Below are 60,474 nucleotides of genomic sequence, written 5' to 3'. Positions count from 1 at the left end.
AAAACACATATTCATTTACACTGTTGGCTAGACATAATTTGTTCTCCACTTATCACCATTACTTTAGTAAATTAGTTGATACTGTGGTTCTTCATGCTCATCTAAAATGTCCAGATATTTTTAGTTGAACATATTCAACAGGGAGATACAGTACATACAACAATAACATATTATATTCTGTTTGTTTCTCTATGATGATTTCAACACACAAAAATCTATTCTGTTTAGTCAGACTGATCCTTTGCTGTCTGTGACAGTAGCTTATGCTTTTGTGTAACATTTATCATTTGCATTTTAATTTTTACTTTGCCCCTGCATGAGGCAAAGTGAGGCATACAGGAGTTATTCCAGTTTATGTGATTTTATCCTGATAAAGGACAGCAAACACAAGGAATGCTAATGCAGGACTTGGCAGAGGTTTGCACCATTAGTAGGCTACTTATGGGGGAAAAAATGATGCACATCTGAATCGTCTTAAAGAGGCCATGAGCTTTGCTACTACAGAGGACCCAAGAGGGTAGGGTGAAGAGGTGATGAACATTCACAAACTCAGCCCCTCTCCTAAGTCTGTCTCTGCACTGCTTGATCTTGTTAATTTAGGATAACTTGTGTGACACTGGTTACCTTGATTAACCATACTAGCTCCTTATTCAGCCTTGGAAACTGTCAAAACACCGACCCCAGTACACACTGGTGTTTCCTCCTGATGCCTCACCTGCAGGTGGAATAATAAATCATTAAACTCTAAGTTGTCTTGAGAACAGTCATAACACAAAAGGTGTGTGAACCTGTTAAATACGGGGGGTATTATTAAGATTACACAGGCGACATGTAAAGTGTGGTAATATTCTTAGACAGTGAGAACATGAAGCCATTAAACACTTAACTAGGCAATGATTCTGTCACCACCAAAACACGAGGCGTTATTTCCTGCTGTAAAATAAAGCAGTGAAAATAAATATCTAAATACAAATGCAGCAGTTTTCCTTGCCAGGGGTCTCTATTGTGCCACCACCTCTGCACACAAATTAGATTCAATTGTCAAATATCTTTTGTTTGCGCTTTTATTTATGTCAAAGGGCGAGTAGCCTATACATACCCAACTTTTACCCTGTGTGATATTATAAAAACTTAATGAAGCAAAAAATATACCCACTCTGCAATAAACTATAGATGCAAGCATGTTTTAGCAGTGAGTCATAAAGAATTTATATTTCTCTGAATGTATAAATATATGTATATTTTTGTGCATTTTTTAAAAAAATGGATGATTTCCTCTTCTGTTTTGAAATAGTTATGTTATGCTGCCAAACGCAGCCCTGCAGCCACTGGTCAATAATGACAGAATCATACAATGGAAAAATTGCTTGGAGATGATTGGGAGAACATGAGAAGCCTGTGCAATGTACAGCATGGCCCTTTATTACTGGGAGGGCTGTGATTAGCCACCTTCTACATTCCTCCACTGATTGACTCGGGTGCAGCCTAATGAGCTGCAGTGTCTGTCCTCAGTGGAGGCACCCCCACATTGTCTGCGGTTTCAAGTGTGAGTCTCAGATGGGGACGGAGCTTAAGAGAGGACACAAATAGACAGACGCCGCTGTCTTTGCCAGGTTTCCAAGCATAGTCTTGGTTCTGAGATGAAGAAAGAAAAAAAAAGATGGTTCATTTCAAGTGTCTATAATGGTGCTCGTTCAGGCTAAGATCAGACTGATTGGACAGACTGAAGAAATATTTCATATATTTTTCTCAGGCAATGCCGAGTTCAAGGGCTTTACATAAGACATAAGCAGACTTGACATACAGTGCAGATACAGAGCAAGATATGAGAGAATCAACCATTTAAAAAAAAAAAAAAGGATTGATGAAAAGAAATGTTTTAAGCCTTGATTTAAAATAACTTAGAGTTGGGGGAGACCTTGTGTTTTTGGTGAGAAAAAAAATAAGAAGAAGCATCCATGCTTAGTTTTGTGTCTGGAGGGGTGATGATCTGTGAGGCCTTGAACAGCTCTTAACATAGCGGCAAGAAACGATCCATACTTCACATAAACCAACAACATAAGTTTAAAATCATTTTTTTGACAAACCAGAGGCCAAACCAGAGTGGTATGCTACACATTTATACTTGTTGGAACTTATTTCATTCTGTAATAAGTAACACATTTTAATACATCTACTAACTAATATTTAGTAGTGCTATAGTTGCATCGAAATAGCTTCATGGATCAGGGGTGTGTCCAGTTCTAAATAATGTATAACCTAATAACTCATATGTTCATTACTGTTATACCATTCAATCACCCTGTGTGTACAATTCATATCTGTCACTACAATTATCACAAATTGCTTGATGCAAGCCTCCATAACTGTAATGGTACTGTATTAACGTGTACTGACATCATCATCTTTAGAACTGTGCTCCCATCCCGGTTCAGTGTTTGAGTAGCCTATGTCCTGTCTTAGAAGACGACCCTCGCACAGCGTCACCATGCTTGTTTTGGGTGATGACAGTAAGATTGTCTTAACTGCGAAAGCAACTTCGGCTTCCACTGAGTTAAAGGAGGATCAAGTCATCAGCTGGAGAAAAGAAGGAAGAGACTGTCCCTTTTGGACCCTATCGGATTCCCTTCCTCTGCAGTGATGTAGTGTCCCCAGTAAAAAGGGCAGCGAGTCGCTTTGTTTAGCCTGCCCCCATCTAATCCCTGTGTGGCCAGTGAAGGGCTTTTGAGAGAGCGAGGGAGGGTAAGAGAGCATGCGGGCCACAGAGGCTGTATCAGCCCCCTTAAGGAGCCATGGCCCCCGCTCTTAGAAATCCCAAGAAACTTCACACCTCTCTGTAGGGACTATAAATAGGCTCCATCTGTCCCCGCAGGCTCAGTTACAGCCTCATTCCTTTTGGCATGGTTGGAGGGCAGGGAAGGAAGCACTCGCGGTTTGAAAAAAAGATGGGGGGGGGGGGGCGGGGGGTTGCACAGAACCAGAGTCCAAAACCTACTCTCTAGTCATCACAGATGGCTGACTGGTTGACCTCTGCTGCATGTTTGGTGGAGGAGGAAGTTCATCTATGCTCTCTGTCATTTCCTTCATCAACAGCAATACCCCCCCTCCAACTCTCCACAGGGGAAAAATGCCATTAGGCGAGGAGCCTCCGCCATCTTTGGAATCACACACCCCATCGCATGGCACTCATCGTGTGATTTTTTTTTTTCTTCCCAGGTTCTTCACGTTTCATTAATCACTCAGGCGCTACGTCTTTAAGTCAGTGTCTACGCCTCCTTCACCACACGTCTTCTGTTCAGTAAGAGTTCACATCAGGATCCATGTTGTAAATGAAGGTGGGAGGTAAATTTGAGAGATGCAAAGCAACACGCAGACATCAGTGCTTCAGGTCACACTGTCATTCCTGAGAGGAGACACTTATACCACCTGTCCTGTCCTGGAGCAAACCTGGGGGTGATATTATGAAATATGCTGCCCCCACCACCACCACCACCCCACCCCCCAAGGACACAGCAAGAGTGGGGAGGCAACACAGAAAGGATAGATCCCAGCTTTCAAACGACTATCCCCCCAAAACCCTTCCTTTCATGTCCCTTTGTTCCTCCGTCTGAATGACATAATCCAAAAAAAGCTTCTTTGTCTCAGGCGATGAAAGTCAGCTGAGTTTACTAAGGTCTCTGCTTTATTCCATTAACATATTTTTCATGCCTGTGTGTAAGATCTCATAGCCTGCAGCTCCCCTCTCTTGGCTGCAATATCACTGCACAATGCTCGAGCAGATTAAATGAAATCATTTAAATAGAATGAAGCAGTTGACTTTGTAATAGTGTTCTGTTTAAACGCACCTCATTTATTGTTTTCCATTTTGTGCTCCATTTTGGTCAGTGTATCCCATTACTGCTTTCTGATGCTTAAACATCCCAATAGTCCCTGATGATTATATCTGATCTTATTCTCATCAGGCTTAATCTAATATTCATGATAGAGTCTGAAACAGAGCTGCGTGGGGAGATGGAAGCCATCTCAAAAGCTTTTTCTAGGAATGTGGGTGTCATTACGACACCCACATTTTGTTGACAAATTGCCCGCAGTTTCTAGCATATTCTTTTCTAGCATATTCTTTTAATAGACAGTGTGGATTTTTTTTCTGCACATTTTTGTATCTGCCATGATTACATTTATGAATAGCTATACGATGTGTTTTAAGACCACACTTTTAGAGCACATGTTAACTTGCCAACTGGCTGACCAGACTGCCAAAGAAGGAACACAGGTCAAGTAAAAAAATGTCAGTAACTCTGACACCTGTCATTCAGAGTCTAACTAGGATATTTAAGGATCAGTATTGTTTGAGCTTACAAGAACAGCCTGTACCCACTTTGCATAAGTTATGCAAAATGCCTCAAGCCTATCTACACAGAATGGCACAGTTGATCTGTCAGCTAGTCGGTCCATTACTTTGGTTTAGACTGAAAAAACACTGTAGCATTGATGTGACATTTGGTAAAGAATGTCCTGGTATGAACTGCATCCCCAGATCAACTTGTGATTATCCACTGAGCTCTCTCTCTCTCTCTCAATTCTAATTTGTCACATAGTTCATTATTAAATCCCTTCAAAACAAATTTCCAATAATGTTCCCATCAGCCACAGGCGTAGTCTACTTTGAGTTGAGTGCTATAACTACTGAATGTTAGCAGGCTAACACGCTCAGTGGTGGAGTGGAGGTGCAAAAAAGAAAAAAAGGTGTTTGCACTCTTACTCACAGAAGAAACTCTCTTTCCAGGTGTGTAGGCCAACAAACATTTAAGACAACAGGAAAAAGCTCGCACACTGGTCAAAAAATGAGAATGTCCACTAAAGAACATTATTCTTGCTGAACATCAACATGTCCACTGCAACACTGTAAACGTGTTAGCTTCCTAATGTTAGCATTCAGCTAAAACACTGCTGAATACAACCTCACAGAGGCATTAGCATGGCTGTGGACTATGAGTCTTGTTCACTGTTTTCCTTTCTCGTACCTGATGTGCATTAATGTAATTGTGTTACTGTTAATCCATAGCCTATATAACTGAACAAACAGTGGGTGGAGTTAAATCTCGAAACAATAATGCTGTATGCCTCTGCACCTGAGCTCTGACGGCCTGTAAAGTAGGATAAATGTAGCAACAATACATCATAAATACATCTTGTCAAGTAGGAGAAGCTAGAAATGCAGGATTTTGTACAAAAACACCAGATGAATAAAATTATGTGTTTATACTGTATGTCAAAAATAATGGACACAAAGCAAGAGCTTCCTCTTTTCACCATAACATCGCTGCCTCCTCGAAATGTCCCATTTTGTATTTTTAGCCTGACTAAAAATACATCTGCTTGTTAAAAGCAAGGAATAGCAATGGGTGTCTCTAAATCAGTGGTTCTCAGAGTGGGGTCTGGGGATCCTTAGAGGCCCTTGATGGTGTTCCTGTCAAATAGCCTACAGTATGGTATATACATTTGCTCCCTCTCTCCTCTGCCAGCAGACCCATGGTGGTCAGCAGTGGTCACCAAGAAAGGATTGGCTGTTGAAACTGATCTTCAGATGGAGGCTGTCACTGCTGTGCCCCCCCACCCCCAACTCCCATTTTAGAGAATCTGACCTTACTTCCCCAGTATGGCTTTTTTCCCAAAGGAGCTGGACCCTGATGATGAATAAGTAAAGGGTTACAGGTTTAGTCAGAGGAAGGAGGTCGTTAATCTCTATTAATGTGATACTTGGAATGACTCGCTGACTAAAGTGTATTTAGAAACCTGTTTGTTCAGACTCACCGGGGCCACAATTAACCATAGGCTACAACACAAATTTTTCTATTTCAATAGAGTTTTTTGTTATGTGACATTGAAACTTGGAAATGTTACTGGAATTACTTTAGCAGAAGTTAATGAGTTGGACAACAAAACAAATAATAGAAATAATCTAACTTGAATCCCTAAATATTGGCAGTGGGTGACTTGAGATCATGTGAAACTCAGTACTGTATATGATTCACATACCAAACCTTGGTTATCTTAACCTGCCTAACTAAACCTGATATCTCTTTTTTTCCCTCGCTCAAGCAGGACCTGCCATCACATCTTAATAAAGCCCAGTTCTTCCATGCTGCTGAATCCATTAAGATTCTATAGTGGAGCTCAGATTGGACTTCAGCACAGGTGCAGGGACTGAGGCAGAGTTTATATCGGGGGAGGGAGTGAGGGGAAGTCAGACTTCGAGAAGGTGCAGTGGGGTGCCGTGGGTGAGCCCAGATGACAGCTGAGGGACTAAGGCTTTCTCTGGCTTGCCCTCGTGGAGATGGGGTCAGTGAAAGCAAGTGGGTGGGGGAAGGGTAGGGCCTGCAGAGTGAAGGAATTCATGCAGCTCCGTCATCACCAGGCCCTGTCGTGGTGGTGGGAGCGGGGCTGCACCGCTGGCACCGGGAGACAGATATAGACAAGAATTAAGAAGACAGAATTTGCACTCTTAGCCTTGTCTGGGTTACTGACATCAGCAGCTGAGAGCTCCACTAGATCTCCAGCACTCTGCGCTTTTACGTCACATCCTCCCCCCGCTGGGGTGGAGGTGACCGCTCACCACCACAGAGCCCTGCACTGAACACAGGTGCTGCTCTACCCGACATACTTTGTCAGTGTCTGCAAATGAACAATGGTTTGGTATTAGACCTGGAAGACACCACATCCATCATCTGTCCACATTTTCCCTGGTCCTCTAACAGTTTCTCAAATATTAATTTCAATTGGTTTCATGCGTTGTTTCTTCATTTTTTTTTCTTTTTCTTTTTACATTTCTTCTATTTTCAGTTAACTACACAGTGTTTGACACTAACTCATATATATTCTAAGCCTGAAGCCTTGATGATGCTCATAAGGGACAAAATATTCAACTAAATATACCATGTTTTTATGGCAGCACCATTACATCAAATGTAGACAACCTAGATGTATTGTACATCATTTCTCCACATTTCTATGATGATGATGATGATGATGATGTTGATGAATATGATAATGATGATGATGTAGGCTGATTGTGTTTCTGGAAACTCTATGATCTGTGCTGGTATCTAAAATAAAGTGTGGTGTGATGCTTGAGTACACAGCTCCGATGAGCCCAGCAGAACTGCAGCAAGACATGAGTTACAGTAATACTCAACAATAACTGATGTGAGCATAAAAAACTAGCAATGATAATCATATGTTGATGTCCTGTCATAACCTTCTTCCATAAACACTGTCACTGTGGGACTTAACTCCTGAATATCTGGCTTAAAGGATAAGGCACATAAGGTCATCAAAGCAAAATGTGAGAGTGTGGAGAGTTGAGAGCGAGCCACCATCAAACACATCCCTGATCTACAGCGCTCAGGGCATATGATACTTTTTCTTTTCTGGGAAACCATCCTCTCCTTATTTACAGTGTCTTATTTCTGACCGTTCACTGAAACATTATTTTCTACTTGACTCAAGCTTATGTTTACCACAGTGAGAAAGAAATGACGCAACTCCATATTGGATGAGCTCCTCATTTTACAGTTAAAAGCTCACTGTCCTGTCAATGACCCGTTCGGTCTTTAATTATCATATTATTTGTTCCTAAGATTTTACACAAACAGTAAAAACAGTCTAAAGGTTTCTTGTCCTTTTTTTTTTAACGTCTTCAAATGTTACAGCCGTTAATCATCCTCAAATAGACGGGGATGCGTCCTGGTAGTGCGTAATGGTGCGCAGAGCTGCGCAATAGTGGAACTGTTCACTTGTGATGTGAAGAGGAAATCGCAAGGCCCCAGAGTTATGTAACCTTTCACACCGTTTCCAGTGTTTTCGTTTTTGATTATCGATATAAGGCATAAATAAACACTTTCTGGCCCGCAGCCCTATACTCCATGTTTAGAGAGGACACCCCCTCCCGCCTCCGACACACACAGTCAAGACACATACACACACACACACACACACACACACCCCTCCCATCAGCTATCCAATCCTTACCCGGGGACAGCGTTGACGGGGGTCAAGAGGAAAATAGCCTCATATATATACGCCCAAACGGTGATTTCTTGCTTCGAGTCCCCTCCACTCTGTGCTACACTCCTTGTGTTGTCACCCGAACCGGGAATTGTCTGTGCATCAGGAACACAGTAACTTTTACTACCTGCTGAAATGGCACCCAAGAAGGACGCTAAGGCTCCCGCCAAGAAGGCCGAGCCCGCACCAGCACCTGCACCTGCACCCGAGCCCGCCCCCGTTCCCGCAGCTCCCGCCGCCGTCGATCTGTCCGCAGTCAAGGTACAATGAGAGTGAGAGAGCATGATCTGGCCTTGGAAGCAAGGGATGGAGATAGGATGAATGGCTGCTCAGAAGGAGCTGAGATTTGACTTGTTGCATGGTAGAACTAGACCTACACTGCAGTTGTTAGAAAGAAAAGAGGTTGTTTAGGCAAAGTAATGCTTTTATCTTATTTCAAACATTTGGGAGGAGAGAGAGGAGCAGGGGACTGATGTTACTTATCTGATTATAGGAGTCAAGTTATGGAATAGAACAAGGATCCAAGCATCCTATCCTATAAAAGAGACAATGATGGGAAATAAAGAGGTCAAAATGTCCTTTTATTATGGGCCTTTTTCCTTCACTGGACATCAATCTTTACATTTATTGGACACATTACTACAAATATCTGTGAGTGGATACACAGTTAATAGTGAGACAGTCAGAGCAGCTACAGGCTCCAAGGACCACAGTCAGAGAACGACTAGAACCATGGATAGCTCACCAAGGTTCAGACCACGCCCCCCACCCCTCTGGATTGGACTAAAAGAGAGGTGACTGATGGGTAATTGCAATGCAGGGTGACACCAAATGTGGACATGTTAATGTAGCTAAAGATGGACCTCCTCAGATCAGATGCCACCATGTGAAGCTAATTTTGGCAAAGAGACAAATTTAATCCTAGTTTAGACCTGATTGATTAGACTAGATTAAATGGAATGTGCACAATCACTGTGACTTTGTTGCATTTGTTTTATACTAAACATGGCTGCCTTGTGTTTGTTTGCTTGTAGATCGAGTTCAGCCCAGACCAGGTTGAAGGTAAGTCATTCTCATTTTACCTTTGAAATCATATGACATTCATCAGCTCATCTTCCTCTTGAGGATGTCTCAGCCCACAGTCCTGGAAAATAAGAAAAGGCATCTTATAATAAATCAGCATGAGAGAAACTAAGAAGGTTCAAAGTAGTTTGATAGTAAAGCTGTGAAGAAAATTGTGTGGCCTTCTCATAAAGATTGATAATGCAAACCTGCAACATACTTGGTGCGGGGTTTTAAAAGGCTCATGACAGATGGTCACCCCTGTCATTTGTGTTTTGACATTCCTCGAGAATATCAGATGGCTTGTGAAATGTGATAATGGATGTGTGAAGCTAGGAACCCATTCAAACATCCACACACACCACAAACAAGTAAACGTTTGAGATTATAGTGAAAAAAGAATATGGTGATATTTCTAACAAATACATACAAACATATTTCTTGACTGTTATGCATAGCTGATATTAATATAAACAGAAAATCAGGTTATTTGGTCATGCAACATTTCGCAAGTGGATCTGAATATGTGCAGACTTTCTTTCAAAACAAGCAGCAGCTGATTGTGCCTGATTGTCACTTTAAACCAGAGCAGCTGAAACAAACATAGTAGATTAGCTTGTTTCATCTAAAAACATAGAGGAGAAGGATCAGTGAGGATATTAAAATCACTGATGACTGGTGGGCAGAGCATCACAAATCAGTTTCACCAACCCCTATTACCAACTGCTCTTATTAAGACTGTTTGTTGGCACTTTACTGGTAACATTAAACTCTCTTTCGCTAGATCAGTGCTAAAGCATTATGCCAAGAACAGCTTAAAATAATTATAATGATATTAAGAAGGAGCTCATTTATTGTTTCATAGAGGGATAGACTAGAAGGAAAATGAAATGATAAGAGTTTGATATCGAGAAACACCTGTGTGCTATTGGCCCTTTGGAACTAGACGCCACCGGAGCAGAGCTGTTGTCTGGACGCCTACGTGTTACGCTGCAGTCAGCATTCCCTTCTTTTCCTCGGCTCAGCCACAGAAGGCCTTGCCTTTAAAAGGAGGGGGCTCATATTCTCAGCTATGTTTATCAATTCCAAGGTGGTCTTTTAAAAGAGCCCGCAACCCTGCTGAGAGAGACAGGGAGAGAGGGGGGAGAGAGAGGGAGAGGGAGAAGGAGATGGCTGAGATAGAAATAGTATGAAGGTTGATGGAGCTTGGCAGGAGTCAGTCTGTCCAGCCTGTGACACCACAACATATAGAAAGGTTTCGGACAAGACTACCTCGTCAGTTTGTAGAGCAGCTTCCTCCACCTGCTGGAAGAAATACCAAAGACACAGTTATTATGCAAACAGCTGACTGCAAATGTGGAAAAACAAACATTTTACGCATCCTAGAGAAAATGCACAGGCGTCTCGTATAAATCAAAACTGTTTGGTTTATTAGTTTGAATCAAATTGCATCTGGAAAATGCGGCCATTGTCTGCTTAGACCATTTTTAACATGAGGTTTCATCTACTGACTCCCACAGATTATTTCAATGAACCTTGACATTTAAAATCACATTAATATTATGTGACTCTACATGAATGTAAAATACATGGATATCCATAAGATATAAAACATACAAACACACATGCAAATAAAGCTAATGCTAAGTTCTTTCAATTAAAGGGATAGTTCAACATTTTGGCAAATTGGCCCATTGCCATAATCCCTATAGCAGAAGGTTCAAAACTGCTGATGCGCGTTCCCGTTGGTGACAGTTTTTTGGCAAGTGGTCTCTGCATTTGCCTCTAAAACAACTCTGTCTCGTAACGTTCCGTTATTATCTCATAGCGTGGTGAATGTGCAGGTCACAACTTGTCCACAAGAGCGTTTTGGAGTTGTTGGATTGTGTATCTGATGAGTTTGATGAGGGAAACCAAGAAATCCCATTAGCCTCCGTAGCGTAGCTCTGAGCAGCTCGCGGCCCTGCTCCGCCTTTCTAAAAATAACTTGCACCGACAATTAAAGGTAACAAACCACTACTAAAACTATAGGGATTATGGCAATGGGCCAATTTGTCAAAATGTTGAACTATCCCTTTAAAGTGAAACTTCTAGACTCACATTTGGTCAAAATGAATTTTGGTGCAGTACCTTAGTTACAAAAATGAAATAAAATGTATTCTAAAAACACAAATATAATTTTAATTCCAGGAAAAAAAAAAAAAAAAACTTTACTCTGAATGAGTATGTTTTAAGTAGGCCTACCAGTGTGCAATAAGTATGACTTTCCATAGGAATCACCACAATAAATAACATACAAAATCCCACAAGGAATATAATACAAATACACTGTGGAAGGTAAAGTGTTCACAAGGTGACGTTCTGTCAATGTGAACTCACGGTTGAGCACCTCTGACACACACAAACACAAATCACCTGATAGAAGTGACAAGAACAATCGAGTGATGACACTCTGTCTTCCTCCTGATCCACAGACTACAAGGAGGCCTTCGGTCTGTTCGACAGGGTGGGTGACAGCAAGGTGGCTTACAACCAGATCGCTGACATCATGCGCGCTCTGGGACAGAACCCCACCAACAAGGATGTGGCCAAGCTGCTGGGATCCCCCTCTGCTGAGGGTAAGAGAACTCTTCTATATATGTAATTTGATTAGTTCAGAGTTTGTGTGGTGGTGTGCTTGTGCTAAAGCTTTTGGGTGTTAAAGACAATTCAATAGATTTAAATTTGATGAACTGATACTGAGTAATTCCATAAAGTGCAAATATTTATTTTATTTTCTAATGTACTTGCACTGAAATGCTACAGCAAACTGGATTTGAACCTACACTACTACATTTAGTCGTAGTCTTTACATAATAGGATTATTTTTGGTGATATTTTGATTGAAATCCCCATGATCTGCAGTGTACTTTAAAACACTGTTATACTGTAGCTATTTTACATATAACTGATTTGTCAGAAATGTTATGCTTAGTAGTACATACATAGAGTGTGTAGTAACTAGTGATGTATGGCCCTGTCATTTATCACTGATGTTCATGGTGTAGTCACTGTTTTTTGGTACAGTACATAAAATGCCCCTCTTGTACATTTTGATGAAATATATGGAGGAAGAATTAATCAGTAGTTGCTTTTTATGGCTGAAATCTGACATGTTTAGTCAGATCACCTGAAAAAATATCATTGAAAGAACACAGAAAACAAAAATATGTCTGAAATGAGCCCAAATCTCCACCATCTTTAGGCTCGATACAGAGTGAAAATCCAGTATGTACTGACAGCTAGTGGTTGAAATTGTCACTGCTGTGTAGCGCTACACTGTGCTCTGTGTAATGTGAAACATCTCAGCTGGATGTTGTTGGATGTGCAAAATGTCTCACTTGTCCACTTCCTACTGAGACAGTTAATGTGGTCAGACATGCAGCAGATTTGAAATTGGTAGCCTGTAGAGGTTATTCAACATTTAGTCTGGGTTTGATCTTTATACTGTATGTTTTGTTAGGTTCCTTCATTTGTTTGATAAAAATGATTAAAAAGCTGGGCGGTGCGTGGCGCAGTGGGTAGAGGCTACAGTCCTCACCGCAGGTGGCCCCGGTTCGAATCCCGCGTCGGGCAGCCCTTTCCTGCATGTCATTCCCCCTCTCTCTGCCTCCCCGTTTCCTGTCTATCTCTACTGGGTACTATCAAATAAAGGCAAAAAGCCAAAAAAGATACTTAAGAAAAAGAAAAAAAAAAGATTAAAAAGCTGTTGTGATCAGACATAAATCTCTGGCACCATGACCATTATCGCTGACGACAGAGCCATTGCTGCACATTACATAATTGTCAAATATAAGATCAGAATAGATCATACAGTATAAGTAAAGCAAAAAGTAAATAAAACATGCACTGGTCCAAATATGTGTATGATAGTATAACCTGTAGTGTAGAGGCGAAAATGTACTGGTGAGATGCACTGATGAGGATTTTGTCCATGTGCTGCCTATTGACTCTGACCTGACCGACTTATTTACCTCTGGATGCAACTAACCGTTCTGTTTCCCTCCATGCAGACATGGCCGCCAAGAGAGTAGAGTTCGAGGGCTTCCTGCCCATGCTCCAGACCATCATCAACAGCCCAAACAAGGCAGGATTCGAGGACTACGTTGAGGGTCTGCGCGTCTTCGACAAGGAGGGCAACGGCACAGTGATGGGTGCTGAGCTGCGTATTGTCCTGTCAACACTGGGTGAGTCAGGCTTCGTGCTTGGTGTGTGTGTGTGTGTGTATCACTGTGTGTCATTAATACTGGTTGTCCTCTGCCTCCCCCTACAGGAGAGAAGATGACTGAGGCTGAGATTGATGCTCTTATGACAGGACAGGAGGATGAGAATGGCGGTATCAACTACGAGGGTAAGTTACAATATTATGATGAAAAAGATATTTTTAATTTGTGTATATTAGTGTTTTTATATCATTTTAAAGGGGCACTGCAACCATTGTATACTTGAAACCATTTATTAGGAGAGTACACCTCAGCCTGTGAAAGCAGTTTGATTATGTCATCAGAAGAAAATGTGCTATCCAGCTGCATTATGGGAAATGTAGGATTGAGCATTATTGTAGCTTGGTTCATAATAGGGTCTAAAAGTGGGGATATTTATAATCATGCTACGCAGAGAGTGAAGTGTCTTTACTGTGTGTTAACTTTCCACAGTTTTGCTAAGGAAGTGAATACACACTATTATGTTTTATAATGCATGAACTGAGGCAAAGATATTCTATTGTGTTGAAGTCCATATCTCAGATGTTTCATGTTGCTTATATCTCTACATTTGAACTTTCATGTTGAACAAATATTGTCTCTTATTTCATTGTGATTTATTTTTCCACTCCGCACTCACTCATTTCCTCTGTTCTGTCCTCTGTCCTCTGTGTGTGCTGCCCTGGTCTTCACCCACAGCCTTTGTCAAGCACATCATGTCTGTGTAAGGACCCTGCCACTGCGGTGGTGACCATCGTATAAGTGCAGACCCCATGGTGTCACGACATCCACTCACTGTTTCCTGAGGAAGCAGGGGGAACAAAGGACTATGAGATGTCATTTCCTGAAACCTTCCTTTGTTTTATTCTAAACCTTTTTTTTGTCCAACTGGTGCTTTTTTCTCTCCTCCTCCTCCTGCTGTTCAGGAAGCCATCCTGGTTTCCCCACGAGATATTTCTTTCCTCATCTTCACCCTAGTCCCTCCAGTCTCATTAGGTTTTTTTTCTCATCGTCACTGGTGTTCACAGTGGAACAGTGATGGAGGGGAGGGTGGGATAATCATGATCCCCTCCTCTTGTCACTTTACTGTCTGGCTGGCTCTCTATCTGCCAGTGAAGTGACTGGTTTGGCCCAGGACTGGCCATCAAAACGAATCCACATCCTCACCCAACCCATCCCTAAGTCTTAACTTATTGTATCCTCTGCAATTTCACAATAAAATTTTCACAAACTCCCATTTTATTCCCGAATCGCTGACTCTGTTTATTCGATGCAACTCATTTGCATGATTGCATGTTAAAGGCAAAGCTTGACATTTTGAAAAATAAGCTCATTTGTTGTCGAGTTAATGAGACTGATACGACTCTGTCTAAATTAAATATGAAGCTACAGCTGGCAGCCAATTAGCTTGACATGCAACTCGTCATTAGTACGCTTGGTTTTTGTATGGGTGAAATCACATGGTGGTTGGAGGTGACTTTTGTAACCTCCAGGGCAAATGTTTCCACTTTTTGTGCATTCGCTAAATTCTCTCTAAAATGAAAAGATTGTTAAATTCCTGTTGTAACTATATGTCTCATCTAAAAAAAAAAGACAAGTGCTCCAGCATCAGTTTTTGTCCCTTTTATTGTCATTAATTATTGTAATTGGTGTCATATCAACAAGAGAAAAACTGCGTACATCTACTTGACCTTTTAAATACATTTACAGTTGCTGTAGGGTGGAGGCGGGGAGGGGAGGGGGGCACACAGAGATGGGGGATGCAGAAAAAACACAGAAGCAAACAAACAGTCGCAGGTGAGGGCAGTAATTAGGCAGGAGGCAAGATATACCACACATGGTGTCTGAAAAAGAAACTAGATCGACCAAACACTGTCCTAACAGATCTAACAGGAGTTGACCGAGTCCCCTCGGTCGTTTTATTTTTCTTCATCAAGTGTCTTTTTAATGGATTTTTCTCAAAAAAAAAAAGAAAAAAGATTTTTTTTTATCTTTTCTCACTTTCTTCTCCCACATATTGCAACATAACATCCAGATACGGTAGCATCCATGGCAAAACAACGTGGGCTCTGCACCAAACACACACACACACATACAGACATTTCAAAGTAGCTGCTCCTCTGCTAAATCTCAGATTGCCAAACTGTAGCATGTCCTCTTGCGGCGCAGACGGCAGACAGTCCCGACGAGCGCAACACCCGTCTGTTAGCAGAGAAACCTCTGTACTGTTCAATCATGTAAGCTGAAAAGACAATATACTTTTAGCTGTTTGCTTTTCGGATGGACGTTTGTGGAACGAACTCCAGTGTTTAATATTGTTCTGAAGTATAAACAGGCTTCTATATTGAACTACTGAGCAGGTACAAGTGTGTGATGCCCGTCAACAGGACTAAGATGCATTCCTTAGCAACACCAAATCAGCTGTCTGACACTGTCACCAAGCATTACACTGTAAACAACTAATAACTACAAAACATGAACTTGTTTATAATCTTTATCCAATAATTGAGGAAATAACTTACTAAAATCCTTTTTTTAAATTACAAAATAGCCTCTTTTTATATTTGAATCAATACATGCTCGTCATAACATAGACCTAGTTCTTGCAATAATGCAATTTTACAGGTATATTTTATAGCCATATTGTCACTTCCTGTTAAAATGTTTTGAGGACATTTAGATGGCAAAGAACTTGTATTTTTATACATGTTTCTATATATATTTGTTAAAGATATCATATTATATATTTGATGACAAGAATGACTTGCGTTAAGGATGCTTGGTTTGTTAGGTGGGTTGGCGTCCATGCACATTTACTGAGCAAGAACAACACGTGCTGCATGGTGTGCTGGTCACATTACTTCTTATTTTATGTAGAAAAAGGCGATAGCTGCTTCAAAACACTGATCCAGGGCCAGTCAAGCCAATACCTGGTCCTTACAGACTTAACCTTATCTATGACCAGTGCTCGGACTGAACTATTCTATGCAACATAATTGAAAGAGAAGAGGCCAAGAAAATGAATCACATATTCGGGTTCAAAATAAAAAGGACCAAAGTACCGTAGCTCCTAATGTGAGTCCCTACTTAGAGTGGAGAGATGGATCTTGAAGTGGAGATGTTCAGAGGCTCTGGTTGAGCTGTAGTTGGCCTCAGGGTGGCAGGAGTGGGCAGAAAAGTTTGAGGGAATCAGGCTGAGGACGTCTGTGGTGCAGAGCATGAACCTATAAATCCAGTGTTCACAAACCCTGCTTGGCCAGAGCCGCAGTGACATCCTCAGCCAGGGTGGCTAACTGCGGCGACTCCAGCATGTTCAGGCTGCCGGAGGATGAGAGGTGGCTGTCTCGGTGGCGTTGAGGAGACACCGAGCCGGAGAGGCCTGGCGACTGGACGACGATATCGGCTCCCTGGTCCGCGCGGGCCTTGGCTTGGTCGCGAAACATCAGCCTGTGGCTCTCAATCTATTGAGTGCAGGTGGTGTGACAGGAGAAGTATATGGGGAGGAAGTCAGACATCATTTTTATGTCGTGTCAAAAAAATATTTATGTTTCTTTGTGAGTCAACATGAGAACAACTGCAAAAAATTAACCACATTTACTTCTACATTATGTAATGATAGAAGTTTACACTATAAACCTACCACCTACCTTTCCCGATACCCTCAAAGGCAGATAAAGGAAAACAAGTTTTTGAAAGATTGGCCTATTGGAAACATTTAACACACATATATACATACACGTGTGTGTGTGTGTGTGTGTGTGTGTGTGTGTGTGTGTGTGTGTGTGTGTGTGTGTGTGTGTGTGTTGGTGGGTGGGGTTAAGGAAAGGTTTAAACTATTTGGATACTGTAGGGGTTAAGGGTACTGTAAGGTAAATGTAAACTATTGTGTTTTTTATCGAGTATCTGTAAGACATTTTTTTATTTACATATTTAACTTCCCTGGCTAAGACTCTGTCTGTGCCATTTAACTTTAGATGGACAGAAATATTCATGGATGATGGTGACCTCTCACTACATTAGGTAATAGGTAATTTGAAAAATAAGGACAACTAAAAAGTCTACACACTGTGACTTATAGAGAAAATATTATTTAGTAGGCTATACTGTACCTAATATTTACCTACAGGTATTCATAAAGCTATGTTGACTAGTAAGACAATCTCTCAAAAACTATGTTTTCCTTTAAATCATGGATTGAGGGCATGGAGCTGACACTTACCATTACGCGACCTCCACCAGGAATGGGGTGAGTATTATCCAGGGAACCCACCTTGGCTTGGGCCTTGTCTTTGAAGTCCAACTTCACACTTTCTATACGCACGTTACCGCCCCCTGGGAAGAAGCAGAGGAAGTGTAAACGCTATACAGGAAAATATTGATTTGGTTTTACAGCCTGTCAGCAACTGACTAAAGGTAATAGGACCAGTTTGTGTGACTGGACAGTTTTCTTGTTCACACCCTGGTTTCATGAAGAAAATAAATGTGCAACGTTGTGCTGAAAGATCCTGTGTTTCCAGTGAACCCACAATAAATGATTTAAAAAAAAAAGAAAAAAGACTGGGATACTGAGTGGCCAGCAGATGGTGCTGCAGGATCTGATGCAATGACCACAAAAAAAACAAGTGGGAGGGGAGAAGGCTTTTAGAACCTCACCGCAAAACAGTGCTCGAAACCTGCTTGAGATGCACATACTGTAGGCTTTCTAGCAATCACTATCTGAAATCTCTTCAGCACTGTAATAAAAACAGCCCTTCAGTGTGTCAACACAATGGGTTTATCTGAATAGAATGTACATATTTTATCAATAACCTGCAGTCGTCTGATCACGGAGACTTGGTTACATTTACAAAGGTTTTGGCAGATATGTAGCGAAGGTTCTTGTCACAACCTGAAGAATTTCAGTTGAGATGATCGAGGCTCCAAAAACTAAAGTTTTAACATTGACTTCCCAAAACCAATGCCATTAACCTGACTATGAACTGTATTTTCTCTTTTGGCTTACTCCTTCAGAGTACTACGAGCACTATGAGCCCACTTACTCTTTTGCACTTCAATGCACATCTCCATATTTATGGAGACTTGTTTTTATACTGTTTACTGTTCTACTGTATTTCTTATATATATATTGTTTTTATTTATTTTTTTACTGTACTACTGCCATGTGGAGCTGCTAAAACGTACAGTATTTTCACAGTAAATGTTGGTGACAATGTTGACAGTGACAATAAAGGATTCTAATTCTAATTCTAAGAAAGTCTTGGACACTTGGACAGTCCTTCCCTGCCTGATAAAGATCTAACTGAAGCAAGTCATTGTTAACACGCATGATTTTTTGTTCTTTCACAGTCAGTGATTTGAATGAAAAAATCAAAAAAACAAAACATATTCCAGGTTAGATCCAATCCTGTTGACAGCCTGAAACCACAACACCTCCCACATTCGGCCACCTGTGGACAGATCCATGGAGCTGTCAATCCAAATTCAGTTTATTGACACTTCCACCACTGTTATGGACTGGAGCTTCATTCGACTGGTGGTGTGCTCCTTCGGCAGTTAAATATAAACTGCAAATTACATTTATTAGTTACATTGGATCAAATTACACCTTAATTGTCAAGCCAATTTCATGCCTTGCCTTCACGCTCTGTGTCTGACATGTACCAGCGTTAGAGCGAGCACCTGTGGGAGTCCTTGGCCCCATTTATACTTGGTATTACTGTAAACTGCCATCTGTACCTGGTTATATTATCAGTTAATGACATCAGAATGGACATGAACATGCATTTACACCTGGTATGGATAGACTGCACTGCAATCAGATCTAAAAAAAAAAAGCAAGTGAATTTAATTTCAAATCTCTTTATAAGAGGGGAGAATAATCTGCTTTGCTGTGAACCTGACACCAGCAGGAGGAGGTGGGTTTGGGTGACCTGTCAACTCGCCATTTGTATCAAATCTGATACATGAAAATACATGAGTTTTTCAGACCTCTACATGATCCCCACTGTGATTTTTTTCCTGAAAAACCTAATGTATACAATCAGATACATGCAATGATCAAACAAACCACCAGGGTGCAGTTATTTATGCACCAGCAGGCCTTCACTTGGGACATTCAATATGGCTGCTGTCAGTCACTGACCCAAATGTGTTTTCTCATGGATATTATTGCCAATTTTGAAAAAGATAACGTAAGAAAAACGTAAAGATTTTTACTGAAACTTCAATAGGAATAGTTACTGCATTGATGCAAAGTAAAACTACTTAATATTTCATAACTTATTTTATAGTAGAACCGTGTTGAAAATGTGTGTATCAAATTATGTAAGGTAATTTTCTATGCAAATCTCCTATTCAAAAAAAATATATATATATATTTGAACATTTGTGTAAATTTTTTGACAGAAGGTCCAATAAAGGGTCCAATTTCAAAATGTTAGAATTTTCTGACAATTATTTCATGGTTCAGGCTTTACAGGGTTAAGACTGTGGTGCAGAATCACATTTACAGTAACTTGCACTGAGCTGGATTTTTTTTCTCAAACAGATATACTGAGATACAGATCACGTGTTAACGCTAGATGCAAACAGGGTCCTTGAGTAGGATGTCATGCTAGCATACGGATCTCAAGTGTGATCGGTTGCCAAGCTGTGAATTCCTACTCGTTGCAGGTCAGGTGCTTTAGGAGCTTCCCACACTACTCGCCTGCCTCTGGCTTCTGGCCTACTCTGCTTCTTGCCAAGGATTCACTGCTTCTTATAGAAAATAAATGGGAGCTACTGGTCTGTCCAAGCTGACTGCGTTATCTGCTTTTTCCAGCCCTTACACACTCTCACCCTCAGCGTTACCCCTCAATGCCCCCCCCCTGTGGGTTACCTGGCCGATGATGGATGTTGTCTAGAGAGCCACACTTGGAGGTCACATGGCTCAAGTCAATCTTCTTATTCTGTATCTGCACCTGAAAGAAGCAAAGGCAGGAATAGACGAGGTCAGAGCTCACAGTTCACGAACGAGGCAACGAGAGCTGATGACTTCTACGTCCCGTTTCTGAATTACAGAGGAGGACGCAGTGCATCTGATCAGATTAGACGTTGTTTCAAGAAAATGTTTGGGTATCAACTGGGAACAGAAGGCTGCAGTTTCTACATTCAGACAGTGATATCTAATTGCATGTAATTATTAGAAAACATGAGCAAGACAGTGCAAGAGCAGAATACCAGCAACTATTACATGACAGTCCTTGTGTTCTGCTGTGTGGAGAGCTGCTGGTGTCACGTGTTTAATCAACCCAACCAAGACTAAATACAAACTGTGTGTGTGTGTGTGTGCGTGTGTGCGTGTGCTGGAACTCTGTTTTGAGCTAAAAATGTTTTGGCACAGTCAGAAAACTCTACAAATACTCTATATCTTGCACCACGACAGTGACGATTCAGAGTGAGACAGTTAAAAAAAAAAAGAGAGAGAGAAAAAAAAAGAGTGAAGACTGCACAGTTGAAAGTGGCCACAGCACAGGCAGAGAGCAGATAGGGAAATGCAGTTATGTGACACACCCTGGGGATCTGAAGAGAAAACCACAGAGAGATATATAAGGAGTGAGCCGATGAGACAGCGAACAGAGCGGAGCTATTTGACACAGCACAATGAACAAGAAGAGATACACCACATCCTGAGATGAATCACTGGGTCACGCCTGTGGTCAGCAATCGCTTCGCCAAGTCACTGATTTAGTTGATAATGCCTTTTGTAACCAATGATTTGGTGTTCTTTATTTTCTCCTCTCTTAAATAGCCCGAGAGGACAAAAACACAGCGGGGGAAAGTGAGACGATGATGAGCCACGCAGATCATGAGCCACATGACGAAACCACAACACCGTGTGCACGGGGGGGGACAGTATATAATGCGGCTATGCAGCCTGTTCACCTGCCGGCCGTCTATTACACATGCAAAACACTAGCAGAGATGTACAGCGTGAGTTCACAGACAGAGATGAGATGTGGTTTGTGTCAGCGTGGGTGAACATCAGGCTGCAGCTTCACTCGTCTCTCCAGCAATTATATCTTTATGAAGTCTATATTTTTCCTCTTTCATTTTTTTTGCCTTTCTTTGATAGTATAGTTGAGAGAGAAGCACAACTTCGCTTTGAATATACACTTAAAAATTTGCACTTAGGTGAATATGAGAGCATGAGGTGAACAAATATAATGTCTCAGTGTAGGATATGTACAGTTTCATTTGGTAAAAATGTTAAGTAAAGGCCACTTCCTGTGAAATAACAATATCATCATGCAGACTCATATCAAGAGTCCTGTGCAAAGAGGTTTGGCATGTTAGATGTTTACAGCTTATCCATCACAAAACACCATCAGAGAGACGTTTGATTGGTCTCATTGTGCAGTACGAAAACAACCTCAAAAGACAATTATCTTCAGAGACAAGAATAATATGGAGCACAACAGATGGTCAGGGCCTCCACAGAGTTCTAATCTCAACATGATGGAGTCAGTCTGGGACAGCATGAAGCGGTAAAAGACACTGAGATGGCCTAAATTCACGGAGGACCTGTGGCAAGTTCTCCAAGAGGCTGGAAAGAACCTTCCTAAGGAGCTTGAAAAGATGTGCACTAGTGTAACTGGGAGAACTGAAGCTGTTTTATAGGCAAATATTGATTTGATTTGCCTTGTTCTGTTTTATTATTGTGTTATTTTCAAAAGTATCCTCATTTGAGTTTCAGGCACTAAAACCTATGCTCAGACCCAAATTATGAATTTTAACTGAGCCAGAATTCAGGGCCTTTGTCTGTCTTTTCCCCTCTATTGTCTGGATTCAAAATGTACTATGTCATTCTGTCTCCAGTTCAGTAAATTGATCACTCAACCACTCAGCCACCGACTCCGTGGCCTTGAGATCCCCTTGCTGCTTGCCCATTTCACCAGTGCCCTCAGCTCTCAGTCATGTGCTCGCTATAAAAAGCTGCAGGAGCTGCCATTCGTTCAGTTGTGATTTAAAGCAACAAATTGCCTCTGTGCCGTCGTCACTCTCTGCTGAGTGACATGAGATATTTATCTACCTGCTGAGGCTCTTGTATGTTTAGAATCTGAGGTGGGGATCTGATATGCTATTTGATTATAATACTATGCAATTATGATTTTTCCTAAACACATAGCAGGCTAGGGTGAGAGTAACAAAACAGCTCAGGTTAATTTCACACTTCTTTTTCGGGTAAGTAAGTTTAGTGATTGCAAATCAAAAATGAAAGTATCTTTGTTTATTTATTTGACTCGAGCCCATACAAACATGCTGTGCATACATTTCTGTATCTACAGCAAAACAATGCAGAATCACAATGATTTATATGGTTACCACAACAAATATGTCAGGGTAAAACTGAGAGCATACCAATATGGTTGAAAAAATAAATAAATAAATGTGATTTTGTTAAAACAATAAATTATTGTTTTTAATGTAATTATAATTACAATAATTAATAATTAATTACAATTAATTATAAATGTGCTGCCTCTGAAACACGGTCGATTCAAACAGAACGTTGCTAGCAGCTGCTATCTCCTCTAACCCTGGTTTGTCAGATACAAATAGATAGAGGTTTTGTGAGAACAGACTATTCTGAGGGAAATGGTAGAAGTCAAGTGAGAACTTTTAATTGTCTCATTACTATCAACAAGGTGACATAACCACGCTTTGATAATGTGCATCACATAAATGAGCACTGTACCTGCAGCCCTCAAACGGCTGCAATCGGAGTTAATCAGCTACAGTAAGAGGGAAGGGCTTAATGCAGCGAGCTACCTGCGGAGGATGAGACCTGCTGGCAAGAGTGTTGGTAGTAATAACTTGAGGACAATTGTTTTCAATTAAATTTTTGTTCAATTGTTTGCTTTTAGATTTATATGCATAAAAACGTTTAAAAAATAACGTGTCTTTGGATTTGTGGCTGTACATATAGTGTAGTAATAGCTTTACATGTAGCTGCAACCAGGGCCGTTGCTAGGAGTTCTGGGCCCCCTTAAAGAATACTAAAATGGGCCCCTACCCCCTAACTTTTCCATTTTTTTTTCTTAGACTACGTATGTATTATCATTTTTTATTCAGCCTACTTTGTTTTGATGCTAATGTGGCATTACTATGAGTATTAGTCAAGGTTTTATGCAGAATAAATCAGTCATACAAAGATGAGTCTACTGGGGTTTTTTGTGGGCCCCCACTGGGCTCTGGGCCCCTAGAATTATCATCACCTTTCTCCCCTATACAACGGCCCTGGCTGCAACAGTTCTGAATGTTGTTGTGCTGGAGGAGGAGACATTAAGCCCTGAGTATGAAAGTCCCTCGCAGGAAACAAACCACTCGTGAAGGATGTTGTGTTGATAAAGAGCCATCAGGTGAAGGGCACCCACACTACTGACTTAGTGAATGAGTGACTTAACAACACAGTGGAAGATTGTAACGTGAGGTGGAATGAGAGGAAAAGGCAACACGGGGAAAACACAAATAAACACTGACATGAACACAGAGACAATGGACTTGTGGCACAAGACTCACGTTTCCACCTCCTGCTGAGTAGCCCCGCCTGTCCAAGGACCCACACCTAGACTGAACATGGCTATAGTCCAGCTTAACACTGGGGATGAGAACCTGCAGGGGTGGAGGTCAGGAATGAGGTGGGAAAAGTCTTGGGCTTTCTGGCATGGCACTTCAGTTTAAACATCTCTTTAGACACTTTCTATTCTCCCGCTCAGGAAGTAGTCTGTAGTAGACATCAGAGTTTGTTTGGCTCCCATGAAGGCACTAACACCTGACACACGTTGTATCCCCTACATCATATACTGCAGTGGATACAATCACTCTGAGCTACAAGGCATGACACATTCATCTCACAGCATGAGCCTTAACGCTAGAGTATATGTGCTACATATGGTAACTCTTCGGTGGATCCTCTTTATTTCCTAGAAATCCGCATCACATCCCATTATATCCTAGATTCTTGCAGTCAAATTGAAGCCAAGGCTAGTTAGTGTGCTTTTCAGCCCCATGTGTAGGTAGTAAAAAACTTTGGTGCAGAGAAGCATGACATTTAAAAAAGGGTTAGCTGCAATCAATTTGTTATGTAATAAAACAAAGAGTCAAAACTTTTCTTTATGGTTTCACCTGTCCCTGTTCGGATTCAAAATACTGTACCAGAAAATGCAAATTAAAAGTATTTCAAACTTGAGACCATTAGGATGCGGGTATTATAAAAATGTATGACTGTGCAGGGATGGTGAACAGCTCTCTGTAGCTGCAAGGAGAGAAAGCAGGAGTGAGATGCAGACACAGCAGAGTTGGCACATAAACACGGACAGTTGATACATTTTTCCCAGTTGTACAGTAAAAGCGATGGGAGCTATTGGAGAGAGAAGAGAACATACATATCCAAAGCACTGGAGAGAGGAGAGAGGAGAGGAGAGGAAAGGAAAGGAGAGGAGATGAGAGGAGAGGAGAGGAGAGGAGAGGAGGTGTATGAGACTTGAATTGTTCTGTATTTTCTTCATCATAACTTAAAACCATGCTTTGTTAGACCCAGTAAATGGGGGTGGGGGGGTTGTTCAGCAGGCAAACAGCACAGACAGTAACTGGCAAACAGGACCTTGCTGGTCATAAACTGTGTTTGTGTCCAGTTCCCAATTAGCACCGTGTTTTCTGTCACTGCTTTCCTTTGGGTCTATAAAATATCTGATGTACATTTTCTTTCTGGTTTTAAGTAAAAGAATAAAGGCATGAAATTGAATGAATAAAAGGACATTAGCATAAAAATTCCCCCCAAAGCTAGTAGTGCATAGGTAATGAGAGGTAAAAACTGTGCTGAACCAGTCTTTCATTATTTTAATTAGCACTTATATCATATTACCTGTAACAAATTAAAGGAATTTAAAGTCTTTAGCCTCTATTTTGACTAAAAACCTGAACTGAAACACTCATCCTAACAGATGAGGAGAGGAGAGGAGGAATTAGGGAATAAGGAAGATAATGAAAATTTTTCTGTCTTTCATTAAAGCAGTACTAAAGAACTTTCAGTTTTGGTTGAGTTTGGCGGCGCCTGTGGACCAAAGCGGTAGTGTTTTGCCTGAAGGAAGACTCCATTTCCAATGAGCACTAGCGTGAAGCCCTGTAAATATCCTGCATTAAAATTAACAGAAGACATCAAAACTAAGTTTCTGTTTCCAGTGGATCAATTCAAAGTGAAAACACAAACATAATCCATTGCTAAAGTGCCGTTTTGCCTGTTCCCTCCTTGTTGTGACTCGCAAAAGTGAAAGTGAAAGTAAAGTGAGAGCTGGGTTCCTACCATGCTCCTCAAAGCTGCTTAGTGTCAGAGAAAGAGATACAGACCCCCTCAGACCACGACAGAGGTGTCATTCAACTTGTTGTAAGTCGATGTACCATCACAAAAGTTATGAAAATATTTTATGAAGGTTGAAAAGTTACTTAGTGCTGCTTTAATGTTCATCAACATCTGGATTTGAACATTGTATACAAAACAAACTAACATGACTGGGGGAATGGAAATCAGAGCCATGAACCAACACAATAAATTCAATGACAGACCTACTACTAGTCTCTGGGACAATTTACAACCACTGTGATATGACAATGTAAAATAACTACTGGACAAAGAAACCAGACCTAAGATGCACAGCGCTATGAACAGGACTGATGGGAAACTAACAGACTTTTCTGTGGGGAACATTTCCTTCTTACTTAGCCCCCTCTAATGGCAACTCAGTAGGATTTAGAATGTAATTCAAGTACACTTGAGCACAGCAGACGTTTGCCAACACATGGCTTAGGTCATCTGGCTCTCTAACCATGAAGCCTCCTCCTTGGTGCCAGGCAGTTAAGTTATTCTGGGGTTTATGGCACAGCTCACAGTGGTTCAAACCAGACAGACAGACCGACCAGTTGCATTGTTTTTTTTCTGATGGATTGTGGGTATGTGAGTAAGATATGTTTACATTTGTACAACCAAGCTTTAAAAGTGGTCCTTATTACCCAGAAACCAAAGGCAGCAAGGGAGGCAGTGAATCATAAATAAGTTCCATGCACAAGAATTAATACAAATGCAGGATTTAAAGGTAAATTACAAGTACTACGATACTAGACCACTAGCTATATATACAGCTTTGCACAGCACAAGAAGCAGCAGCTGCATATAACTTAACTGGACTTTAAGCTAATGTTAAACATGGCCATCACCCACCACCTCATTTGAGGAGGGTAAGGATGGCAGGGTACATACATCGTCTTCAGGAGGAGAATGCTTCAGATTATCCTCGGCACTGCATTTTGATATTACGTGCCCAAAGTCCACCTTCTTGTTTAAAATATGATTCTATGGAGAAATACACAGACAGCACGCAGCTCTTACACAGGGGAAGGGATTCAGTGCTTGTTGTAGGATAGACAAATCAGAAAGGAATACTTTCAAAAAATCTGTTCTATTTCTAACAACCTTCTCTGGATATTGACGTTTTCTTTTGAGGCTTTTTGTTACTGTGTTTACCTGTGGAGCTTCTACAAAATTCATTTTCTCACCCGGTATAATGGCTCATGGGCCACTGGAATAGACAGTCAATCAATTATACTTCCCATCAAGTTTGACTCCATAAACAGCCCGGAAACTTGGTGTATTTCAAAACTGTTGAAAACTACTTCTTGAAAACTATGGGTCATGGGCTGTGCAACTGGAATAAATACAGGCTTTGGGTGAAAGATACATTTCTAAGCGTACGTTACATATCTGTAATAATCAATATTTTTTTATAAATGTTACTATAATGAAGTAATATATTCTTGCCATCTTATGTCAAACCATTTATGTAGACATCGGCCTGTCTTAACTTATAGTTGAGTTATAGTTGAGAGACAGAACATCTCCTGTTCTGTAGCTTTGACTTAGTTCATGAAATATGTAAAACTCTGTGTAAATGAATGGGGTTGAAAAACTGTGTCGTAGATTTTTTTTATTTAATAAATCAAGAATAGTCCTTTAAATGTATCATTTTTTTCCTGATATTAATGTATCTAATTATTTCAGTGGTGCACGCTCATCCAGGCTCTAAAACACATGGTAACAGTGCTGATGTGTACCAGCAGGTCTTGGGTCCAGGTGACACTCTGTGCCCCAGACAGACACAGAGTGACGGAGATGAGGCGCAGCACTGACTTCCAGATCCACGAGGCCTTGTGTTTGGCCTCTGTTGACATACTTTGGTCCTTGTGCTTCTATAAGGACAATCAACGGACAGGTCAGTGTCTGGGTGAGGCTCACTACAGGAGCTGCTGGGTACAGGAAGGAACTACTTGGACCTGCTGGGGACTATCAAAGGTCAGGAGGGAGGTACAGTACTATCACTTGTGCTTTATATGGGACTAAAATATTGCACATCAAACGTGCAGGATTTTATCATCTGAACTGAAATCCAACTGAAAGACATGAGGGTGTTTTTCACACTGTGGAAATAGGAGCTCATTGTGTGACAATAGCTTTATGCTGCTGATGGACAATTCGGGATTATTTCAGTCACAAGCCACACAAGACAGACGAGTGGGTGGGATGAGGACCATGACTCAACCAGCTTCTTCATGTTCCCAATTTTGTAACTGCATGGGCTGCAACTCTTAGTCTTAAAATAACTATTGTATACCCAAAAGGAAAAGCATACTGAGGAATCAGAGACTGAATGTTGAAAATTGAATCAACATCACCCTACTCCAACTAGCAACAATGTAAAAAACTTGACTTAATGCTTTTATGAAAAAGGTAAAGAATGTTCTTTGGAGGGTGTTCACACTTGACTGCTGGTGATGTCTATTTTTAAAAATCTTGAATCATTTTTGTATTAATTAACCACATGACTCTCTCTTAGCCGAAACCGCATCACTGATAGCTCATAGTTAACTTTAAAGGGATACTTCACCCAAAATCGATAATTCACCAATTTTCTACTCTGTGTCATGCTAACGGACGGTTTGGAGAACTTTCGGAGTCATCAAAACGCTTTTGGAGTTCCAGGGGGGGGTCCGGCTGGCAACAAATTTTCATATAATGGCGGCGGATAGTGCTCACTTTTGAATCGTCCAAAAACACATACTATCAAACATCCAAATACCTCCATACTGCTTGTCCGTACTGACCCAAGTGTCCTGAAGCCCCAACATGAAAAAGTTGTTCGAAAAAAATAATTTGATCTCTGTTATTAGCCTTGTTGTAGTAGTAGCTCCCAGTGGCTCTATTGATGTTTGTGCGCATGCGCGAGATTTGTTACGAGATGTTCTTCCGTGTTTACATTCATGGTTTTGGTGAATTATCAATTTTAGGTGAAGTATCCCTTTAAGGTTACTAGTTATTACGTAGGAAATAATTCAATAATTCAATTAATGTGTGTATCTACTAAAGAGGGAACCCTTGGTCGTCTCAGATGTTCACAGGCAAACATACAGTAAGCAGAAACGACCTGATCATGGACCACAGCTACAAGACTTCAGGTCAAACATCTCCCCATGTTGCACTTCATGGGGAACACTGGATTACTTGGGCTGTCAAGTTTAACCCTCATAATGAGTCAAACTGCATAGGGTGACATTTTGCTGCAAGATCCTAAAAGAAACACACACACATACCCAAAGTAAAAGCTGGCAATAAAGATTTGTAAGATTAAAGAGGCAACTTGTCATCTGTCTTACACTCTGCGCAGCTCTCACCCATAAGAGATTTGCATGAAAAGCACAGCATTACCAGCTTTAGCATTGTCGCCGATTACAACCCAGCATGCATGCTAGCACACAGAAGCGCGCATGCACACATGCACAGAGACTCCACTCGGGCCGTTTCTCCTGCAGATGACAGGGAGGCATTTGGAACATGATCCCTCCCTATTTTGTGGCTGGCTGCACAGAGCAGTGCAGCGACCTGGCAAGTCATAAAGATGTCAGCCAAGTGCTTAGACTCCTAATCAGATCATCAGTGGAGGCTTGTAAGAGCTGATGGCTACAGACACATTGCTGTTTTCATTACTGTGCTTCCTGTTGCAGTGCTGACTTTGTGTTTCAGAACAAGATATTTGTCAAACTGTAAGATACACGCTCCCAAAACACGCTGCTAATGCAAATTTTGTGGAAAACGAGATTTGAAATGCAGATTTTCTTGCTGGAGTGCTGCCTTCACTTCACAGAGCCATGGGGACAAACGCTGCTCACTGTTTTGACGTTCAATGTGACGTCAGACTGAGCTCACGTATATTTTGAAATTTGAATGAAGCCTAAGAGGCATGAGAGTAATGACATGACTACAAATCTGACATCATAGAGATTGTTACTTTTTGTTAAAGTAAAACTTGTAGAGAATCGATCCGATGATCCATGGATGGAAACGGTCATCTGACCTGAGACACATTTGGTTGTTCTGTTTGTATGTTAAGTTGCGGGCACCCTGATGGAGCACCTACTGCCTTAGTTGTATAAAAAAAACTGCTACTCACTTTACACAGTAACATGGACAGCTCTCACTCTTGTCATGTGAGAAATGTTAAACTGATATTGTCAACTTTTAGTACTGATTTGGTTCATACATCTGCTTTCCAGCTACATGCTCAACTCACTTCACTGAGCTTTACTCATATACTACAAATAGCTACTTGTAGTTGCATATACAGTAGGGACACCAGTGTGAGTTAATTACTGACTGGTAAATCAAACAATAAACTTAGTGGGTCTCATTCATGAAACGTGAGCAGCACGGATTTGTGTGTAAACCCTGAGCAGCGCAAATTTACGTGGATTTCCGCATTCATCAATCTTTTAGTAGTGCTGATTTTTTCGTAGCTACTCACAAAATCTACACCTGCTCCGGGCTGTGTGTAGCGCTTGTGTAAATGTAGGAATGCAAATAAATACTGCTTGTTACTGTTGAAAATTACAATTTTAATCCGTATTACTCTCTCTCATGTTCAAAATACGCCGACGCCTTTGAAACACGTCATTTAAACATGACAAACAATTAGAAATATTTGGAGAGAGAGACGTTTTAGGGATCAGACACGCACAAACACGTCAAGGCTCCATCTAATGATGATAATAATATGATATAAAACCGGAAAAACTTTTTTGTGTTGCTACAGTACGCGCTCGGTGGGCGCACACTTCACCCTGCGCAGCAGCGCAGTCAGCACCGGTTTGGATGGAGCTGTGACAGACGGCTGGTTCTGTAACAATATAACCTGCCTATATAACTTCATGTGTTGATACAACCATGCTCCTCTACAGCTGAGACTGTGAAGAGCCTCCCCTTCCCGTCACTGCTGTAGCTCTGTAGTTGTGTTTTTCCATCCATCCATCCATTGTCCGCCGCTTATCCGGAATCGGGTCACGGGGGCAGCAGTCGGAGCAGGGATCCCCAGACTTCCCTCTCCCCGGAAACTTCCTCCAGCTCTTCCGGGGGGACCCCAAGGCGTTCCCAGGCCAGCCGAGTGACGTAGTCACTCCAGCGTGTCCTGGGTCTTCCTCGGGGCCTCCTCCCGGTGGGACATGCCCGGAACACCTCACGAGGGAGGCGTCCAGGGGGCATCCTATACAGGTGCCCGAGCCACCTCAGCTGACTCCTCTCGATGTGGAGGAGCAGCGGCTCTACTCATTACTCATTTCGGCCGCTTGTATCCGGGATCCAGTTCTTTCGGTCATGACCCAGAGTTCATGACCATAGGTGAGGGTGGGAACGTAGATCGACCGGTAAATCGAGAGCTTTGCCTTTCGGCTCAGCTCCTTCTTCACCACGACGGACCGATACAATGACCGCATTACTGCGGCCGCCGCACCGATCCGCCTGTCGATCTCGCGCTCCATTCTCCCCTCACTCGTGAACAAGACCCCGAGATACTTAAACTCCTCCACCTGAGGCAGGAACTCTCCCCCGGCCTGGAGGGTGCAAGCCACCTTTTTCCGGTCGAGAACCATGGCCTCGGACTTAGAGGTGCTGATTCTCATCCCAGCTGCTTCACACTCGGCTGCAAACCGTCCCAGTGCATGCTGAAGGTCCTGGCTCGAGGGAGCCAACAAGACCACATCATCTGCAAAAAGCAGAGATGAAATCAAGTGGCTCCCGAACCGTACCCCCTCCGGCCCTTGGCTGCACCTAGAAATTCTGTCCATAAAAATAATGAACAGAACCGGTGACAAAGGGCAGCCCTGCCGGAGTCCAACACGCACCGGGAACAGGTCTGACTTACTGCCGGCAATGCGAACCAAGCTCCTGCTCCGGTCATACAGGGACCGTACTGCCCTCAGCAGAGGGCCTCCGACCCCATACTCTCGGAGCACCTCCCACAGGATGCCACGTGGGACACGGTCGAAAGCCTTCTCCAAGTCCACAAAACACATGTGGACTGGTTGGGCAAACTCCCATGCGCCCTCGAGCACCCTGCGGAGGGTGTAGAGCTGGTCCAGCGTTCCACGGCCAGGACGAAAACCGCATTGTTCCTCCTGAATCCGAGGTTCGACTATCGGCCGAATTCTCCTCTCCAGCACCCTGGAATAGACTTTCCCCGGGAGGCTGAGGAGTGTGATCCCCCGGTAGTTGGGACACACCCTCCGGTCCCCCTTTTTGAAGAGAGGGACCACCACCCCGGTCTGCCAGTCCAGAGGCACTGTCCCCGACTGCCACGCGATGCTGCAGAGGCGTGTCAGCCACGACAGCCCCGCAACATCCAGAGACTTGAGGTACTCAGGGCGGATTTCATCCACCCCCAGTGCCTTGCCACTGAGGAGCTTCCGGACTACCTCAGTGACTTCAGCTTGGGTGATGAATGAATCAACCTCTGAGTCCTCAGCCTCTGCTTCCTCGACGGAAGGCGTGTCAGTGGGATTGAGGAGATCCTCGAAGTATTCCTTCCACCGCCCGACGATATCCCCAGTCGAGGTCAACAGCTCCCCTCCTCCACTGTAAACAGTGTTGGTGGAGCACTGCTTCCCCCTCCTGAGGCGCCGGATGGTTTGCCAGAATTTCCTCGAGGCTGACCGGTAGTCCTCCTCCATGGCCTCCCGAACTTTTCCCAGACCCGAGTTTTTGCTTCCGTGACCGCCCGAGCTGCTGTCCGCTTGGCCTGCCGGTACCCGTCAGCTGCCTCGGGGGTCCCCCGAGCTAGCCAGGCTCGGTAGGACTCCTTCTTCAGCTTGACGGCATCCCTTACTTCCGGGGTCCACCACCGGGTTCGGGGATTGCCACCGCGACAGGCACCGGAGACCTTACGGCCACAGCTCCGGACGGCCGCGTCAACAATGGAAGCGGAGAACATGGTCCATTCAGACTCAATGTCTCCGGCCTCCCTCGGAATCCGGTCAAAGCTCTCCCGGAGGTGGGAGTTGAAGACCTCCCTGACAGGGGATTCTGCCAGACGTTCCCAGCAGACCCTCACGATACGCTTGGGTCTTCCAGGTCTGACCAGCTTCCTCCCCTGCCAGCGGATCCAACTCACCACCAGGTGGTGATCAGTTGACAGCTCAGCCCCTCTCTTCACCCGGCCGGAGGTCAGATGACACGACTACAAAGTCGATCATTGACCTCCGTCCTAGGGTGTCCTGGTGCCACGTGCACTGATGGACACCCTTATGCTCGAACATGGTGTTCGTTATGGACAGACTGTGGCTAGCACAGAAGTCCAATAACAAAACACCACTCGGGTTCAGATCGGGGAGGCCGTTCCTCCCAATCACACCTCTCCAGGTAACACTGTCGCTGCCCACGTGAGCGTTGAGTCCCCCAACAGAACGATGGAGTCCCCAGTTGGGGCACTTTCCAGCACCCCTCCCAGGGCCTCCAGGAAGGCCGGGTACTCTGCACTGCCGTTCGGCCCGTAGGCCGAAACGACAGTGAGAGACATATCCCCGACCCGAAGGCGCAGGGAAGCGACCCTCTCGTTAAGTGGGGAGAACTCCAACACATGGCGGCTGAGCTGGGGAGCTATGAGCAAGCCCACACCAGCTCGCCGCCTCTCACCATGGGCAACTCCAGAGTGGAAGAGAGTCCAGCCTCTCTCAAGGAGTTGGGTTCCAGAGCCCAGGCTGTGCGTGGAGGTGTGTTTTTGTTTTTTTCATGTTTCATATCGAACTATTCTGGCTTTACTTCTTAAACAGTTCTTTAATCAACCAAGGATAGGCTACTTATTTCACTAAATCTGTTACTTCCCTCCACGCCTTTGACCTGTCCCAGTCACATCACTACCAACAGAAGAGAATAAAATATTTTTTCTGGACTCCACTTCAGCCAAAATGACTTCGATCCACGATCTCTCTTTTTTTCTCTCTCTCCCTCTTTCCTCGTTTGCGTCATGGCTGCAGGTGAACAGGTTGCACCTATCTCCTAATATGGTGGTCAGGATCTCCTTATATGGCTATTCATGTATGGAGATCTATGCTAATTGCTGATCACCGGGGGCGTGTTGTTAGTTTACGATGGGTTGGCATTCATCATCTTACACACGTGTTTACGATCAAATCTGAGTTTCCCGCACCGTTCATGAATCCGGAGGAGAGTTTTAGTAGAGTGAGCTTTTATGTGCAAATCTACACACAGATTTACTCACGTTTCATGAATGAGACCCAATGTGTGTAAAAACTTTAAATCACTATTTTATGAAAGTCCCTTGAACTTTGAGGGTCCGGTGAAACTTATTTCTTTCATTTTTTCCTAGTATGTGTGAGAATTAAATTGTTTTCTTCCACAGAACACCATTATTTCTTAACTCACTGTTCTTTTCTACTGGTGAGTCAGCAGGATGATTGGAGGCCGAGCAGTAGAAAGCAGGGGCTAAAAGACTAAAGAGGACTATGAGTGTGACACAGGTGGGACAGAGGGGCCATGGGAAATAAGCATATCAAAGCAGAAATTAAGGCAGAAGACATTACACAAAAAGACACATTAACACAACTGTTAATATTGTCCTCAGAGCATACCAGTGGTGTATAGTCTACTGTATTGTATAGCCTACATCTATGACAATCAGCCACTACATTGAAACCAGTTACTGGTTTTAATATAATGGCTGGTTTGTGTGTTATGGACCTTTGGGGAAACTGACACAAATTCTTCATATTTACTACATATTACTTGCACTAACAAAAACAAGTTTCTCAATGACAGTTTCTGTCTTTAACATTGTAAAACAGAAACAGGTAGAACAAAAGCGTGAAACACATGACAACCAGATAAAAGAAGAACGCAACACTGCAGAAATGATATCAATAAAAGGCTAGTTAAGTCAAAAAGCAACAGGTTTTGGGAGGAAGTGTGGAAGAAGAGTGTCACCTGTCCTCCTTTGGGCTGGTACTTGATATTCTCCGTGGAGCCGATCTTGGACCTGATGTTCTTGAAGTCAGGCAGTGGCTGGTTAATGATGCGGAGCTGCTTGGGTGTGGTTGCAGGCGATTTTGGCGGGGTGCGGACTACGGCCACCTTCCTCTCCTGGGAAATCAAGCTGAGAGAGCGAGGGGTTCCGGGGGTCCTTGAGGATGATGAGTAGCTGGGAGGGGTCCCTGGGGTGATGGCTGTGGAGCCAGGAGTGCGGGGAGTGGAGTGGCCACTGCGAGCGGAACGGGAGCGCATTGATTCGGTAGCTGGTTGGAAGAAGTGAAAGGGTTAACGCTGTATAATAAAATCCTGTCACTGCAAGAAAAAATATTTAACATGCATTTTATAATAACAACTTATCATTACAGATGTTTTGTACCAATTTACTAAGAAGACTTGTACAACCTAATAAAATCCGTTGCACTAATCCTGTAAAAAACATTTTTAGCTATTATCACACAAACAGAGGTATAGAAAATCCCCTCTACCTGTCATACTAGGGGCTCGTCCTGTCCTATGCTCTGCCCTCATCTCAGTGCGAAACGCTACAGAAGGCAAGAGAGGAAAGATTTAAGGCACAACAAAGAAGAAGAAACAAAGGCAGATTTACAAGCAGTTAAATCCCACATGCATTCACCTGGATCTGTGCTAAAGAAATGTGTGTTTCTATCAACCTTCAAAGACGTTTGATGCACACTGAAGGCAGGTCTTGTTGAAATAATCAAAAAATGTAAAAAAGGCTTTTGAACTACAGTAATAGATGCCCACTTATCTTGCTGGGAGTATGTTTTATAATTCATCTGAAAGCTTAATATGTATGTATTAAAATGTAAATGATCACAGTAAGTTTTGGAGAGTCTTCTGAAAAGTTATATTGGTTGAATCAGATGTTAGCTTTAGGCTTTCTAATGCCACCTATATAATGCGACTTGATCAGAGGAGCTGCAGCTTACATGTGGGCCTGCGGGGAGCCGTGGAGCCGGAGCTGGTGATGGAGGTGGAGCTCTCCTCTTGGTCGTGGTAGCCACGGCGACTCAGGATGGAGCCGTGGTGCCGTGGCAGTGAGGACCTCTTGTCTGGGCTCCGTGATCCGCCGTCCTGTTGGCACACACCAGGGACAAGACAGGATTTCTCAGACCGAGGCAGCAGCTCCGTTGGAGGTGAAGTGCACAATATGACAAAATGAAAGTACGTTTTGAACGAATCATAATAATGGTCTGTTCAGATCTCCGGAACTTCAGACCTGCAGCTACAGTTCTGCTATACCAAACACCTACCTTGGCTATGAATCTTTGTAAGATTGGGGAGCCTAGAGGCTCTGCTGAGGCAGGGCGAGGTCTATCTAATGATGAAGTCACTCTGGATATGGAGGTGGGGATCTTTGTTAGTGGCAAACGCTGGAAATGGCACTGAGATGGTACAATGGTGGCGTCGGGTGGGTGAGTAGCATGGCACCAAAATACAGGACAGACCCAGGATGGAAAGAGAATGGTGGGAGAAAAAAAAGTGCTTAACATGCATTATCAGAGCACAAAGATCTGAAGTACCGTGTATGTGATGAGGAATGAAACATTAACACCAGATCTTGTGTGCTTAGCACCCAATCATAGCTCAACAACACAGCCATACATGCAGTCATTCTGAACATGTCATAAAGGAAACAGAAAAAACAATGTTGATCTGTGAAAATGAAAACAAAAGACAAAGAATCTGCACAGTTCTGTTCACCATGCACATGCAAGATTTCACTGCTATCCGCAGTTAGAGATGTATCTGTAGACTGTGTGCATCAAAAGTGGAATATGATGTGGGCTCAAAGTCACAGAATACACTTACAGTATGCAGTAATGACATGACATTCAAGAAATGCAGAAACTGTGTTATTTTAGTCACAATAACTGTCATTACCATGGTGGAGGAGTAAAATGGAGTCACGACCACAGCCGCTGGAGAAATGTCACAGGGTGATTCAACACCCACTCAGCAAAAAAAAACAACAACACTCTAAATGGATCTGTCTTATCTACTTGTGCAAAAAACCCATTAAACAAGGCAACAATAGCAAACAAAAAGCAACAGCAACCGAACGATATAAATATTTTTCATTAAAATAGGAGGGAAAAGTGGCGTTAATATAGAATGCAGTGTGCTGTTTTTGGTGCAGAGATTAGGATTGAGAAAGAGGGGAGACTTGTTTAAACTGTATGTGATGTGTTTATCTGAACAGATTAGTAGGTTGCTCTGGAGGCCACAAGAGAAAAATATGTTGACAGATTTTTAATGAATCTTAATTCTAGAGATAATTATTCTGCATTATTAATGTGGTATTGTTTCAGTTCATGCACCGACGATGCACACAGGAAGCTTGTGTATTCGTGACTCCATGTCAGTAGCAAGAGGTTGGGGTTTGAAATGTATCACACCAACGACAATGAAAGACACGGCAGACATGTTGGCAAGTCTGGTTTTCTGGTCAGTGATAGGTGGCATCTCTTTGCCAGTGAATCCTGGCAGTTTTTTTTTCCCTCTCTTAGTGGTTCAGGGGACACACAATATGCCATTGTTGGCCGGGCAGAGTTAGAGTATACTCACCGATGCTCTGTCACGAGACTGTCTTGCGACACTAAGAGGCTGGCGACCGTCTGGTAGGGCCTCTGAGGGATGGAGAGAAACAGAAGTTTAAGACAAATCAAAATGAAGAATGTGTTAATTTTCAGAAGCGAGAGCCTTTTGACGTGTTTCACTTTGCAAGATTAGTACCATATTTTTCTTTATCCTTTTCAGGATTTTTGGTTTGGAATTATAAAAATGTAGGCATCCAACTTTGTGATCTAAAATTTGGCATTGTGAACTCTATGACAAATTAAATGTTCTGTGGGTGCCAGTTGCTCCACCCCTTGAGAGCTTGGTTCTGTAAAGATTTGGCGTGATATCACAGAGAATGGGGGATATTGTATTATGTAAGGCAATGTTGGAAAATAATCTAATTGGGGCAATGCAGCAGTATACTGGGCTTTCATCATCAGTGACACAGAATCCAGTCCGTCAGGGGAAAATGAAGTGCAAACTGCCTCTGGGACACAGCAGCATTACAGAGTCTTTATAGTAGCAGGTCCCTTAGAACAAAACCATGGATTACTAGTTGCTTGGCAACCATAGGTTGAAATGGTGGTGGAGTGGATATGTAATTCTTAAAAAGACCAGAGGGGTCAGAGAGGTTTTATTACTTGCATGACCAAAGACTATGATCATCAGTGAAAGCTTGAAATATTTGAAACAATGATAGAAATGAGAAGCATATCAATGTGAGGAGTGGGCAGACCACCAAACAGCTGGAGCGCATAAAGTCACTGCTGGAAATGGTACATAAAGATGCATTAAGAGTAATTCAACATTAGCTGAAAAATCTAAGCTGTGCCCAAAATTGCACTAAATGTACAAGTGCAAATGTGAACTTATATAGGGCACTACCTGGCATGGACCGTGCTCTTACTATAAGGTGTGTAGCTGTATAGGAGGATTAGTATTAGTGAGAATGAAGTGAGTGAATGTGACAGGTGATTTCAGACACAGCATTTGAATTTGTTTACGTTGCTGCAATGAGAGTGAGTATACCTGTTAGGTGTGGTTACAGATACATGAGTGCACGTGCACATATAACAGTGCTCATGTAGTGACATAGAAACACACATTTATGCAGAGGTTTTCAAGTTACTTTTCATGGAACAGAATGAGTGAGCAAAAAAACAACAACAAGAAAAATAAAATAAATCAAACCAAATGAAACGAGAATGACAGTCAGTTTTTTTATTGTGTTTGAATACAATGAAACCTACATGACAAATACAAACCAATAACAACAGAATGGAAGCTGAAATCAAACGGAAGCTGAGAGTGGAGGTAAAATGCTGTGAGAAGCTGGTCCTCTGGTGACTCTGCAGCACCAGGTGTGTGACAGACTAAAGGCAAAGTGTCACCTGTGGTTCTCCTCCTGGGGCAGGAGTGGTGCTGGGTGGGGCGGGTCTCGCGGACAGCTGGCTTCATCATGCTCCTCCTGGATGGGGACTGGGATTGAGTCTCCATTTTTTTGGTAAGCTCAGCCTTCCTTATCACTGCTACATTATCAGAGGAAACAGGGTCATTGTCAGAAGCAAACGGGACAACACCAAGCAGAGACTGAGGCTGATGTAAAAAAATATGAGGAATGAAAAATCCCCCCTTTTAAATTCTAGTAATTGCTGAACTGCACTTAACAACAGCTGGTAGGAAACTATTCAATCTAAGAAAAATAAATGAAAAACAAACCACATGAAGTCAAAAGGAAATTGAGGTGACGAGAACCTTTTTTCTTCTTGAGGTCCTCTCTGGGGATGAAGACGGGTTCTTTGCGGACAGGCTTGCGTTCAGGTGTGGAGATTCGACCTCTGGCCCGCCCTCCTTTAGCCTTTGGTTTGACCGGCTTCTCCTGTTTCTCTGGTTTCTTTTGCTGCGTCTGCTTGGCGGGGGCCACAGCCGGCTTTTTGACTGGGCTGGGCACGTTGGGCAAAGGCTCAATCTGCTCTGTTAGCATACTCTTATCGTCATCTGCAATGTGGAAAAACAGGACATGGTAAAACATAAAACAGGATTTTATTTGAAAAGGGGGGAAAAAATGTGTAAACCACTAAGAGAGCTCACCTTGTGTGTCAACCCAGGAGCTGTCCAGGATGGAGTCGTCCATCGTAGTCTCATCTCTATCGTAGCTTTCTGTCGGCTCTTCTGTTTCACCTGTTTGGGCGTCCTTCTGGGGGGACGAAGGGGTCTCAGGAACTTCACCCACCTCCTCTAGACTGGCAGCCTCCATGTCCGCCTCCTGGGCTAACTCCACGGACTCCTCCTCCTCCTCCTCCTCCTCTTCCTCATCCCCTTCCTCCTTCTGGCCAGCGACACAGACGGCTTGGGCCTCGGGTGGAGCCGAGAAGCGAACGCTGTGTCCCGGCTCCTCCGCCTCATCGATGGTCTGGACCACGGTGATGAAGTCGTCCTCCACCGTCACCACTGACTCGATGGCAGCGCGAGTCTCTGGGATCTCCTTCGCTCCGGCCGCCCCAGCTCCTGCTCCGGCTTTCTCTTCGTCTTCCACACCTCCCTCTTCCTTCTGCTCTGCCGCCACGGCTTTTTCAGCTTCTTTCTGAGCAGGAGTCGCGGCCGCTGGTTGCTGTTCTTTCTCCTCAGGCTGGTCTGCAACCTTTTTCTCCATCTCAGCCATTTTTTCTCTCTCCTCCCTCTCTTTCTTTTCTTTGTCTTCCTTCTCTTTTTGTTCCCTCTCGAGTTTCTCTTTCTCTTCCTTCTCTTTTTGTTCTTTCTCCTTCTTTTCTTTCTCCTCCCTCTCTTTTAGTTCCTTCTCTTTCTTTTCTTTCTCTTCTCTCTCTTTTAGTTCCCTCTCAAGCTTTTCTTTTTCTTCCTTCTCTTTTAGTTCCCTCTCTAGCTTTTCTTTCTCTTCCTTCTCTTTTAGTTCCCTCTCAAGCTTTTCTTTTTCTTCCTTCTCTTTCTTTTCTTTTTCTTCCTTCTCTTTTAGTTCCCTCTCTAGCTTTTCTTTCTCTTCCTTCTCTTTAAGTTCCCTCTCTTTCTTTTCCTTTTCTTCCTTCTCTTTTAGCTCTCTCTCTTCCTTCTCCCTCAATTCTTTCGCTATTCTTTCTTTTTCCTCTCTTTCCAGTTTCTCTCTCTCCTCATGCTCCTTCTTTTCCCTCTCTTCTTTTTCTTTCTTTTCTCTCTCTTCCTTTTCTTTTCTCTCGATTTCTTCTTTCTCTTTCTTCTCTTTTTCTAATTTCTCTTTCATTTCCTGCTCCTTCTGTTCCTTTTCCTTACGTTCTTTCTCTTCCCTCAGTATCCTCTCTGCCTCTTCTTTCTCTTTCCTTTCCCTCTCTTCTTTCTCTTTCTTTTCTGCCTCTTCCCTGACTTTATTCTCTGCCTCCTCTTTTTGCTTTTTCTCAGCTGCTTCTCTCTCTTGCTCTTCTTTTACTTTTCTCTCTAACTCCTCTCTCACTTTTTCCTCTTTGTTTATTCCTAACACAGGTGAAGGTGTTCTTTTGGGGGAGCCATAAACCTCTCTTTGTTTCAGCTTGGAGGGTGAGAGCACGGGGGAGAGCAGCTTGTCATCGTCGATGTTGCTGTCCACAGAGGAAGCAGGTGAAGTTTTGACAGGCCTAGCAATTCGATCCTTGGCCACACCAGTCAGCTGGTACACATCTTCAGCATCCACTTCCTCGTAGGCCTCCTGGTGGACCAGCTTCACCTTCTCTCGTAGCTCCTGAAGTTCTCGTTCCTCTTCTACACTGAGAGGCCTGTCCTCCATCTCTAATTTGCGGATCTGCCTCTCATAATCAGCAATCTCGGTCTCGGATGCTGAGCCTTCTCCACTGGCTTGTCGTTCAGTCTCACTCGCTGACCTTCCTCCTTCTTCTAGAGTCACTGTGACAGTTGGTGTAACGAAAGACTCGGCTTGCTGGAAAGGTGGAGGTTTAAACGGCTGACCATCTGCAATCTCTTTGCCTTTTTCTTCAACAGAGCCTTTTCTCTCTGCCTGCTTCTGGTCTGTTTCTTCAGTGGCGTCAGCCACTCCTGACTGGTTCTTATCCTCCATAGATGTGTCCCTGACAGCTAATTTTCTTGCCTGCTCTGCCACTTTCTCCTCCAGAACAGAGTGGGTGAAGGCCTGTGCAGAAGCATTTGTTGGGCTAAACACATCTGCAGGAGATGGCATGGGCCCTGAATATTCACTGAACACACAATAGCCCATTTCCTCTAACTGGCTGTCACTTTTCCTAGCCCCAGGACTCTGTTCTCCTGAAACTAGACTGGCCAGTGGGTCATCAGCGAAGGCAGGGACATCAGCTTGGATCGACTTTCTGCGGGTAATTTCCGGGTCAGTGTTTTCTGATGCGAGTCTGGAACGGGTACCGGCAAGGTCCAGCATCTCAGGCAAGTCTTGTGTCATCACTGTACCATTTTTATAGTTGTTCTTAGAGGGCTGTGGTGATTCTGGAGACTCTGGTTCAGCACCGGGTTTTGAAACTAACTCAGCGGTCCTTGGAGGGGATGAGGAATCTGAAGTTATGGAGGCTGCAGTTTCCAGGATGAGCGGAGGGAAGGCTGGAGGCTTATCCACAGAGGGTGTAGTGACTGGGAGGTAGTCTGCTGACTCATCTAGGCTTCCACTGGTGTATGACATGATATCTGTGGCCAGTGGGGAGAAGTTCCTAGGTCTGCCTTGGCCACTCTGATCCAATGCTCCAATGGTAATGTTAAGTGAGTAACTCCTCTGCTCTAAGGCCAGTTTACCTGGGGAAAGCCGACATTCATTACTCCTGTCAGGGGGTGTGAACACTGCTGTGTCACCCGCTGTACTTTTTTTGGTTTCCTTTTTATCCTGGGCCTCGGCTAGCATGCTGTAACTGATCTCCTGAGAGCTGGAATCAGTTGTACTCTTCTCTTCACCAGCTCTGCTGAGTTCGTAATAACCCTCGCCCTTACTCTCATCAGCCTCTATAGTCGATGTTTCAAAATATGCCGACATGCCAGATCTGTCTCTTGCCTCTGTTGCTGAGTCTCCTCCTTGAACTTTGACTCCAACTGAAGAGAAGTCAGAAGTTGCACCAATGCTGCTCAACTCAACCACCTCCACTGATGGCTGCTTCTCTGACACTGTGATGGGTTCACCATACGTAGGCTGTAGCATGAGTGGTTTGGCTGATTCTTTGGCTTGGTTTTGAACATTCTGAGGTACAAAGGACGGCATATCCATGGTGGGGCTCTCTGGTACAACCCGTTCACCAGCAAAGAACCCTTGGACCTGGGGCTCAAAAAACTCCTCTGGGCGTTTCTCTGATCCAATGCTGTCTGGACTCATGGACCCACTCTCCTGCTTGTCTGAGTCCATCTTCAAAGCTGAAAGGACATCTGTAAGTTTGCTGTTTTGATCAACATAGAAAAGCATTGCTTGGGCATGCTGCGAGTGGGATATAATATTGAGGCAAGGACCTGGAAAGCCGTTATTACAGAAACAGGCAAAGCTGTCCTCAGAAACTTACAGCACAATGATACGGCCATCACTGAAGAAGTACGGCGGGATTATGGGGTCCACCAAGTCACAGATGGATGAGAATATGGCATGGTATGTGACGGAACCGGCATGAGGAAACTGTGATGCTGATTTATGGGAAACAAGCAATAACAGATGGGATGATGGATATCCATGCAACTCTTCAAAACATCAGATACAAAGAGAACTAGCATTTCTGTCATTTTTCCTAAGTGTAATGAAATGTTTTGAGATCTTTTTCAGTTGATTTGTGAGTGTTTTGTTAAAATCAAATTAATTTAAGGTCTAATAGTGACGTTCAAATGTCACTGCATCATAAAAGGAATTTTAGTAGAGCGCTGCTGGTGATGACAGAGAAATGCTGCATGCTGTCACCAACTGACAGTGACAAAACAAACAAAAGGCGATAATGACTTTGAATTTTGCTGATAAAATAACGCATTCAGTGAGAAATGGATCTAATTCTAACTGCAACACACTGAACATGAGACAGCCAACACAAAATCCCCTGCAAAACACGTACACAATATAATGATAGTAATAATAATGATTCTTGGTAAAGTGCATAGCACCAGCATACCAGCACCAAGCCATATGTAGATATAATGAGGAACCTGTAAGCTTGTAGCGGTAACAAAAAGCACTACCACGTTCAGCAAAAGTTTATCATACCAATACGAAATGCCCGGCCCCAACGACCACAGCGAGAAAAATAAAAATGCAAGCGCAAATATAACACACGATCAAATCAGGTTAGGTTAAATAAATGTGACTCTTTTCACCAACAAGCCTGTGTTGCCTTGCAGCCGCAGCAGAGCGCAGAGCTATTTGCCATTCCACCTGAATTACAATGTTTATGTTATAATGCTTATGGGTTCCCTTTGACACTGGTGTTTTTATACAGTGGGCAATGCGGTAACATGCAGGCAGGGAGAGCAGAGGGCAGGACACACCTGTCTCAGGGCTTTCCTCACCCTCTGCTTCCTCCTCCTCTCTGTCCATAGCGCTTTCTGCAGCAGCACTAACTGCTTCGACCTGCTCCAGGTCTAGGTCCTGAGCCTCGTCTATGGCCTCTGCCTGCTCTAAGGAGTCTGCCTGGGGGCTGTCCAGCTCAGGCTCTTCCCCACTCCATTGCTGCTCATCAAGAGCTGCCTCGGACTCTGCTGCCTCTGCACTCTCCTCCTCCTCCTCCTCCTCCTCTTCCACCTCCTCCTCGTATTCAGCTGTAAGAGCCTCCATGGTCTCTTCTTCTCAAAAACAAGGTGAGAGGGGGAAACATTAAGACTACAGGCAACACAGACTTGGGTTATGTGAGAACACAACTTATGATGGGACACTTTCAGCTTTGGGAATAGATGACCTAAAGTGCTAGTCTGCTCACACATAAAGGTACATTACACATAAAGTACAGAATGCTGGTGCACTACAGTTAATGTTTTTTTTCTACCTTGGGTGCTTAGTGTACAGAGTGTGTAAGGAATCTATAACAATATATAGCTTCAAGGCAATATTATTTCTCTTATCTGTATTTACTGTATAATCAATAATCTGTTTTAAAAAAAACAGTTTTCATTTCTCTCATTCTCTTCCACACTTCATGGCTGCAACCTGGTCAATGACATTGGCTTTACAAATATCTTCTTTGCCACATGGTTAATGAATGAATACATAGATTGATAAAAGGACTGGCATATACATGTACTGTACACTCATTTCGATACTGTTTTTTTTTTACATTCTGTGTCTCATCCAGTTGCTAGAGACAAAGGTATTGCAGGAGTTGAGGTCTATCAGTGTATTCAGTGGGAGAGGGCAGTGTTACTGATTGTTACTGAGGCAACAGAGACCTAAGAGAAGGCCATGTTGGTTACTTGTGTCAGCCTAGTGGAACACATCTAGTTCCTTGGTTCTGTTGATGTAATTGGGTAAACACTTATAAAAAGAAGTATCCTGTATCTTGTTTTTTTTTTTCGGAGACCATAAAACCCCCCCAAAAAACTAGCGTAATAACTACAGTAATATAGTAATGTATACTAATGTACATTAATAGTTTAGTGTTGTATGTGGATCTAGGTGCTGGTGAGTGTGTGGAGCTGAAAGTCTTGGTTGTTGCCATAGTGTGCGAGTAATGTGAGTAACTAGGGATGAGTATAGAGGCTCTGACATGGTGCAGCATTATTAAAGAGATGAGGAGTAGTCTTGAGGAATGAACCAAAGCACAATTCTGGGAGATGATTCGTCAATAGAAATTTGAGTGCAGAGGTTATCAGGCATGCAGAATGTCTCTGAGGTATTTATAAAACCCTTTTGGGCTTTAAATCATTTGAATTTTTAAAAGTCAAGCCTGGGGTCTTACTGATGAGAACTGTAGTGTCCTGTGTCCACTGACTGAATCACAATAAAACATTGTCCTGCTTTAGAGACATCCCTGCTATGTGTCGGACTTTATGACATGGCAACCACAGGTAGCAACAGCTTTGAGTGAATAAACAAATGAAAAAAAAAAGAAAAGAAATATGACTGTTAAACAAATATGAAATTGCTCAGATTTTGAGTGAACAAACATCACAAGGACGCACAAACACACACACAGACGGACGAAAAGACGAAGAGACGAACTGACGGACGGATAGACGGAAGGACGGAGGGAGGGAGGTATGGAAGGAGGAGGTCAAAATCACAGAAGAGGGAATTGGTGTTAAAAGGAGAAAGGAGAGAAAGAAAGAGAGCATGGATGGAGGGGGGGGGGATGGCAAAGAGGAACCATGCGTGGTTCACCTTCAATCTGTCTAAAGGCCACGGCCTGCCCTGTGGGGCGAGAGCCCGAGTGCGTCCACTCTGGGCTGAACAATGGGTGCTCATAGTACTCCTCGTCGGAGTGGTAGGGGTCGTCCTCGGGCACGGAAACTGAGATGGAGGGGGCGAGGAACTTGCACCTCTCCCGAGAATTTTGGAAGCGGCGCAGAGGGCCCGCCTCCTCCTCATCCCCTACATCTACAAACAAGACAGACACAAGGAGAAGAACTGCAGGGAAATCTGGACACACAGACTGAAGAGAGAGAGAGAGAGAGTGAAGAGGAGGAAAAACACAATGGAAAACAAAGAAGAAAAGAAAAACAAAAATGGAGGACACACCAAAGAATGTCCACTCCAAAAGTGATTGATTCTTTGAAAATATTCACTGAATGCCTTTAAAGCTGACACGTTTGCATACTTTTTGAGTTTTATTTTAATTTTTGAGTAGTAATAGTCACAATAGCTTTGTTACAACATACTCATTCAGTTTGTGCATAAAGGGTTTCTTTTTTGCATCCACTGAGAAAGAAAGAGAAATTCTGTGGAATGGAAGCAAGATATTTGTGTGGTTCTATTGAAATGATTTATATTCCATATCTAATCTGTATCTTTTTATTTATAATATTTAATCAATAGTTCATCTTGAGACAGGAGTGATCCTCCAATTTTTAATATAAAAAAAATATTTATATTGTTTTTATATTTAGATTATTTCCCTAATAAAGCAATAAGTAACATTTAAAGATGGACATTTTTTGCAGTGAAAGGGGAGATAAAGCTCAAGGAGAGAACGAAAAAAAAAAGAGGCAAATTTAACATATGCAACAAAAACAGAGAGTCGCCAGAGAGGGGGATGCAAGAAGAGGACGAGATTTGATTGAGAGCAAGAGAAACGTAACACACACAGGACACTGACAAGGAGACAATGACATGCAACTCAAAAGTTCACGGGGCCAGCCATACTCTGACACCAGCAGAATCTGTCTGGTGGAGATATCAACACAAAATGCTTCACAAATGAATGATCAAATATTAATACAAGACTTACAATGAAAAAGTAAGGAAAGACTACCTAACAGCTTTGATATTAAAATAGCATTAGTTCCTAGTTCCAGTATGAACAAAATCAGTGGCACATGTTTTGCCAAACCTCTACACGGCTCTTCAGACACCTTCTGAAAAACCTCTGCATAGCTAAAAAGGTTACAATACTGTATATTCAAAAGTCCACCACCTGACCCTGAGGTGACCAAGCCCTTCAGCACCTACTTGTTGTATCATATCTGCACATTTAATGACACAGCGATAACTGAACTTCTAACGCTCAATCTGAACAAGAACACAGTCACCTGAGTATGTAGCCAGGTACTAACCTCTACGATCTGAACTGTACAAGCGGCAAAAGAGACCGTCTATATCTGGTGCATGGCTGGCCCACCCTACAGACACTCCTCATTACATTTGACGTATACAGAAAGGCAAAGCATAAAGCAGACAGGAATTTTAGTTGTAGCTACAACTATTTCTTGCAAGCAGCTGCACAAGAATTACTGCATAGTCCAAAATAAAATTTGGAAGTGATATATAAAGAAAGACGGAACAATTTCTGTTAAGGATATAGGTAAATGAGCTACTTTAATCCATTTATGAACCAAGCTTTCTAAACCTTGTAACACCAAAAGGCTACCCAAACCGTTTACCTCCGAGCTAGTACACCAATTCAGGCTAGCTCACTAGGATGATTCAGTAAACCTTGATTACATTTCTACATAGTCCTATGGATTTATCATACTAGTTCATTTACTTTTTGTTTTTTATTTTTGTCATTAGACCTCAGTCTTAGCCATAAAAGATGGGTAGCTTCAGCTGGAGGGTGCTTAAACTGCTCTGATCTGTAGTCACACCCCCCCCAAAAAAACACATACAAAAAGACTGACGAAAAAACACAACACTATGTTTAGACTGACAAAACATAAGACATTAACCAACTGAAAAAGACAAACAACAAGAAGTTGAAGGATTACCTAAATTGGCTGTCATATTAGTGTGTGGAAAGACAGCGAGGTGTGGAGGTCAGAGTGGGGGATGAAAGGAGAGGATGAAAAAAAGAGGAGTGCACTCAATGTAACGAGGTGGTCATGCATGTGAGGCTTTCTGTCATTAAGAGAAAAATGGTGATGACAATGAAGATACAAGTTGTATCTGTACCAGATGTACAATGAGGAGGAGGAAGCAGGATTTCAGAAGAAATGGATGTCTGAAAAATGGAAAACATGTTCCTGCTTTTAGCAAATCTGATATGTAGAAGGTATCAATGTGTAGTTTTTGCTCCCTAGACGTTGGGTATGTCCTGAGACAGGGCGGGCTGAGGTGGCAGCACCCTGAGAGCCGACACACATCAATGTGCTGGCGACCACAAACCTCTACAGCTACCGTCATGGGAGAGAAGGAAACCACACTCCTCTCCATTTGACACAATACTCTCATAAACACAGTGGCCCTACCTTGTTCCAGAGGACCAAAGTGCTCTGCAGCAGGTGAGGGGGGAGGAGAGGGAGGCAGATTGGTGGTGTCTTCAACTGCAAGTGGAGGGAAAGGAAAGAGGAGTAAAAGGTATAGTCATGTAACTTCAATAATGTAAAGGGCTTCGAGCACCTGCAGCCGGGGGTACTTCATGTACTCTTCCTCTCTTTCTCAAAATGTTGCACATACATTACCCACAATGCAACTAAACTTCTGACAGTTTGGTTGGTGATTCAATTTTGTCATGCAAGTACCAGCTTGAGCAACTAGCTCCAAGCTGAGATCAGCAGTGGGCTGCAAGTGACATTAATTGAAACAATTTATCACAATTCAGAGCCATAAAAATGTCTCTAGACAGAGGCTTAATTTGCTTGTTTTAATAAATCTGTGTCTACGGTATCTCATAGTCACTTGTTACAACACTATCAAAACATGCTTATTCCTGTTTCAGTGAGGTAAGCGAATGCAGCAAAGCCTACAACTGTAGTTCGCTCAGGCATCAGGCAGACAACTGCTGCTATACGCTGCTCACCTGACCACACTGCTGCATCACTCTGCACAGTTGTAGGTCTAGGTTCACATGGGGATTTTTCTTTTCTCTCTCCAGTCTCTGCGGCGAAGAGCTTGGCGTATGCTGTTTACTTGTAAAATACGCTCTTCTCAAGATAAACAAAAACTCAATATTAACATTTATAAAGAACGAATTAGGTGCCCTGCTTCCACAGTGTAGTGATAAATGCAGAGCTGGAGACCTCTATAGGATTTACACAGCCTAATGCCGAGCTGGGACTGGCTCCATCCTACTGTGACCGCTGAATGGAAGAGAGAATGATGTATGACCGTGTGTGTGTGCGTATGTGTATGGTTTACCTGATGGCAACCTTTGAGTCTCCTGTTCTCCCTTCAGCACTGCCACTGCCTCTGCCGTTACTTCTTGCACAATCCGTGCTGACACTTGTTCTAGTACAAGCACAAACACACACACAGTCAATCATATAATAAACCTTAAGGATCTTATAAAGTGACCTAAGCTGGATATACTGTTAGTGCTCAACCCCTCTGTATTGTCGTGGGCCTGCTGCTCCCTGGTCTCCTATCAGTGAGATGAGCCATGAAAACCTCCACTGGGGAGCACCAGGAGGCGTCCTAATCTGATGACTGACATTAAGGAGCAGCAGTTCTACTCTGGCTCCCTCCAGATATCCAAGTCATTCACCCTATCTCTACTACGCTTGAGCCCAGTCAACCTGCAGGGGAATGTGCCTACGTCGCCGGTATCCACGGCCTCGTTCTTTCAGTCACTCGCCATAACTCGTGACCATTGTTGATGATCAGAACGTAGATCAACTGCCAAGTCGATAGCTTTACTCACAGCTCGGCTCTCTCGTGAACAATGCCAACTTTACTGCTAATGCTGCCTTGATCCATCTGGTCAATCTCCTGCTCTTTTTTTTGAGAACCAAGAAATAGTTGAGCTCCTTTACGGGGGGGGGGGCGCAGTAACGTACTGTACCCCCTAGAGCTAAAACTCCTTCCACTGCCCAACATCACCTTCAGTCCAGGTGAAGTCCTGTTATCTGAGAAGCTGGACAGGTTGCCAGAGCTTCTCTGAGACCGAAGAGAAGTATCATGGCATTTATTTGTATTAAATACCAAGTCTGGCTCAAGAAAGACGCAATAAATCTCCAGTCCTCACTGCAGGCGACCCTGGTTCGAATCTCGTGCCGAGCAGCCCTATCCTGCATGTCATTCCCTCCCATTTCCTCTCTCTATCTTGACTCTCCTGTCAATTAAAGGCAAAAAAGCCCTAAAAAATATACTTAAAAAAAAAAAAAAAAAAAGAATATTAGGACAATCGTTCCTAAGTTAAGTTTGTAAAATATCAGTATGACAATGTGAGGCAAGGTGAAGCTACTGTAGGTGATGCTCAGTCAGTGGCGATATTAACACTCATGTCACTCAAAGCCTGAGATGAGAGCCAATATGAGAGAGCTGTAAGAGTTTCCTTAACTGTAGGGGTGCTCGATCTGCTGGTGAAGGCTGCGAGTGTCACCATGGAAACCCAGCATTCACAAAAAATACAAACTAAAATTAGAACCTGGACCGGGCAAGAGTGTACAGTGTAAGGTAAAAAAAACAAAAACAAAGATACTTATCCCAGACCTAAGGTATAGGCTGCAATTCCCAGTCTGCAACATTTCAATGCAGTTTACCTGAAAAGTTATGATGTGTCATGTTTTTTAATCACTGACATCACACCATCACATCTCAGTTGAATATAATTCCATAATGAATATTAACATTTTGCTTCTGTTTAGTGGCGAGAGAACCAGAGAGAGTACCACAAGCAAAGTATCATCTAAATTCGTGAAAGCCACATGTATGCTACACATTTTATTGCGTTAACTACCGGTACTACACCACCGGATGATTAGATGTATAGCTTTCTTATTACATTTTAATTATGTACTGTAGACCGTTCAATAGATTTTGTGAAGGACTGGACCACATCATTAGTCCTACTTTGATAATTTGCTGTGATGCTTGGAAACAGTGCATGCACATAAGAAAACAATCATTTTGGTTTGATTGTCCATATTTCATTGCAAAATCATATTATCATATTTATGTAATTGGATTCTAGCACAACTGTGCCAGTCGACCTGGGTGGCAACAGATTTAGTGTGAGATAAGGTGAGCTCTTTGATTCTGCTGAATATTTTCAGCTGTTTGAATGATCGCGGTGGACTATGAAGTATAGATTACAATACCCTTTATCCTCTTTTATCTACTCAAGGTGAAGGGTCTACCATTTCTGAAGATGACACTGAAAGGCAGGTACTGTACCACTTGCAGATAAATAAAATTCAACGCTAAATCCAGTCCTTTGCAAGAAATTTGAAGTAAAATTGCACTGAACCTTTTTTTTATGACGGTAGTGTCCACATCCACTGAGGGAAAAGGTTTAATCTAAAAACTCATGAACAGCAAACAGTAGATGAAATTTACTGAAAGAAGTGACACTGTGATCTACGCATGTTTAATATAGGAATAGGAGATCAACTTTCTTCCAATCTGAGAGCAAAACATCAAAAATTTTAACCGTCCTCTTCATTTAAGCTCACATCTGTCTGCCTTTATGCACGTAAGAATCAGTTTAAATATAGTCTGTCATGCGAAGGAGCGCTGTGCAGTTCCAATCAAACCTGCCTTCATTTGCATAGTAACAGTGGTTATGTGGGATTGGGTGGCAGTGTGATGCTTATACTGCTGCCGTTTTAGGACCTTTTTCTATCCAGCATCACCCACACATCAACACAAACAAGCTGGCAGGCATACACACACGTACGATTACGCATGTACACACACACTTCTTCCGGGAACACTTAACACATCCCACTCACCAACTCAAAGCAGCCATTTCCCATTTCTCCATAGCAAAGTGCAATAAACGTGTACCACTTATTGATTGCTTCCAGACAAAGTTCTCTCTCCTAGTGCTGGAAAATAGCGCTGAAACGTGTCTGTCATTGGGTGTATGTACCATGACTACAAACAGCCCCTAGAACTGAGACCTGGGGAAAAAGCACAAGCCTGTGTGAATGGTTTCATAGTGAGACAACACGTGTGTGTGTGAAGAAGGAACATTAGCTGTCTCTTCTTAGTCTCTGAAAGAGAGAAGTAAATACATAAGGAATGTACACTCAACACGAGCACAGAACAGTGGAAGTGCTGGTTAATTGTGTTAAGTTGGAAAGAATCAATCAAATCAAATCAAAATCAAAATAATCAATCAAAATAAACTTTAATGTCCCCGGAGGGAAATTTGTCTTGGACAATCAATGCTGTACATCCTGCAAGACAATTTTAAAACCATACACCATTACACATACTCACACACACACACACACACAAAACCAGCAGGGATCACTTACAGACAGTACGACTAAGTTCACGGTTCATACAGAGTAATAAATAATTATTGCACTTATATTGCATCTTGCCTCAGTATTGCCACAGTCTCTGGGTCTTAATTGCACCATTTCGTATGTGTGGACTCCACCATCAACATCAATTTAAAGGTGCAGAGGGAATAAAATATACATATATTTAAAAAAAATTGAACACATGAGAGTGTTGACCAGCTGCAGGTGAGGTGGTATCACCTAACCCTAATCCACTGAAAGTGCATGTAGTGACAGCTAAATGAATGTCCCCTCCAAAAGAGAAAGAGAAAATGCTTACTACGTACGTGCTCAAGCATATGGCTCTGGACATTTAAAAAAAACCCAACATATTTCTCAGACATAGGTTTAAAGTGACACTCAAAAGCATAAATCAAAGTGTGGTTACTCTTTATTAGGATTAACTGCCTGCAGAAGGTTTACAAAGTGATTGTAACAGATTATCAGTTGAGCTTTAACAGTTCAACAATTTCTCTGAACCCTCCCCTAAGCATTAGTTGGTTTGGCTGATTTTGTTCTGTATACATTGTTAAAAATTAGTTGAAGATTATCCTCAACAAAAATAGTGAAATGTTACAAATACATTGAAAATCCTCCAAATAATATAAAGTAATTTCACTGGATGCACTTAGACATTATTGTTTGTTTTTCAAAAAAAGAAAAGAAAAAGAAAACAATCCAAAGACATGCACATTCACAGTGCTGTGGAAACGACCTTGTCACATCCATACCTAGCTGGCAGTGATGAAGCTAGTCTGGTCTGGTCTGGTCAGCTCAGCAGTTATATGACAGAGTGATGTCAAGTGACATAGCTGCCTGCCTTTAATTGGCTTTGACAGTAGAATAAACCACATGCACAAACAGCTGCTTTGCTATCCAGCCTGCCTGCACCGCATCTTTAGATCAACATCAGCAACCAAAAAGTCACACCGCATGCACACGCTCACGCACACACACACACATTCTCTCCCAATGAAGTAAAAACATCTTTTACCTGATTAGAAAGACTGAAGCTGAGCACATTCACTCTCTCCCTGAGCAGAGACTACGACTGGGAGCCCTGAGTCAACGCATCACACAGCCAGACTGCAACACAAACACACACATGTACCCCCTCTCTCTCTCTGTCTCTGTCTCTCTCTCTCTCTCACACACACACAGGGACTGAGAGGGCAAGGAAAGAGCAGAAGTGATCGCGCACAGCACCCAAAATGTGTAAAACAAGTGGTTGCCATAGCAACAGACTGCCGGCGGGCCACTGCCTTGGGTCCATATGCAATTCAGATGCCAGGGACATGCCATGGCTGTTACAGCCTCTGAGCCTTTGCATCTTCAGTCTCCAGTAAAGAAAAATGATAGCTATGGCTGGACATTACGGTAAAACTTAAATCTCTTCAGATACATAAAATAAATCAAAGGAAATGTAACAAAGAAATGAAAACATGGACTAACTGGAAAATGATTGTTTTTTAATATACAACAAGCTAGTTATTCTAAAAAAAAAAAAAAGGATAAAAGATGCACTGTCATAAAAATGAAGGGCTGTCATGTCATCGTGTCGTTTCACACATGACTGCAAGATGTTGCTTGTTAGCAGCACATGAAGACAGGTAGGCTACTTTTATTTTATAGTAGTGAGCTGCATCCATTCATAAATTAAGTAGCCTTTATCATAATAGATATCTTTCTAGTTAAAAGACCTGTGTAGTGGAAATTACAGTCCTTGTTGTACAGTACAATGCAATGAGTTTCATTCTATCATGGTTACACCACATAATCTGATCAATGCCATGTCCTATTTTTTTTGCAACCCTCAAATGAATTCACTCTTCAGCAGTGGCACACGTCACTGTGACAGTCACCAATGTGACAGACGTTATTCACTGTGCCTGACATCTAGTTATAATAACAGTTGCCATAACAGTGAGTGCACTGTACAAAGCTTTCACTGATCTAATGATTGATATTTGTGACTGCAGTAGCTCCTCTCTTGTCCTCGACAACATCTGGATACTACTTCCTGTGCTACGTTCTTGTCGTCACCTCCTGATAGGTGACCATGTTTAAAAAGATGCACAACAAAGAATATACACATAACATTTGTCTGAATTTTATTCACCAAATAGAGTTGTTGTTTTTCTCCATATTGTGATGTGATACTGTAATTTGCATTTACGTCTACTGCAATTTCATTTATCTGTGGAGTTGGAAAGATGTGATTTTATCAGACATCTGTCGCCCACCCCTCATCTCAGGTTAAGATTAGCAGCTCCAGGCTACTCTAACCACTACGTCTCGTTCCTAAACTGTTGAATTGTACTGTGGGTAATATACAGTAGGCCACTGTATTTCTGAGGGGAAAGGAATATGAATGTATTGACTTTGGCCCTATTTCCTCAACAGTGGACTAGTCTTTTTTTTTTTACACAAAACAATTGAATGTGAAATATATTATATTGCCTTTCTGTGGCTTAAATGTTCCCTTAAATTAAAATTTCAGTATTTTTTCGTAGTATGTGCCCACATTTTCACTTTTTAAAGTATATATTTTTTTCATGCCTTTATTTGATAGGCACGGTGGTGCAGTGGTTAGCACTGTCGCCTCACAGCAAGAGGGTTCTGGGTTTGAACCTGCTGGCCGGCTGGGGTCCTTCTGTGTGGAGTTTACATGTTCTCCCTGTGCATGCGTGGGTTCTCTCCGGGTACTCTGGCTTCTTCCCATAGACCAAAAACATGCAGGATAGGTTAATTGGTGACTCTAAATTGCCCATAGGTGTGAATGAGAGTGTGAATGGTTGTCTGTCTGTATATATAATAAATACGTTAGCCCTGCGCTGCGATAGACTGCCGACCTGTCCAGGGTGTACCCCGCCTCTCGCCCGTAGTCAGCTGAGATTCAAACATCCACATAATGTACTTTAGATTTAAACATTTTTGTTTGTGTCCTGTCACAAACCATGGACCCATTTGGCAAATATCCTCTCTGCCACTGCCAAACATACTGATTTAAGCTGATGAGATGGACTTTAACAACAGAAAATCTTGTCAAGGCTTCTTGACATTATGCCCAGTAACTTACGTCAGCTCAATGACAGAAACATCAGTCAAGGCTATACCCCTGATATAACACAAGGGCTTCCTAGATTTATGTAAGCCAATTCCTCCCTCGCATAAACTGAAAAACCTTTCGCCTTCTTTCTGTTTCTATTAGGTCACTCTGATTTTTATTTCCTCACTTTTTCTTGACCAGCTCCAGCATGGCTGACTGACTTTTTCAACCTCGTTTCAAAGGAAAGTCAAGAGGGCAATTTCGTGCTTCAATAGTTCTTGTTGTGTCTGAAGAGCTTTTCACAGGGAAAGAGAGTGCCAGCATCAGCCCTTCTGTCACCCATCCTGCCCCACTTACCCACGCCCCACTCCCCGCCCTGCCCAGCTCTAGAGCAATCCTAATGTATGCTGACAAGAGAGTCTGCAGACAAACACTGCTTTGGGTTCACAGCTGCTGGGAGAATGTGTCATTTTTATGTTGATGATATGACGCGTATTGATACACTGATCATCATTATTATCACAGATTACCGTCAATAAAGACCGGAGAAGAGGAAGAGTCTCTCTTGACACAACTTATCTTTAAAACTGATTGATTTTTGTCCATTTTCATACAACAATTTGTCATTATTAACCACTGTTAAAGGATATTGTATCTTTGTGTGATAGTGGAGCTATGAATGGATGACACATTTGAAGCAGGACTGTTACAGTTCCAGAGGCTCTGGGGAGAAGACTTTTAATGGGTCAGGAGATGCCACTGCTTGGTTTAGTAGTTACTACAGACCACTTACAGTTTGTTTAATAATATAAAAGCTTATTTATTACAAAAAGATCTATTTGAATGTTATTGTGAGTTAAAATGTCATTATACTGTTTGATTATAACACAGGGATCTGACTCTTTCTCTAATCTCAGTTTATAAACAGTTCCATGAACAATCCTGACATGAGTGTAATATTCCTGAATCCTGACAGAAGTTTGTACTGTAATTGTCTCACAATAATCTGCATTATTGTTTTCTGACTAAACAACTGAAGATGGACGTTGAGGCCACTGGGATTGGGTATCTACACTCAAAAATACTGTTGTCAGAATATAAAACTCATATCAGTTTAGACCTAATAATGCAGATGGGAGGTTAATTGGGATTTTGCCTTCGCATGCTTGAGAGCCTTTCCTGTGGAAAGCTACAGGCAAAAAGAACAAAAGCCCTGGCAAAGTAAATTGTAGGGGAGCTGTTGCTATGGTTACGCCATTGGTACATTATCATTCTTGTCTCCAGTGTGTGAGTGTGGATGGGGTGGGGGACTAAAGGGTGGAGCGAGAGAGGTTTTATGTGTTAATTACAGCACCACTAATAACAGTATGTGATTCGAGTGAGAGTATTGCAAGCCCACGCACAAGAGAAAGTAACTGTACACACACACACACACACACACACACACACACACACACGCTCACGCTCACATGCACACATCATGTTTGACATCAATCACATAACTTATTGACAAACCCCTTGAGAGCACCATCTTTGCTGCGTCATTGTTATTCCAGCACCTATAAGGCCTGACCTGCTCTGCATACACCTTGATGTTTGCTTCTGACATCACACATCCTATAATTAATGTCTGCTGTTTTTACATCTTTTTAAACTGAAGGAAAAAGCCATTAATATGTTTTCCATTCACCAAAACTCTGACTATCAAATGCCTACAAACTGTCTTCAGGATTTGAATGTTTTACCTGGTTGGGTGGTTTCACCCAATGACCTAATGACAAGCAGTCCATGAATGCAACTGGATTCCAAATGAGCCTTTGATTGTAGGTAAAACAGACAACTTATGAGGACATCTTACCTGCGGTTATAGCATGAGCGCCAGTAAGCTCCCCATTGAAGCCGTTCTCCCTGGCAGAGTAGGAGGCTGTGGCCATGTGGGCCCCACCTGGCTGGCAAGTCCTGTACGCTGAGGCAGAGTAGCCGTTGGCTCCGTGGGTGCCGGTCGGCTCCTGCCCTCCTGACGGGTCCCACTGGGGGGCACCGTCCTCTGGCTTTCGACTGTCTGCCATGCTGGTGCTAGCTAGCAGCAGGGGAGAGTGGGCAAGGGATGGGGTCTCTCCTTCTGGCTGGAAGACAGGAGGAAGCAGAGGGAGGGGAGGGGGGGGGGGTCAAGAATTGGTCAACACTCAGCACAATCACCAACTCTAATCTTAGCACCATTTCATGAAGAAGAATGAACACTGAAGACCAGAGGAGACTGTAGGACACGCTGCATTAGTCACATTCACAAATCTGTTTTTGTCAGCCATCACCCCTGTCACCGCTCCACCGAGCTTCACTGTCAACAATTCTGAAAGCTCATCTGTGCTTGTGTGAGTGTGTGTGTAGGTGGTTGTGTGAAATACTGCCCTTGGATGTTGGCAGGCAGGTGACAACCACTGGATGAAACCTCATTGATTTGTGCATGTGTGTGTGGTGACTCATATAGTGGCCAGTAGCACAGGTAGAATGACAACTGGATGAAAATGAACAGAGCACACATTCGATATACTATGTGAGTCAGGGTTGTGGGGATACAAGGTGGCCTCTGATCAATGTGCCAAGTTTCAATATTAGACAAATAGTGGAACTGTGACACGTAATTGATTCTGAAGAACAACGTGACACTTCAAATAGTTAAAGCCCCAGTATGTAACTTATTTGGCTTTTTATTAGCAAAAATCAAATATTGCTTTCATAAATACGTATTTCACTGAAGTCGAATCACACCCGCATACAAATGAAAGCTTTCTCGTACCTTAGAATGAGTTGTTACAAGTCGTTACAAATATACAAGGGGGGCGTATCGAACCTTGGCTGCCATGTTGCATCGCCATTTTTTACGTTCAGTGGCAGCGTGACCGTAGGTAACCACGGCAAACCAACCGGATGTCATTTTACTTGACGAGAGAAAGTCGGTAAAACGTGGGTCAGGTAAACAATACGACAACACCACGACAACATATTGTCACACCTGTATTGTTTTGCCTTGTGCTGGCGGACCACTTGTTTACATAGACGCTTGTTTATCCTGTTACATGCAGCGTCTGTTGTCTGTCTGACGTCTGCCTGATTTCACGTGAATGCAACATCAAGAATACGCTACGATATGCAACCGCACCGCTAGATGGGGGTAATTCCTACACATTATACCTTTAAAATGGGGAAGGGGGTACTGTGGGGGTTACAGTACATGTATGGAATCCTGAGTTGAGTAGATCTGATTGATCAGAACAATGTAGAGAGGAGATCAAGCAGAAGCAAAAGGGGTAAAATATTGATCAACCCACATGACGGCCTGAGGCAAGGAATGCACGCAGAAGGTGGGGGAAGGAAATTAATGGGTGTGATGTAGCCATAGGATCAATACACAAGGTTGTGTATGGTCAGTCAGTCTTTAAGTCACGCTCTCCTCCCCTTCTGTAGGTTATTGAGTTAGTGTGAATTGCGCCAATTTCCTCCTAGATTATGACACTGATATCAACACGTAATACATTTCGAGGCAGTTTCAGTCAGACAATAACAGCATGAAAGGACAGAAAAAGTGTGAGAGTGAGACAACTGTGAGCTCACAGACAAACACGACCTAGGGGAAATACTCTGAAGCGATTTCTTGATTTTAGCAGGAGGATTGTAGCTGCTGCTACTTCAAGCATTTGGCAAGCGTCCTGTGTAGTTGTGCATAAGGGGATATGTGAAGGAGCAATTTGTCATTTAGCTCTGCAGTCCACAGAGACCCAGAGATTAAAGTGAAGTCTGCTGGAGAAAACAGGAGTCAATAACTGCAGCCTGAGACCAAGGTATCGCTACAGTGAGCACTGGTCACTGCATTCACAGTACATCCAAGGGTATTTGCTCCCTGTCCGTACACAAAGAGTACGGAACAGAAAAGAAGAAATAGAAAAAACAAAACAGTGATTTTCAATATTGCAATTAGTGTCAGGCTGTTATATAATGTATTTACAAAAGAACTGATAAACTACCAATGAAAACACATTGCCAAAAGCCTCCCATTAACCTGCGTCAAATGTCAAATTTCACAACAATACATCCAAAAGTAGGTGAGACATTTCACTTAAAATCACAAATTTGGGAGCAGAGGAAGAGTCAAAAAGTACATCTTAATTAATTCTCTCTAATGTCTGTGCAAATATTTCTGTACGAGTTTAGTCAGGACCAAAGTGGAGGACAGAATAACCATCTCTGAGCCATGCTGCTAGCTTGGCTAAAAACAGACATAGTTTAAAGCGATAGTTCAACATTTTGGCATATTCGCCTATTGCCATAATCCCTATACTATATTCATAGTATAATATCAAATAACATCCGGTTTAAAATCCATTCAATATAACAAATATATATCTAGTCCATATATCAGTGGAAAGGCTCAAATTAACATGATGTGTGGCCGGTTGAAAACTAAAGGAACAGAAAACCACGAGGATTTAACACAGAGGAGCAGGATGGCATTAAACAGAGAGAAAGAACTGAATAGTGGTGCATAGAATTGTGGCGGCTGTAAGCCCTCGCAGCCTAAATGGATCAAAGTAAGGAGTCAATTGAGCTTTGCATGACTCAGCTCTGAAGGGAAAATCATTGTGAATGAAGCCTCTACAGAGACTCCACATCACACAACACTGCACATCCTCCTCACCAAATTCTCTCTCTGTCTCTGTCCAAAAGCTATGGCACAACAGTATATTTTGGATCGTCCCTCCACTGTCATCGTCTCATCTGCTGCTTCTGTCCCTTCAAGCCCCCAATGAGGAGCACTCCTAATATGAAAAGTCATAAAATACAGACATGGGGCCCGCTTGCCCTGGTGTTATGTCTCAGTGCTGTCTGTCTGATGATGAAGGTCACTTTGAGCTTTGTGGCTGAGATCCAAGACCCAACAAGATCATACTGACTGGTGGCCAGGCTCCGAGTGGAGGGGGGTGGGAGGGGTGAGGGGGGGGTGGGTGGGGGTCAGTGGATAGGAGGAAAAGGAAGTGTACCCTGGCTTCCTGGAGGCCTGTGATGCTGCTGAACATTTTAGTGTGTAGTCTGCGTGTTTATGAGCAGGGGGTGTGCTAAATGTGTGAATGAAACAGCACCACCTGCTGGGCCAGAGGATGAAAGAATAAAATAATACTATTAGAAACCATTATAAAAAATTGGCCTGCTGGGTCTTGCGATTAGGGAGGCATTAGGAAACTTTATCATGTGAAACTCCATGAATCATCAGTATGAAACACAAACTGGGGCTGCAATGCAGT

The 60,474-nt window shown here is 42.7% G+C and overlaps 2 protein-coding genes across 2 annotated transcripts; one reads left to right on the top strand and one right to left on the bottom strand.

The window, feature by feature from the left end:
• Positions 1-8,053: 8,053 nt before the first annotated feature.
• Positions 8,054-14,612, top strand: myl1 (myosin, light chain 1, alkali; skeletal, fast). Its single transcript, XM_083996625.1, has 6 exons — positions 8,054-8,328; positions 9,102-9,129; positions 11,604-11,747; positions 13,182-13,355; positions 13,442-13,519; positions 14,070-14,612. Exons 1-6 carry the CDS (start codon positions 8,203-8,205, stop codon positions 14,096-14,098), a joined length of 579 nt encoding a protein of 192 aa, XP_083852751.1. The 5' UTR covers positions 8,054-8,202; the 3' UTR covers positions 14,099-14,612.
• Positions 14,613-16,609: 1,997 nt separating this feature from the next.
• On the bottom strand, positions 16,610-57,246 carry map2 (microtubule-associated protein 2; the record flags this gene model as incomplete). The annotated part of the gene is made up of 18 exons (XM_083997233.1): positions 16,610-16,831; positions 17,590-17,702; positions 20,248-20,329; positions 23,931-24,023; positions 26,665-26,757; positions 34,723-35,030; positions 35,253-35,309; positions 35,718-35,862; positions 37,357-37,418; positions 38,742-38,879; positions 39,106-39,348; positions 39,442-40,153; positions 40,436-42,690; positions 43,798-44,091; positions 45,623-45,838; positions 48,145-48,219; positions 49,034-49,123; positions 57,036-57,246. The coding sequence occupies 18 exons, from the start codon at positions 57,244-57,246 to the stop codon at positions 16,610-16,612; spliced, it is 5,409 nt and encodes a 1,802-aa protein (XP_083853359.1).
• Between the last annotated feature and the right edge of the window lie 3,228 nt (positions 57,247-60,474).

This window comes from Trachurus trachurus (genome assembly GCF_905171665.1).
Source record: "Trachurus trachurus genome assembly, chromosome: 21".
NCBI classification, from domain to species: Eukaryota; Metazoa; Chordata; class Actinopteri; order Carangiformes; family Carangidae; genus Trachurus; species Trachurus trachurus.
The sequence above is the reverse complement of the archived record's forward strand: the minus strand, read 5'-3'. Positions and strand labels throughout refer to the sequence as shown.

Bases quoted from the DNA above. Each gene is read 5' to 3' on its own strand.
- myl1 (XM_083996625.1), top strand. From the start codon at position 8,203: ATGGCACCCAAGAAGGACGCTAAGGCTCCCGCCAAGAAGGCCGAGCCC. The intron at 11,748-13,181 runs GTAAGAGAACTC...CCCTCCATGCAG, and splicing joins GGGATCCCCCTCTGCTGAGG to ACATGGCCGCCAAGAGAGTA. The intron at 13,520-14,069 runs GTAAGTTACAAT...CTTCACCCACAG, and splicing joins TGGCGGTATCAACTACGAGG to CCTTTGTCAAGCACATCATG.